Source organism: Bombina bombina, chromosome 3 (genome assembly GCF_027579735.1).
Source record: "Bombina bombina isolate aBomBom1 chromosome 3, aBomBom1.pri, whole genome shotgun sequence".
In the NCBI taxonomy this organism is placed as follows: Eukaryota; Metazoa; Chordata; class Amphibia; order Anura; family Bombinatoridae; genus Bombina; species Bombina bombina.
Window position 1 is genome coordinate 1,124,041,045 of NC_069501.1, and position 72,089 is coordinate 1,124,113,133.

The 72,089-nt window shown below is 37.6% G+C and overlaps 2 protein-coding genes and 1 non-coding gene across 4 annotated transcripts; all 3 read right to left on the reverse strand.

The window, feature by feature from the left end:
• Nucleotides 1-21,723: 21,723 nt before the first annotated feature.
• RASL11A (RAS like family 11 member A) lies at nt 21,724-27,022 on the reverse strand. The gene is made up of 4 exons (XM_053705044.1): nt 26,679-27,022; nt 25,384-25,440; nt 24,941-25,020; nt 21,724-22,357 (listed from the first exon to the last, which is right to left on the reverse strand). The coding sequence occupies exons 1-4, from the start codon at nt 26,797-26,799 to the stop codon at nt 21,902-21,904; spliced, it is 714 nt and encodes a 237-aa protein (XP_053561019.1). The 5' UTR covers nt 26,800-27,022; the 3' UTR covers nt 21,724-21,901.
• Nucleotides 27,023-47,087: 20,065 nt separating this feature from the next.
• RPL21 (ribosomal protein L21) lies at nt 47,088-53,095 on the reverse strand. 2 transcript variants are annotated; one of them, XM_053708493.1, is made up of 6 exons: nt 53,042-53,095; nt 51,481-51,559; nt 49,978-50,039; nt 48,804-48,916; nt 47,427-47,577; nt 47,088-47,212 (listed from the first exon to the last, which is right to left on the reverse strand). In XM_053708493.1, the coding sequence occupies exons 2-6, from the start codon at nt 51,545-51,547 to the stop codon at nt 47,123-47,125; spliced, it is 483 nt and encodes a 160-aa protein (XP_053564468.1). In that variant the 5' UTR covers nt 51,548-51,559; nt 53,042-53,095; the 3' UTR covers nt 47,088-47,122. The 2 variants fall into 2 exon arrangements, with proteins under 2 accessions (XP_053564468.1, XP_053564469.1); XM_053708494.1 differs by lacking the exon at nt 53,042-53,095 and adding an exon at nt 53,001-53,025.
• Nucleotides 48,637-48,769, reverse strand: LOC128654785 (small nucleolar RNA SNORA27). Its single transcript, XR_008401510.1, has one exon. It is a non-coding gene; the product is annotated as a small nucleolar RNA SNORA27 (small nucleolar RNA).
• Nucleotides 53,096-72,089: the final 18,994 nt, after the last annotated feature.

A 72,089-nucleotide genomic window follows, 5' to 3' on the forward strand; every position in this document is an offset into this window, starting at 1 on the left:
AATTATTCCATTCCCTGGAGATTACTTCAGAAATAGCATCAGGGACAGGAAAAACTTCTGGAATAACTACAGGAGATTTAAAAACCTTATTTAAACGTTTAGATTAGTATCAAGAGGACCAGAATCCTCTATTTCTAATGCAATTAAGACTTCTTTAAGTAAAGAACGAATAAATTCCATTTTGAATAAATATGAAGATTTATCAGCATCAACCTCTGAAACAGAATCCTCTGAACCAGAGGAATCTATCAGAATCAGAATGATGATGTTCATTTAAAAATTCATCTGAAAAATGAGAAGTTTTAAAAGACCTTTTATGTTTACTAGAAGGAGGAATAACAGACATAGCCTTCTTAATGGATTTAGAAACAAAATCTCTTATGTTAACAGGAACACTCAGAGTATTAGATGTTGATGGAACAACAACAGGTAATGAAACATTACTAAAGGAAATATTATCTGCATTAACAAGTTTGTCATGACATTCATTACAAACAACAGCTGGAGGAACAGATACCACAAGTTTACAGCAAATACACTTAACTTTGGTAGATCCAGCAGTAGGCAGCGATTTTCCAGAAGTATCTTCTGACTCAGGGTCAATCTGGGACATCTTGCAATATGTAATAGAAAAAACAACATATAAAGCAAAATTGAACAAATTCCTTAAATGACAGTTTCAGGAATGGGAAAAAATGCCAGTGAACAAGCTTCTATCAACCAGAAGCAATTTAACAAAGAGACTTAAATAATATGGAAACAATAGTGACGCCCATATTTTTTAGCGCCAAAAAAGACGCCCACATTATTTGGCGCCTAAATACTTTTGGCGCCAAAAATGATGCCACATCCGGAACGCCGACACTTTTGGCGCAAAAAAACGTCAAAAATGACGCAACTTCCGGCGACACGTATGATGCCGGAAACAAAGAAAAAAAATTTGCGCCAAAAAAGTCTGCGCCAAGAATGACGCAATAAAATGAAGCATTTTCAGCCCCCGCGAGCCTAACAGCCCACAGGGAAAAAGTCAAATTTTAAGGTAAGAAAAAAATTGATTTATTCATATGCATTATCCCAAATATGAAACTGACTGTCTGAAATAAGGAACGTTGAACATCCTGAATCAAGGCAAATAAATGTTTGAACACATATATTTAGAACTTTATATAAAAGTGCCCAACCATAGCTTAGAGTGTCACAGAAAATAAGACTTACTTACCCCAGGACACTCATCTACATGTAGTAGAAAGCCAAACCAGTACTGAAACGAGAATCAGTAGAGGTAATGGTATATATAAGAGTATATCGTCGATCTGAAAAGGGAGGGAAGAGATGAATCTCTACGACCGATAACAGAGAACCTATGAAATAGACCCCGTAGAAGGAGATCATTGAATTCAAATAGGCAATACTCTCTTCACATCCCTCTGACATTCACTGCACGCTGAGAGGAAAACCGGGCTCCAACCTGCTGCGGAGCGCATATCAACGTAGAATCTAGCACAAACTTACTTCACCACCTCCATAGGAGGCAAAGTTTGTAAAACTGATTTGTGGGTGTGGTGAGGGGTGTATTTATAGGCATTTTGAGGTTTGGGAAACTTTGCCCCTCCTGGTAGGAATGTATATCCCATACGTCACTAGCTCATGGACTCTTGCTAATTACATGAAAGAAAAGAAAAGACTGTCAGAAGAGGAACAAATTCTAGAGCAGTAGATTAAGGATGAGTGGCCTGGTCAGTTGGTGAGAGTGGCTGGGAAGCGTGGAGGGCAGTTACATTTCTTTCTTTCTTTTGTATTCATTTTTTCGTCATTAATGGTTCCACTGTGGAGGAATGAAGATGGAATATCGAGCGAGTTATCAAGCTTAGATGTGTTTGGCTCAGTAAGATTGTGACCATTCTGATAACAGATAATGGCCCATCTTGTTATTTCGATATCAAACAATAATTTTAGAAAGATTGGAATTGAGGTCAACATTATATATAAGCAATTGTGCAAGAATAAAATGCTCTAGCTTATAAAAGCATTTTCTTTTTGCACTTTTATTTCCTGTCAGTATATGGCCGGGTTATAATACAATATATTTAATAATTATTCTTTAAACAAACCCCCAAGAAAATGCATATACAAAACAATGAAATTAATGTAAATTCCTAAATTCTTTATATTAGTTAAAATTTATAGACACATTGAATTATATTTCTAGAAAACCAGATATGAATCAATACTATACAAGTTTACACTGTTATAATATTCTTTACACAGCAAACCAAATGTACCTTTAGAATTAACCTTATTCACAATCGAATTGCATTACCTCACCACAATGAAATACCAGAATCTTCTGTTATTAACCAATTCTCAATATGGATTACCCACTTACTATGCTTAATTAATAAGTACCAGGGATATAATCACAATAACCAGTTTATGTACAGTTCTGAGAGAGTTCACTATAATAACTGACTTATATATCTGGAGTATAAAACCCTGTCTAGTAAATAAATTATTTAGCAATAATGCCTAGTTAAGACTACACAGCATTATGAATGCAAGCTAAAATACAAAGTGCTCTCTTAAATCTATTAACTGCAGTTTAATTGTAGCAATAATGAATGCATTTGCTTTAAAATATCAAATTATAGAATTCAACATTATCAACATGAGCAAATTTAGTATTCCAATCTTTTTCAAGTATATTCAGATCACCTCATATGAAGAAAAGTTATTGCATAGATCAAGAAGTTAATCTCAGCTTTTTTCTTAAAGCGATTGTGTCCCAGGTATGGCAGCCAGTTATTCAATCACTAGTCTCAGAAGACAAAAATACTGTTTCTCTTCCTTGCATTCAGCTTTTCTTATCTCTCATCATTGGTGATCTGTTTTTGGTTACGCTCACGGTGCTTGTCTTGGATTGGCCCTAATGGAGCTTGTCTGTGATTCGCCCCCGGAGCTTGTCCCTCCCATTGGTCACCTGGGAGACACCTCCCTGACAGCCAAAGGCCTTTTGGCTGTAATACCGTCTCTGATCTATAGGTGGCAGCATACAACCAGGAATGTAGCCCCACCATCAAACATTGTTAAACAGTCTAATTATTTAACCTTAAAATGTAATATTCAACATATTATGATCCCTTGTATTAATAATTCATGCTTCATATATGGTCCACATAGTGTCATTTTCTCTGATCATTTTAAGACCAAACGTGAATATATTGCACTTATAATATATTAAAATGTGTTTAAAATCATTTTTTCTATGAAACGATTTAAAAGGATTATAATATCTTTATCATGGATTTAATTACTTTCTCAGTTATCATCTTAATATGACATACATACCTTGAGATCAGCAAACACGTGTCAACTTCATATAACTATATCTACATTGGATTACCATCCCATACAGATCAATATTCTATATCTGTATATTTTTTTTTTTGAGTGTATAAACATGGGATATTATTTAAAATACCAATTATATATGTACTTATTTGATGCCTGAAAAATATAAAGAAATAGGTTATTAAAATTGGCCATTTTAAATCCTTAAGACATTCTATGCTTTCAAAAATACATAGGTTAAGACATACTGAAATCGGGATTTTTAGGTTTTCAGCTTCCACTATTACCCTTCTTAGGCATAGACAATCTCCCAGGTTCATGTGTTCATATTTAATATGTTGTTTGAATATATATGTTCATTTGAGTATCTCAAACTCACATGAAAACCAGGCACAATTCCTTTTGCAAGATTCATTTTTTTTAATGTCATACAGAGACTTCAAATGATAATTTGTCTGGGGCTGCATATTGGAAACATACATATATACATATATATATATATATATATATATATATATATATATATATATATATATATATATATACACACAGCAATTGGTGTGTATGCACTCCCACCGACTTGAAACAACTGCCAGGGTGCTCTGTGGGTAATATAAAGTTTGTGAAAAAAGCACTTACTGGTCCAGCGACGTCTGTGACAACAAAATTACTTTTATTAATGTGACGTTTCGGGACAGAACATGTCCCTTCCTCTGACAAACAAAAAGTGAACAAAAACATAATTTATGTTAGAACTTACCTGATAAATTCATTTCTTTCATATTAGCAAGAGTCCATGAGCTAGTGACGTATGGGATATACATTCCTACCAGGAGGGGCAAAGTTTCCCAAACCTTAAAATGCCTATAAATACACCCCTCACCACACCCACAATTCAGTTTAACGAATAGCCAAGAAGTGGGGTGATAAAAAGGAGCAAAAGCATCAAAAATAAGGAATTGGAATAATTGTGCTTTATACAAAAAAAATCATAACCACCACAAAAAAGGGTGGGCCTCATGGACTCTTGCTAATATGAAAGAAATGAATTTATCAGGTAAGTTCTTACATAAATTATGTTTTCTTTCATGTAATTAGCAAGAGTCCATGAGCTAGTGACGTATGGGATAGCAGATACCCAAGATGTGGAACTTCCACGCAAGAGTCACTAGAGAGGGAGGGATAAAATAAAGACAGCCAATTCCGCTGAAAAATGAATCCACTACCCAAATCAAAAGTTTCAATTTTTATAATGAAAAAAAACTGAAATAATAAGCAGAAGAATCAAACTGAAACAGCTGCCTGAAGTACCATTCTACCAAAACTGCTTCTGAAGAAGAGAAAACATCAAAATGGTAGAATTTAGTAAAAGTATGCAAAGAAGACCAAGTCATTGCTTTGCAAATCTGATCAACAGAAGCTTCATTCTTAAAAGTCCAGGAAGTAGAAACTGACCTAATAGAATGAGCCATAATCCTTTGAGGCGGGGATTAACCTGACTCCAAATAAGCATGATGAATCAAAAAGCTTAACCAAGATGCCAAAGAAATGGCAGAAGCCTTTTGACCTTTCCTAAAACCAGAAAAGATAACTAATAGACTAGAAGTCTGTCTGAAATCTGAGTAGCTTCAACATAATATTTCAAAACTCTTACCACATCCAAAGAATGTAAGAATCTTGCCAAAGAATTCTTAGGATTAGGACACAAGGAAGGGATAATAATTCCTCTACCAATGTTGTTAGAATTCACAACTTTAGGTAAAAATTGAAATGAGGACAGCAAAAACCACCTTATCCTGATGAAAAATCAGAAAAAGGAGATTCACAAGAAAGAACAGATAATTCAAAAACTGTTCTAGCTGAAGAGATGTCTAAAAAGAAGAATACTTTCCATGAAAGTAATTAATGTCCAAAGAAAGCATATGCTCAAACAGAAGAGCCTGTAAAGCCTTCATAACCAAATTAAGACTCCAAGGAGGAGAAACTGGCTTAATGACAGGCTTGATACGAACCAAAGGCTGAACAAAACAATGAATATCAGAAAGATTTAGCAATTCTTACTGTGAAACAACACAGGAAAAGCAGAGATTTGTCCTTTCAAGGAACACGCAGACAAAAACTTATGAAGAAACTATAAAATCCTAGGAATTCTAAAAGAATGCCAAGAAAATTCATAAGAAGAGCATCATGAGATGTAAATCTTCCAAACTCGATAATAAATCCTACTAGACATAGATTTATGAGCCTGCAACATAGTATTAATCACCAAGTCAGAGAAACTTCTATGACTAAGTACTAAGCGTTAAATTTTCATACCATCAAATTAATAATTTGAAATCCTGATGAAAAAAACGAATGTTAAGATATAAGGTCTGGCCTTAATGGAAGTAACCAAGATTGGCAACTGAACATCCGAACAAGAACCATATACCAAAACCTGTGTGGCCATGCTAGAGCCACCAGCCACACCAAAGATTGCTCTCTGATTATTTTGAAAATCACTCTTAAAAGAAGAACCAGAGATGAAAAAATATAGGCAGAATGATAATTCCAAGGAAGTGTATATGCATAGACTACTTCCGCCTGAGGATCCCCGGACCTGAATAGGCCCCTGGGAAGTTCCTTGTTTAGATGAGATGCCAACAGATCTATTTCTGGAAGCCTTCACATCTGAAAAATTGAAAAACATATCAGGGTAAAGAGACCATTCTCCCGGATGTAAAGCTTGATTAACAGAGATAATCCGCTTCCCAAATGTCTATACCTGGGAAAAAGACCACAGAATTTAGATAGGAGCTGGATTTAGCCCAAGCAAATATCCCAGATACTTCTGTCACAGCCTAAGGACTGATAGTCCCACCCTGATGATTGACATACGCCACATATGTGACATTGTCTGAAAAAAACAATAAACGTCTCTTCTTCAAAAAGAAACCAAACTGAAGAACTCTGAGAATGCACGGAGTTCCAAAATGTCAAATGGTAATCTCGCCTCCTGAGATTTCCAAACCCCTTGTGCTGACAGAGATCCTCAGACAGCCTCCCAATCTAAAAGACTCGCATCTGTAGAGATCATGGTCCAGGTTGAAAGAACCGAAGAGACCTGTAGAACTAAATGATGGTGATCTTAACCACCGAATCAAAGATAGTTAAACATTAGGATTCGAAGATATAAAAAGTGATATCCTAGAATCCCTGCATCATTATTCCGCATAAAAAACTGGAAAGGTTTCCTATGAAAATGAGCAAAGGGAATCGAATCCAATGCTGCAGCCATGAGACCTAAAACTTCCATGCATATATAGCAACTGAAGGAAATAATAGAGACTGAAGTTTCCGACAGACGGAACCCAATAAAATTGTCACTTGTCTGTTAGAGACAAAGAGATTGACACAAACTATCTGGAAACCTAAAAAAGGTGACCCTTGTGTAAGGAATCAAGAAGCTTTTGATAAAAAGATCCTCTAACCATGTCTTGAAGAAACAAAGTTGAATCGTATGAGATTCCACAGAACGAAAAGACTGAGCCAGTACCACGAGACTGCCCAAATAAGGAACACTGAGAACCTTGAAAAGATTCTTAGAACTGTCGCTAGACCAGAAGGAAAAGCAACAAATTGGTAATACTTGTCAAAAAAGAGAATCTCAAAAAGATATGCATCTATTGTATCTATTGTAAACAAATAATGCATCACTGACCAAAAAAGACAAAATGGACTATATAAACACCATTCTAAAAGATGGTATACTTATATGACGATTCAGAAAGATTTTCTATCTTTTGAACAATGAATAGTCTTGAATAAAACCCCAAAACCCATTTCCTAAAAATGGAACTGGAATAAATACCCCAGAAAACTCCAGGTCTGAGCAGCGCTTAATCCCCAACGGGTGATCAGCCGCGCTTCATCAAAACCCAAAATATATAGGACTGAAACACACTTAAGGAAAGTGTTAGCCTTACTGGAATAGCTGGAATATAATAGAGAGAAAAAAAGACTTCTCGCAGACTGTTTTACTCTGAATCTTATTCTGTACCCCAAACCTAAGAAATTTGGACCGAATAGAACCAAACAAATTTCAAAAAAGTCTTAACCTGCCCCTTACCAGCCAAGCTGGAATACGGCACATACATGCACATTTAGGGAGCTGATTTTGAACTAAAAAACTTCTAAAAAAACATGTTACTTGGGTAAGAATTTAGGATTTCGTTCCTTAGTAAGAACAACCAAACTAATATAAGCTTAAAGTTTTAGTCTTAGAACTCAATCTTGAAGCCCAGAGTAACAGTTAAGAATTGAATCCAATTATGAACCAAATAATTGATTATCTTGGAAAAAAATAAATATGGATTTTTTAGAAATCACAAAATTCTTCTAGCTAAAACAGCTAAAGACATAGATTAAACCTCATTTGCGAAAATATTCAATAAAATGAAGACACAAATGAAATTATTAGCATGTTAATCAAGTTAAAGGACCAGTCAACACACTGGACTTGCATAATCAACAAATGCAAGACAACAAGACAACGCAATAGCACCCAGTCTGAACTTCAAATGAGCAGCAGATTTTGTCCCTTTAACAATGCTAAATAAATCATAATCTGATACTTGATCTTAAAGTATCCAAACAGAAAAATGAAGCAATTGCAACATCATCCAAATAAATCACAGGTCCAAGAAAAGTACCTGAAAATAAATAATTTTCCTTAAATAAGATACAACCATCTAAAAGGAAAATAAATACTATTTTGCTATAGAAACAATAGCATATTTAGCAGGAGTAGAGATAGCCCCATTAAATTGGGGAAACCTCAAAACTGAAATTAACTGCTGGCAAAGAATATAATTTAAAACCCTTGAAGAAGGAATAAAAGAAAATTCTCAGCCTATTCCATTCCCTAGTATCACGAACTGGAAAAAAACCCTCTGAAAACACAGAAGATTAAATAAGCAGAAATAAAATGTTAACTAGTCTTGAAAAAGAACTAGTTACCTCAATATCCAAAATAATCAACACCTTTTCAACAAAGAACAAATGTACTCTAATAAAAATAAAAAACTAGATTTGTTAGTGTCAATATCTGATGAAGAAAATTCTGAATGAGAAAAAACACCAACAGAGAAGGATAATTCAGTATGTTGTTGGTCATTTGAAACTTCATCAACTAAAAAAGAAGTTTGAAAAATACCTAAAAATTTCATTAGAAGGCGGGATGTCAGACTTGGGGGGGTAGTTATCAAGCCGTCTACTTTTCTGGCTTCGCCGGCCCAATACGTCCGCCTAAGCTCGCCTACCTTCGCCGCCGCGGACCTTGAATACGTTCGCCTAAGTTATCAAATAAAGCTGTCAAAAAGCCGCGGGGCGATGAGCAGCGGACTGTGAGAGTTATCACTCATCCGATCTCGCTGCCCTTCGGCTTTTTCCCAGCTTTATTGCTAGCCTGTCACTAAGCACTCACACTAAACTGCACTGTTCTACCCCCTATACCGGCGCCCCCGGAGGCCCCCGCAACTAAATAAAGTTACTAACCCCTAAACCGCCGCTCCTAGACCCCGCCGCAAGTCTTATAAATGTATTAACCCCTAAACCGCCGCTCCTAGACCCCGCTGCAAGTCTTATAAATGTATTAACCCCTAAACCGCCGCTCCCGGACACCGCTGCCACCTACATTATACCTAGTAACCCCTATCCTGCCCCCCCTATACCGTCGCCCTCTATTATAAAATTATTAACCCCTATCCTGCTGATCCCGCACCTCTCCGCAACTAAATAAATAGTTTAACCCCTAAACCGCCGCTCCATGAACCCGCCGCAACCTATAATAAATTTATTAACCCCTATCCTGCCCCCCACTACGCCGCCGCCACTGTAATAAAATTATTAACCCCTAAAACTAAGTCTAACCCTAACCCTAACGCCCCCCTAACTTAAATATTAATTAAATACATCTAAATAAATTAACTCTTATTAACTAAATGAATCCTATTTAAAACTAAATACTTACTTATAAAATAAACCCTAATATAGCTACAATATAAATAATAATTATATTCTAGCTATCTTAGGATTTATATTTATTTTGCAGGTACCTTTCAATTTATTTTAACCATGTACAATAACTATTAAATAGTTATTAACTATTTAATAGCTTACCTAGCTAAAATAAACTGAAATTAACCTGTAAAATAAAAACTAACCTAAGTTACAATTACACCTAACACTACACTATACTTTAATAAATTATTCCTATTTAAAACTAAATACTTACCTGTAAAATAAACCCTAAGATAGCTACAATATAATTAATAATTATATTATAGCTATCTTAGGATTTATATTTATTTTACAGGTAACTTTGTATTTATTTTAGCTAGTTAGAATAGTTATTAAATAGTTATTAACTATTTAATAACTACCTAGCTAAAAGAAATACAAAATTACCTGTAAAATAAATCCTAACCTAAGTTACAATTAAACCTAATACTACACTATCATTAAATTAACTAAATAAACTACCTACAAATAACTACAATGAAATACAATTACATAAACTAACTAAAGTACAAAAAATAAAAAAAGCTAAGTTACAAAAAATAAAAAATTAAGTTACAAACATGTTCAAAATATTACAACAATTTTAAGCTACTTACACCTAATCTAAGCCCCCTAATAAAATAACAAAGCCCCCCAAAATAAAAAAAATCCCTACCCTATTCTAAATTACATAAATTTCAAAGCTCTTTTACCTTACCAGCCCTTAAAAGGGCCATTTGTGGGGGCATGCCCCAAAAAGTTCAGCTCTTTTGCCTGTAAAAGAAAAATACAACCCCCCCCCCAACATTAAAACCCACCACCCACATACCCCTAATCTAACCCAAACCCCCCTTACAAAAACCTAACACTAATCCCCTGAAGATCATCCTACCTTGAGTCGTCTTCACTCAGCCGAGCCACCGATGGAACTGAAGAGGACATCTGGAGCGGAAGAAGTTAATCCTCCAAGCGGCGCTGAAGAAATCTTCCATCCGATGAAGTCATCATCCAGGCGGCGCTGAAGAAGTCTTCGATCCGGCCGATGTCATCTTCAAAGAGGCGCTGAAGAGGTCTTCTATCCGGGCGAAGTCATCTTCCAAGCCGGGTCTTGAATCTTCCTTCCGCCGACGCGGAACCACCTTCTTCACCGACGGACTACGACGAATGACGGCTCCTTTAAGGGACGTCATCCAAGATGGCGTCCCCTCAATTCCGATTGGCTGATAGGATTCTATCAGCCAATCGGAATTAAGGTAGGAAAATCTGATTGGCTGATGGAATCAGCCAATCAGATTCAAGTTCAATCCGATTGGCTGATCCAATCAGCCAATCAGATTGAGCTCGCATTCTATTGGCTGATCGGAACAGCCAATAGAATGCGAGCTCAATCTGATTGGCTGATTCCATCAGCCAATCAGATTTTTCCTACCTTAATTCCGATTGGCTGATAGAATCCTATCAGCCAATCGGAATTGAGGGGACGCCATCTTGGATGACGTCCCTTAAAGGAGCCGTCATTCGTCGTAGTCCGTCGGTGAAGAAGGTGGTTCCGCGTCGGCGGAAGGAAGATTCAAGACCCGGCTTGGAAGATGACTTCGCCCGGATAGAAGACCTCTTCAGCGCCTCTTTGAAGATGACATCGGCCGGATCGAAGACTTCTTCAGCGCCGCCTGGATGATGACTTCATCGGATGGAAGATTTCTTCAGCGCCGCTTGGAGGATTAACTTCTTCCGCTCCGGATGTCCTCTTCAGTTCCATCGGTGGCTCGGCTGAGTGAAGACGACTCAAGGTAGGATGATCTTCAGGGGATTAGTGTTAGGTTTTTGTAAGGGGGGTTTGGGTTAGATTAGGGGTATGTGGGTGGTGGGTTTTAATGTTGGGGGGGGGTTGTATTTTTCTTTTACAGGCAAAAGAGCTGAACTTTTTGGGGCATGCCCCCACAAATGGCCCTTTTAAGGGCTGGTAAGGTAAAAGAGCTTTGAAATTTATGTAATTTAGAATAGGGTAGGGATTTTTTTTATTTTGGGGGGCTTTGTTATTTTATTAGGGGGCTTAGATTAGGTGTAAGTAGCTTAAAATTGTTGTAATATTTTGAACATGTTTGTAACTTAATTTTTTATTTTTTGTAACTTAGCTTTTTTTATTTTTTGTACTTTAGTTAGTTTATGTAATTGTATTTCATTGTAGTTATTTGTAGGTAGTTTATTTAGTTAATTTAATGATAGTGTAGTATTAGGTTTAATTGTAACTTAGGTTAGGATTTATTTTACAGGTAATTTTGTATTTCTTTTAGCTAGGTAGTTATTAAATAGTTAATAACTATTTAATAACTATTCTAACTAGCTAAAATAAATACAAAGTTACCTGTAAAATAAATATAAATCCTAAGATAGCTATAATATAATTATTAATTATATTGTAGCTATCTTAGGGTTTATTTTACAGGTAAGTATTTAGTTTTAAATAGGAATAATTTATTAAAGTATAGTGTAGTGTTAGGTGTAATTGTAACTTAGGTTAGTTTTTATTTTACAGGTTAATTTCAGTTTATTTTAGCTAGGTAAGCTATTAAATAGTTAATAACTATTTAATAGTTATTGTACATGGTTAAAATAAATTGAAAGGTACCTGTAAAATAAATATAAATCCTAAGATAGCTAGAATATAATTATTATTTATATTGTAGCTATATTAGGGTTTATTTTATAAGTAAGTATTTAGTTTTAAATAGGATTCATTTAGTTAATAAGAGTTAATTTATTTAGATGTATTTAATTAATATTTAAGTTAGGGGGCGTTAGGGTTAGGGTTAGACTTAGGTTTAGGGGTTAATAATTTTATTACAGTGGCGGCGGCGTAGTGGGGGGCAGGATAGGGGTTAATAAATTTATTATAGGTGGCGACGGTGTAGGGGGGGCAGATTAGGGGTTAATACATTTAATATAGGTTGCGGCGGGTTCAGGGAGCGGCGGTTTAGGGGTTAATACATTTATTATAGTTGCGGTGGGCTCCGGGAGCGGCGGTTTAGGGGTTAATATGTATAGAGTAGCTTGCGGTGGGCTCCGGGAGCGGCGGTTTAGGGGGTAATAACTTTATTTAGTTGCGGCGGTGTAGGGGGGGTCAGATTAGTGGTGTTTAGACTCGGGGTACATGTTAGGGTGTTAGGTGTAGACAGCTCCCATAGAAATCAATGGGATGTCTGTCAGCAGCGAACTTGTACTTTCGCTATGGTCAGACTCCCATTGATTCCTATGGGATCCGCCGCCTCCAGGGGTGGCGGATTGAAAACCAGGTACGCTGGGCCGTAAAAGTGCCGAGCGTACCTGCTAGTTTTTTGATAGCTAGCAAAAGTAGTGAGAATGTGCCGCACTTGTGTGCGGAACATCTGGAGTGACGTAAGAATCGATCTGTGTCGGACTGAGTCCGGCGGATCGAAGCTTACGTCACAAAATTCTACTTTTGCCGGTCTCGAGCCTTTGATAACTAAGGCGAATCAGCCTCGCCACAAATACGCTGCGGAATTCCAGCGTATTTGAGGTTGACGGCTTGATAACTAGGCCCCAAAGCCTTTAACATAGAATCAGAAAAATATTCTTATAAATTTCTAAGCATATCTTGTACATAAGATGTAAAAAGAATAGCAATATATGAAGCATAAATACTAATAGATTCTGCATGTAAAAGTTTATCATGATAACTTATTACAAACCATAGCTAAAGATAAACATTCATAACATTAAAATAAATGAACTTAGCTTTGGTAGGACTGATATCAGTCAACAGGAATCCGTTAGCATGTTTTGATTCAGGAACAGTATGCGAGATATCTTGCAATATGTAATAGAAAAAAACAACATATAAAGCAAAATTATCAAATTCCTTAAATGACAGTTTCAGGAATGGGAGAAAAAAGCAAAATAAATAAGCCTCTAGCAACCAGAAGCAGCAAAAAATATGAGACTTAAATAATGTGACCCACATTATTGGGGCCAAATACAATGCCCATACCTTTTGGCGCCAAATATGACGACACATCTTCTGACGCCGAAACCGACGCCCACATTTTTTGGAGCAAAAAAATGTCTGAATACACATGCGTCAAAAAAATGACGTAACTACGAACAACTTCCGGCGTCAACTACGGCACCGGAAATGACCAAATTTTGCGCCAAAAAAGTTTGCTCCAAAAATGACGCAATAAAATTAAGCATTTTCTGCCCCCGCGAGCCTAACAGCCCGCAGGGAAAAATAGTCAATTGAAAATTTTTCAAGGTGAGAAAAAATATATATTCATATGCATTATCCCAAATAATGAAACTGACAGTCTGAATGAAGGAATACTGATTATCCTGAATCATGGCAAATATAAGTTTAAACACATATATTTAGAACTTTACATATAAAGTGCCCAACCATAGCTTAGAGTGTCACAAAAAATAAGACTTACTTACCCCAGGACACTCATCTACATATAGCAAATAGCCAAACCAGTACTGAAACGAGAATCAGTAGAGGTAATGGTATACAAGAGTATATTGTCGATCTGAAAAGGGAGGTAGGAGAAGAAATCTCTACAACCGATAACAGAGAACCTATGAAATAGATCCCCTAGAGGAAGACCATTGTATTCAAATAGGCAATACTCTCTTCACATCCCTCTGACATTCACTGCACTCTGAGAGGAAAACCGGGCTTCAACCTGCTGCGAAGCGCATATCAACGTAGAATCTAGCACAAACTTACTTCACCACCTCCATGGGAGGCAAAGTTTGTAAAACTGAATTGTGGGTGTGGTGAGGGGTGTATTTATAGGCATTTTAAGGTTTGGGAAACTTTGCCCCTCCTGGTAGGAATGTATATCCCATACGTCACTAGCTCATGGACTCTTGCTAATTACATGAAAGAAATCAGCCTTTTAACAGGCCCCAAACACACCTCCCCCAAAGGAACAGCCCATCAAGACGTTCAGATAACACACCCCTGTTGATAACCAATAGAAAATTTTGGCAGTTACTCAATGTCAAAACCAATATTCAATGTGAAACATAAATATAATGTACATATTCAATAGTAAACCCTCAAAGAACAAACCCTCCAGGGAGTGATCAGAACCCATCCAAAATAAAGCTTGCGGTCAAAAATTTAGGAAAACAAATATACGTGTACACAACGTAATGAGCGCTTTTCAACCAATCATATCAAAGACTGAATGTGTCAATAATCCATCATGTGTCTCAAACTAGTGGTAACTAAGCACTGTTGCTAGGGACTCATACAAAGCACTTACCGAAATGTCATCTTCTTGTCTAATGTCCTGCACAGCGTGAAAACATATGACAAGAACAAACTGTAGTGAAAACGATGCCCCATGCCATGCTCGATCACCTTTCATAATGTCTGCATCTGCTGATTTCCTCATATTGTTCATCCAAATACAAACATAAGTAAATGAAAGCAATCCGGAGTCGATTTCAACATGCCCCCGTATCTATTTGGCCACTAGGTCTAAGTGTGGGCGTGGACAACATACGTATTCCGGCATCACACAAACAGCTTGCCATGTGTATCACACAATAATAAGTATCAGTAAGAAATGCAAATCACTTCCATTTAGGACAGTATCAACCACCCTCCGTTAGGTGATTAGACACAAGGTCCCACAGTAGGCGTGGACACCATGCATATCACAACCGTGGTTATTAATTAATTTAAAATATTTTTACTTTATACTAAATTTAATTCTAATTTAGTAATCTCTATGGTAAAACCACTAAACCAATACAAGTAAGTTGTGACATAAACTCTATGAGAGGGTCTCCATTGTTTCCAAACAGTTTATTTGGAATCAATATATGTTAATAATAAGAGAAATATTTACAGGTATATATACACATCTATTTTACAGCAAAACAGTCCAAAATTTAAGACAGGACAACTTTACTACAATAACCCCAGTTTGTCCAACACTGCTAAAATAATCATAGGAATATACTTAGCCACATTCGTCAGTGTGTCCACCATCAGCCATCTTTTCAGCATGCACAAGATAAGAAGAGAGAGAGAGAGAGAGAGAGAGAGATAGAGAGTGTTCCAGTTCTTTATACACCAATTCAATAGGGAGTGGTTTATCAAATGCCAGTCAAAGGCTATTGGGAGTGTCTTTAGTTCAGAGAGAAAGGTGTATCTGGGGGAAGGGATTTTAATAACAGCTAGGTCAGTAAGCTATGTCACAACAACAACCATATAAAACTTGAAACTTGAATCTAAAGATACACAACTAGTTTAAGCAGCTGATCATTAACGTCCTAAGTCCCAAAAGACAAAGCAAAACTGTGTATAACAACTATAAAGCACAACTCATAATGGGAACAGGTGTTGAACTAAGTGTATAAGGGAAATCCCCAATAATGCATACGCATTTTAACACTGAAACTAATACAGTTATTAAACAAAGATAATATCTGTTGAAGCCAAAAAAGCTTAATAGTGTAAATTTACAGGTGACAAGAACCATACTCCGGAATTGTATATACCAGAGTCAATATCAGCACGCCCCTATGTATGATAAGCCATTGAGTCTAAACGAAGGCGTGGACAGCATGTGCATCACGGCAGCATACAAACCGCTTGTCATATGTATCATCCGATAAGTGTCACTAATACAGGTCGATTTAGAACAATTTTAACCGCCCACCGTTATATAATTAGGCACAAGGTCCCACAGTGGGTGTGAACACCATGCGTATCACGGCAACCGTATAAACTTGTAAGCAGAAATCTAAATGTGCACAACCAGTTTAAACAGCTGATCACTAACATCCTTAGTCCCAAAAGAATTACCGTTAGGATGATACAAACTGCATATAACAACTGTAAACCACAGCTCTAATAGAGAAGAGTGTTAAACTATATGTATTGGGAAAATCCTCAATAGTGCATGGATTCTCTACCACTCAGACCAATATGACCACTACACAACAAGTAAAAGAATAACATCTATTGAAACCAAAAGATTATAAATAAGTGTGAATACATGTGCCTCTTATAGGTGACAAGAACCATACTCCAGAAATAATGCAACAAAAACAAAAATAAATATGTCTTAATCAGACCCACACCGGGTTTGGATCACCATAATCAAAATAAAATAAAATATTCCCATGATAAATGCCCAAACTATATAATACACCAAAGTGTAGTACAACTTTTGTTCTACCCAAATCCTACAAATAGATTAAGTGTAATGTGATACCCCCAAAGAAAAAAAACATCTTAAATAATAATTGGGATAAGGTATCATCATAGATACAGCCATTAAAAATCATTGATATCTATGCACCAAAAATCAAAGCTCCTATTTAAAGTAAGCTCCAACCATTATCAGAGTAATGACAGCCCTAAAAAGATGGAATCAAGGTCACTATCCCACAAATCTGACCGCAGTATACCCCAAGGTGGGAACTAAGCACTCCCGAGAGTAAGTAATAGGGTAAAAAGGTGAATAAGGTGTTAGTAAAATCCCATTAATCTAAAGTTAAAACAGAATGAAAATTAAAAACAACACAATGTTGACAGACAATAAAGGACAAAGTAAAACCCTGCATAAAATGTGCGAGTATCTATCTCATCTACTTATCATAGTGGGTGATCATATTATTTATGAAAAATAATTGGACCTAATGGTCCCAGTGGAGCACAACTCACAATAATATCTAGGCAGAGAAGAAAAAGATCACAAAAATCATATAACAAAATGACAGCCCTTGGTCAACAAGAGGACGCCCCTCCTGTTCTAGCAATCAATTATTTAAATGGATCATAAACTCTCATATATAGTTTGTCCTGTTGAAACCAGGACCAGTCTCCCAGAAGGAGATAGGGGCTTGGGTTAATGACCCTCTTTGTGAGCACTAAGACAATAGCAGCTAGCTCCCATCAAGCTAAAGAACCTGTGTCCTGCCACGTGATGCTCTCATCACGTGGCAAGACACAGGTTCTTTAGCTTGATGGGGAGATGGGAGACTGGTCCCGCTTCAACAGGACAAAGAGGAACAGGATTAAAGAAGGAAAAAAAGAGGAGACCTTAAACAGACACCAGCGTTAAACAAGTGTCTGATCTAATATCTCATATTGGATGGGGTTAAACCACGTGAGTGGTGCAATTGTATATCTATTGCATTGAAAAATATTGTCATAGATGATCTTCACTAGGAGTGCCTTCTGTGCGCATTGTCCACTTTACTTTTTCAGCACACTTTGGGGAGAATATTTCTTTTTGGAGAGAGAAATCCCACCCTGGACGAAGCAGGTGAGAGCGCAGGCATTTGGGGAACTGTCACAAACGCTGTTATAATTGGGACACTATTGTGGACAGCCTTTTTTACTCCATACATGCTGAACTGGTTTGGATACCTAATTATATGAGGCCAATATATGTACACACACATATGTATATGAATATATATATATATTATATATATTTTTATACTACTATAATTCACCTCAGTAGCATAATCTTGTAATTTACACTATGATCTGGTTCCACTCCAAATACCAGCAATATACCCCTGAAGCGCAGACTTACCCTCCTATTATATGATATATATATATATAATATATATATATATATATATATATATATTATATACATACATATGTATTGTCCACTGACATCTACAGATACCTTGACAGTCCCTTTAATTTTACTTTACAGATTACAAGTGGAGTGCAACCAATAGTGCAGGGTACATTATCCTTAGCATGACCTTGCACAAATAATAGTGCAATCTGGTATTACAAGTGGACGGGGGGGGGGGGGGTTTGAAACCTGCGACTGACATTTTTACGCACATCCAATATTTTGAATGGATAGCGCTGGTTGTCCATTTATCGCTGATTTTACAAGTGGTGAGTTAAATGGTGCGCAATATAAAATACTGCTGGAAAATTTAGCGCTTTTGGAGACCTGAAACAAAGTGCTAAAACTAAAATATAACAAAACCCATAAAAAAGAAATACAAATACAGCACTTCAAATCAATGTTTATTAAAAAAAAAAATGTTTAACAGTTTAACAGTGATTTAAATCGAAATGGTATATGATCAGGTGCTGGACTGGGAAGGGTTAATATATATATATATGTATATATATATATATATAGGTGTGTATTTATATGTGTATGTATGTATGCTTCTGTGTGGTGTTCTATACTTGCGGGAGGGGTGGGGGGGGTGATGGTAGCTTTTTCTTGGGTTGGGGTTGACCCTTGGGTGAATTTCTATTGATGCTGAGTGAAAGTCAATGTGGGAGCTCTACAGTTGGGTGTGAAAGTGGGGTTTTCCTGGAGGGGTAACACTATGCCTGAGGGTCTCTTGCATAGCTAGTGAGGGGAGCTATTGTATAGAGTTTCTGGGCTGTCCTAGTCGTTTCATGATGATTTTACAGTTTTATAAAAAAAATTGTGTTTTCTTCATTGCTACCGGAGTTCAGTGAGCTGGAGCGCTGAGAGTCTCCAGAACGCTTCTATCGTCACACTAGGTGCTGCTACACTGTGTGAGTGCCCTGTGATATTATACCATCTGGTTTCCATTGATATATTGATATGCACATAAAGCAAACTCTTTTTTCTATATCCAGAATCTGTATCACCATTTGGGAAATCAGTGAGGAGCAGCTCCGGTTTTGTGCACTCTGAGAATAATCGATAATCCTATTACATCTTGGGAACTTTTAATACCCAGTTTTGACCATCACTATATGGACACTGTGGGACTTTATATGTAAAGATAAGTCTGTATATTTGTAACATTTTGTGTATCTTCTTTATAGGGCCGATTATTAGAACCCCCTAGGGGGACAAAGATTCCCAGGTTTTAGTATTTGATTATATTTATACTTTCAAATCTATAAATAACATTTATATACAAACTTGATTTAACTTCTTTTTTCATTGCTTTTAGGATATTAATATAAAAGGATATGTGTCATTTAATAAAATGTGTAATGTGTCTTTTGGTTTCTCATATTTAAAGGGACACTGAACCCAAATTTTTTCTTTCTTGATTCAGATAGAGCATACAATTGTAAGCAACTTTCTAATTAACTCCTATTATCAAATTTTCTTCATTCTCTTGGTATGTTTATTTGAAAAGCAAGAATTTAAGTTTAGAAGCCGGCCCATTTTTGGTGAACAACCTTGGTTGTCCTTGCTGATTGGACAGCACCAATAAACAAGTGATGTCCATGGTTCTGAACCAAACATTTGCTGGCTCTTCTTTTTCAAATAAAGATAGTAAGAGAACAAAGAAAAATTGATAATAGAAGTAAATTAGAAAGTTGCTTAAAATTGCATGCTCTATCTGAATCATGAAAGAAAAAATTTTGGGTCCAGTGTCCCTTTAATTAATTAACTAGATAATTGTTATTATCAGTATCAGGTTCGGCTACAGTTGCACGCAATGCAGCTCACCATCATTCAGTTGGAGATTTATCTGATAAGCATGGTGGATTTAAAGGGATAGGAAAGTCATAATTAAAGGGATAGAAAAGGTGCATGAAAGCATTACAATATGAAATGTAAGCATTTTTGCAATATACTTTCAGAGCTAGCGGTGGTGTGTATTGCTTCTAAAGACTTAATTTATGTCATACAAGCCACTGCTGGTGTGAATGCTGGTGCACGGGCCTTCACTGGATATGGGCGCATGCCCCGAAAAACAGTAATAACTTTGACTAGAAGCATCTTTGTGAATGAAATTGCAAAAATGCTTAGATTTCAAATTGAAACGCACCAATGCACATTTTATTTTTGACCTTTCTATCCCTTGAAAAACTTGCATGATTCAGAGTATGTCATTTTAAGAAACATTTTAATTAGCTTCTATTTTGAAATTTACTTTGTTCTTATGATATCCTTTGTTGAAAAATAATATGTACATATCCTACACTTCTGGGAGCTAGCTGGTGATTGGTGGCTACACATTTTTCTCTTGCCATTGGCTCACCAGGTGTGTTCCGCTAGTTCCCAGTAGCACATTGCTGCTGACAATAACTATGTGTTTAATACCTTTGCAGGGGTTAAACCCACAATTATATTCAAGAATCAGTGTAATTATAAACACATTAAATTTCCTTTAAGTAAGATTTTGGATATAACCGTTATAAAAACCAAAACCCTGACAAACTAGTTTTTGGATCTGACAAGAAAAAATAGTTGGGAAAATAAATGTGTTGCTTTTATTTTTGCTGTAAAGAAATTGCACCCTTATATCATTGGATGCATCCCAGTTACAGCATCTGGAATATGTTGTGGCACGAAGACAAATCCTCAGGAACAATTTGTCCTTCAATTCTAAGAAAAGGACATTTTAAAAGACAGGTCTGGAATTTTGTATTTCATAAACAAACTAACATTCCATAAAATGTATGCCAGCCAAAAAATGTCATATTCTAGGTTACACATATATTAGACATGAATATATACCGCAGTATGACATTTTTGGCTGGCATACTTTAATGGAATGATAAACTGTCTACTGAATACAATATTGTACACTTTATAAACTGTCTACTGAATACAATATCTTATACTTTATTTTTCTAATCTACTTGAATCCGAATTAAAGGGTCATTAAAGTCAAAATTAATATTTCATGGTTTAAACAGAACATGCAGTTAAAAAAACTAAAATGTTCCAGTTTGCTTGGTTCTCTTGGTATTGTTTGTTGAAGAGTAAATCTAGGTAGGCTTGGAAGAGTGCAGGATATGACAGCAGTATTTGCAAAAACTGTTACCATAGCACACATGCACAATCATGAACCCCTATTACCCTACCTAGGTTTACTCTTTAAATGTATATGAAATCTAAACATTTTATTTTGTGATACAGACAGAGCATACCATTTTAAAAAAGTTTCCAATTTGCTTCTATTACCATAATATTCTGTGTTGAAGAGATTCCTAGGTAGGCAACTGGATCACTATATAGCATGAAACAGTACTGCCATATAGTGCTCTAGAAATGGGCAGGCTCCTAAGCTCAACTCCCTGCTTTTCAACAAAAGATACCAAGAGCACAAAGAAAATTGATAATAGAAGTAAATTAAATTAAAAGAAAATAGCATGCTCTATCTGAATTATGAAAGAAAAAACATTGGGGTTGCATATCACTTTAACAATAGATACCCAGAGAACAAAGCAAATTTGATAACAGAAGTACATTTTTAAAGTTGTATGCTCTATCTAAACCATGGAAGTCTCATTTTGTCTTAGCTGTCCCTTTAAGATGATTACCATTATGCAAAGACATAATTTCAAACAAAAAGAGTAATACACGATTTTGTTACCATTAAATAATTATTTATTTATTCCAAGTTATACTAAAAGCATGTAAAAAACAAGTTTTAAATAAATACACTAAATTGATTTATGCTGTGTACTCAAATATACACATCAAAGGTCCATAGAAAAATATATTATTTTAATACTATAAAAAAGGAAGTCCAGTCATGTGCTCTATGCCACTGTAGAGGAAGTTTTTACTTTAGAAGATAAAGCCTGTTTGAAACGTCTCTTTAGATCCTGCATGTTGGGTGATTTTGGTCTTGGGATGATAGAACCTCTCCTCTTTTCTCCGCTACCCATGGTTTTGTTTATCTCTCTACAGAGATGCTGGAACACGTCACAAACATCCTGGCAATTTTCACTGGTCGATATTTCCACAAAAGTACAACCCAGTTCATTTGCCAGCTGTATCCCTAAGTCAGATGGGACTTGCCTTACATGAAGAAGATCTCCTTTGTTAGCCACTATAACGACAGGGATTTTAGAGTCTGAATGCACTTTCCGGATATGTTGATACAGAGGACGTATGCACTGATAGCTTCTGTAGTCAGTGACAGAATACACAAGGAGAAAGCCTTCAGCCCACTGCACATATCTAGAAATATCTGCATGGCAAACATCTTCATCCTGCACAAAAATAATTTAATCAAATTATTAAAAATAATCAGTACCAAATATATGGCAACATATCTAGTATAAATATGTGTTTTACTGACAAGACATTCAAAGACTCAGGAAATGCAGTACAATATATGCCAGGGTTACTGGATGTTTGATGACCCAAAGGAAATGGTATAAATTGTATATTAAAGTGAAGGTAAACTTTGGTGAATGAAAGCCTGTTTTTTTAAAAATACTATTAAAAACAGGGGCACTTTTATTCATCAAAGTTTACAAAGCAGCCGTTTTGTTAAAAAAAATTACCTTTTTTTCTTTTAACAGCTACAGCTGCTTCCCCCACCCGGAGAGCCTCTCTTCACACGTCAGCAATGACTAATCTTGCTTTCTCCAATCACAGCTTTCCCCCCAGGGTAGTCATTGCTTGAGGCCATGCTGTGATTGGAGGAAGCCGGATTAGTCATTGCTGACGTGTGAATAGAGGATCTCTATGTGGGGAAAGCTGCTCTAGATGTGAAAAGAAAAAAAGGTAATTTTTTAACCAAACGCCTGCTTTGTAAACTTTGATGAATGAAAGTGCCTCTGTTTTTAATAGTATTTTTAAAAATCGGGCTTTCATTCACCAAAGTTTACCTTCACTTTAATATGTTAAATTTGATCTGGATAACCTTTATGGTTAGAAAGGAATGCACTACAAATGTTAGAAAAAACACATCTAAATACCTAAATGTGGCAGATTTGCATATTGGACCTACTACTGAAAAATTAATTAAGTTATAATAAAGATACCATCTCTATATAAAACTTTCTTAATCCATAATTTCTTAATAAAAAAAAAAAAGATTCTTCTTATTGGATTGGCATTCTACATAGCTTTTGCAGAAATTAAAAACTAGTTTACCCTACCATATTGTAGGTACTTCCCCTATTAAGGTTTTTAATTGCTCTTTATTAAAACAAAATATTGACATATGCAATGTAACTATTGCTGCTTATATGTGTATATACTGGAATGCAGGAACACCTTTAGTTGTCTGACACTTTGGTTGGCTTTATTTAACAGGTCATGAAGCTAATTTTTATTCCTTCATAATTCAGACAGAGCATAATTTATTTTTAAACAACTTTCTAGTTTACTTATATTTTTAACATTTGCTTTATTCTCTTGGTATCCTTTGTTAAATAAGCAGTTATGCACTACTGGGAGCTAGCTGAACACATCAGGTGCAGCCACCAATTAGCATCTAGCTCCCTGTTGTGTATTACTGCTTCTCAGCCTACCTAGGTATGCTTTTCAAGGAAATGTACTATAACAGAATTAAGACAAATAAATAATTTAAGTAAATTGGAATGTTGTTTAAAACTATACGCTCTATCTGAATCCTGAAAGAATATTTGAAGGTTTTATTTCCCTTTAAGAATCCAGATGACTAATTAGTATTCCAGGCAAAATTCATTCTGCAGACAATGATTACATCTATAAATTAGAAATTAAAAATTTCTATTACTATTTGTTACAAAGAGAACAAAGCCCAGTCTTAAAGGAAAAGTCTACAATATAATTTGTATTGTTTTAAAAGATAGATAATCCCTTTATTAACCATTCCCCAGTTTTGCACAACCAACAGTTATATTAATATACTTTTTACCTCTGTGATTACCTTGTATCTAAGCCTCTTCTGACAGCCCCCTGGATCACATGACTGGGACTATTTAAAATGCATTGAGTTGTATTTAGTACTGTGTTGTGCTAACTCTTAACCCTTTCGTGTCAGTGCTAAAGTGCCTACATCGGAACAACTGTTCTGATGTAGACAAATTTAAACCACACGATCGCAAGATTTCAATTATTGGATCGCATCTGGGGGGCGTCCCTACAACCCTAGGAACGCCCTCCAGACTGCGATCAAATCCTGACAGCACAGAAAGCTTCAGGACAGCCGTTAGCTATGACGTTCTATTCCGTCATAACGGCTTTAAAGCCCAGTCTAATTATGACGGAATAGAATGGCATAACGGCTTTAAAATGTTAAATAACTTCCCGGACGTGAACACATTGTTATCTATATGGCCCACATGAACTAGCAGTCTCATGCTGTGAAAAGCAAAATCATGTGATTAAGAGGTTGTCAATAGAGCATTTGAAACAGGCAGACATGTAGAGGTTTAAATGTTATAAACTATATTAATCTAACAATGTTGGTTGTGCAAAGTTGGGGAATGGGTATTAAAGGCATTATCCATCTTTTTAAACAATAACAATGTTTGGGTAGACTGTCCCTTTAACTTACTGGGATGCACTGCCATGGAAAAGAATCTACCTTTAGAAAAATCTCCAGTTCTCAAACAAAACAAGCTGAAACACTATTAAAAATGCTTGCTTAGTTGATAACAACTGCAAACATAATATAAATTGCATGGTATATTTACCTTTTGCAAGTAAAAACATGATTTCCCAAACTCCTAAAATTATGCATTGCTTTATATTTGCCAGGAAACTATATAATTAATAAATATTTTATTTGTTTGGACAAAAGCACAATGTAAATTCATATAGGTTATGGATTTTCTTTTTTAAATGTATTTATTTACCTTAATGCATCCTGGTGTGTCCTGGATTTGCAAGTAAGTCTGCTCTCCTTCTAAATGCACAAGTCTAGAGTACAGATTTCCTGTGAAACAAAATATATTTGTGTTTTAATTACTTTTCTTTGGCTCTTAATATTTTGGTAATTCTGCAGAGATCTACATGCATTTGTTCTGGACCACTAGAAATTGCTAGGTATAATCTACTTGGAGCCTAAATTTTAATATTTCCAAATCCTGGATAACTCCAATGAGTCTCCTTGACTTAAAGAACAATAATTTATGAAAAGAAGACAAATAGCTCAAGTCTTGTAAAGTTCCCAAACATTTTAGTGACAGTTTGTTGACTTTTATTTTATAAATGAGAATTCAGAGGTAAAGAAAAAAGTAAGATATAGTAACCAAAATTTGTAGTTCAAACTTTAACTTTGCTTACTTACTGTACTTACCAGTATTAGTTTCATAGTCTCCAATAAATCTTTTTGTGAGGAATCGAACAGTCATAGCTGCAAAAACAGAAGAAAAAAAAATATATATATTAATTTATTTTGTATAATTACAGTACATCAGTACGTGCTTTACACACACACACACAAATATATATTATGATTATGTCACCAAGCACAAAAGAACTTTAAGAATAATATTCAGCTATTCAATCAGTCCAAAATCATTTCATATTTCTTGATTGTGCATCGCAAACCTTCTTTTGCAGATCATATGAAATGCAGTGATGGGGATGTTTTAAAATAATAGTGTTTATTCCATTTTCAAAATAAAACTTTTAATATACAAATGCACTCACTGAAATGTATTCTTATTGCGAGTTAGTTAACAGTTATACTGTAGCAGTCAGTTCTGAGAGGAACAATATAAGTACCAGTCCTGTTTGGAATATTTTATAAATTATGCTTTTTACAAAAGTAACGGATTTGCCTTAGCCCAGCAGAGTTAAATGGATATTTATTTATTTGCACAGTTTAAAAGATAATGGTTGCTGAAGGTTTAAGTGCAAAATGTTTTCTGTCTCAAGGAAATTAAATTCACCAACCATGTATCATTTAAGTACTTATACTTCAAAACTATACATAAATGAATACATTTTAAATGGCTCAGTGGACATTGAAAGCAACTAAAAGCAGTTTTCTTGGCAGTAAAAAATAAAATCAAGGGGTGGAAAAACAGATAACTAAACTGAATAAGGAAGTAATAAAAAATTAGGATCCTCAGATTTTACTGTTACAGTCTGAATAATAAAAAAATATAATTCAAATGTGGGCATAACAGCTAGAAATTATTTATAGAATAAGGATATAAATACTCATAAAGACTGCAATAAAATTAAATACAAAGCATCTAGTAACCATTTTAGCCAAATACAAAGTTACTAGGAGTATGTTTGAAATTAGATATCACAAAAATGAAACTGGAAATCACACTTGCATAATATTTGCGTGCAAATTTATTTTTAAACATTATCAATTGAAAGAAGGCATTTTAGAGGATGGACAACATAAATAATTAAAATCACGTAGTATTACAATACATAAGTAGAGGACCTAAGTGCATCACTAGCTTGCTAAAATAAAATAAAAACAAATATCCCAAATTATTTACTAGTAGAAGTCATAAACTTCACCTTTCACACCATGAAATACAATCAAAGCATCATTAATAACATTCTAATTCCTAATTACACATCTGCAAAATATGCAACTGTCATTGGTAATAAGTGTAAACTCACCGGTTTTTCCAACTCCATTGGACCCCATTACAGCCATTTTTATGTCCCTTATAGTGATATAATCCGCGGTCTCCGGGATAGGTGCTAGCAGAAAGTTACTGGACATGTTAGGCAGACGCATGGGAATGGATAAGCAGAATCCAAGCTCAGATAAGACGTGAGCTGCTAGCCTGTAAACCTGGCAAGGTGATGGTCCACCGTGCTCGGGGATCTCTCTGCAGTGTTCAGCAACAGCTAGGTGCTTCCAGTGCTAAAATTGCTGGAAAAATGTAATCCAGAGCCATCAATGAACGTGCATATGTATGTCAGTACGCAGAGGAGCGAGCCTGATGTTAACTGTACTAATGCTGCTTACAGCTCAGCGCCTTTTATACAGTGAGCCCAGACAACACCACAAGCTGTGACAGCACTACTGCCTCCCTGAGTAAAGCCAGATAAGGCAAAGAGGGAGGATCTGAGACGCTGCAGGTCTGGTAACAGCCAGCAGGGGAGGGCGTTGGATGACAGCAGTGTGCGCACAGTGACGATACCTTTTTGTCGTCATCATACCGGGGATGCACCCACAGACTGGCCGGGGTCTCCGCTGAGGGACAATTGGGGAAGCTGCAGCGGACAATGGACTCTCACACAACAATATAATTTGCAAGGAAGTGTAGGAGGATGTTGTCCTCTCCGCCAGCACATACAGTTATTACAACAAGGGATTCCTCTAGAGTCCAATAAATAAACCACACACAGAGAAGTGAAGGAATGCATTAAACCATATGTGACATGACAAATTAGCAGGCAGCAGCATCTGCTATACAATTTTGCTTACAAATGAATGGATATCATTTTTTATAGTTGCCTTTGTGTAAAATTGTGTGTTTTTCTTGCTTTTCCCTAACTAAGCCGAAAAGCAAATAGTTTGGTTTCCTAAAGAACTCTGCAAAGTGCATACAAATACAAACTGATTGCATAGAGCAGTGGATAAACTTAGCCTTAAAGGGACATGAAACCCCCCAACAAATGAATTCATGATTCAGATAGAGAATACAATTTTAAACAACTTTCTAATTTACTTCTATCATTTAATTTGCTTCCTTCTCTTGTTATCCTTTGCTGAAAGGTTTATCTAGGCAAGCTCAGAAACAGCAGAGAACTTAGGTTCTAGCTGTTGATTGGTGGCTGCATATATATATTGATTGTGATTGGCTCACCAATGTGTTCAGTTAGAAACAATTAGTGCATTGCTGCTCTTTCAACAAATGATACCAAGAGAATTAAACAAATTAGATAATAGAAGTAAATTAGAAAGTTGTTTAAAATTGTATTCTCTACATGAATCATGAAAGGAAAAATTTGGGTTTCATGTCCCTTTGGGAGGCTGATCTACTTGCAGATAGGCTGAGAGAGAGGAAATATTCCCTCAGGGATATCAGTTTCAGGGGGTGTTCTATCTCCAAAGATGTGGGACTGCAATGCCCCTTCAGAGTTTATCCACATCTTTGGAGATAGTAACCCATAAAGGTCTCATATTAAAGTGTTAAAAGGTACATAGACGATCTGTTGTTTGTGTGGAATGGTCCTGAAGACCTTATACAATCTTTTATTGATTGGTTGAATGAGAACCATATATAGGTCTTAGATTTACTTTTGAATGCCATCACTCACAGATCAACTATTTGGATTTGACCCTGAGGGTCAAATCTAGCTGCAGTTGGGTCATGTGATTAGCAGTTTCCACTAATGACCAGCAGTGCTCTGCTGCTCCAGAGCAGTACTTTAGCTATTTGTTTAAACCCTTTGTGGGGATTCAACATATAGATTTGCACGGTTAATGGTGATAAAATTACATGCAAAGTGCAAATTCAGATCTTAGTGTGTTACACTTTAACAAAAAGGAATCCAGCTCCAAAAAGAGCCAAATGCCATGAACTGTCGCTGCAAAGACATCCGTAACCTCAGAATGTACATGCCTAGAATATATATAAGTAACATTTCACAATTCAGATAAAGCAGTGGGATTACTGAGGGGATCACGGATAGGCGTGAAAGATGGAAGGGGCACTGGGGTTACCATAGGGGTCACTAGTAGGTAAGGAGTGTAAGAGGATGCTAGTGAGTCTCTTTAAGCTCAGAGATCATACTTAGTTGTGCTTTAGTCTAGATGTCTAAAGCAAAACTACTTTCTTTTTACTGCTCTGCTTTTAAGGCTTTTCCTTTTATGATTATTTAGGTTTATACTCAACATTTACATTCTTTGACTTCAACAGAATGCAGCCACTTGTACAGAAGGCTTGCATTCTTTTTATTAACATTAAAGCAATGGTAAATGTAACTATACTTTACTTAATATTTTGGAACTATTACTTAATATAAGCAGTGATGCTTGTGTTTTTTTTTTTTTTTTTAAATAAACGTTTTTTCATACAACATCTTATAACGAGATACACAACAGGCAAAAAGTTATTTTTAACCAATATATATGTAGGTAATGAAAAAAGAAAAAGGGGGGTGCGAGGGATAAGGAAGTAGTACTGAGTTTAAGCTACTTTTAACAGCGTGTATGAGCAATACATTTACTTTTAGGTTCATGAGTGACCCTTTAAAAGATGAGAGGAAATTAGCAATCACAAATATTGTTGTGTAATTTAATGTTTCGTCTGACACCATGCAAGAGGTACATTTTCCATGAAAAAAAAAGTTCAATCTATGTTTGACCAACTGTATTTCTGACATAATAGTCATGTACTGCTAATGCCTATATGTTTTTTTTCTCTCTCATTGGTTCATTCAATATATGTTTCTTTTTTCTGTACTCTACTATTGTGACTTGCAACTGATATGAATACCTGCCTCTATTGTGAATGGTCATGTATTTTTTTTTCTCTTACCTACTAAAACCTTGATTTAAAAAAAATGTATGATTTACACACACAAAAAAATCACAATGATTTTACACCTACTCAATTTCAAATAAGCAGTAATTTTTTTTTTCTGGCAAATTTTTTTTTCTCACATTTTCCGGCTCCTTGTATCATGTGACAGACATCAGCCAATCACAGGCTAGTATACATATACCTTGTGCACATGCTCAGTAGGATCTTGTTTCCCAGAAAGTGTACATATAAAAAGACTGAGCAAAATTTGATAATGGAAGTAAACTGGAAAGTTTCTTAAAACTGCGTGCTCTTTCTGAATCACAAAAGTTTATTTTGACTTAAAGGGACATGAACCCCTTTTTTTTAGATAGAACATACAATTTTAAACAACTTTCCAATTTACTTCTGTTATCAAATTTTCTTAGTTTTCTTGTTATCCTTTGTTTAAAATCAAGGATGTAAGCTCAGGAGAATGCACGTCTGCAGTAATATATGGCAGTAGTTTTGCAACAATGTTATACATTAGCAGGAGCACTAGATGACAGCACAATTTCCTGTCATGTAGTGCTTCAGGCACGTGCACGCTACCTACCTAGGTATCTGTTCAACAAAGAATAACATGAGAAGGAAGCAAATTTGACAATAGAAGTAAATTGGAAACTTTTTTAGAATTGTATTCTGTCTGAATAATGAAATAAATATTTTGGGTTTAATGTCCCTTTAAGTATAGATTTTCTATAAAAATGTTTGGCGCTCTTGTACAACTATGCTCCAAGCAAGACTCCTACAAAGTGACATAAAACCAGTATCGCTAACAAAAAATAGCCCCTGGTAACCTCCAGGGAAGGTGGGGTGTGATTAACCAACATTAAACCCCCTTAAACAAGCCTGACTGTATAAAGGAGGGTAGCGCCTAATGCCATATACATTAGAATCAAAGAGCAACAAAGGAAAAAAAGAGGCATTATTGGCACACTTATAAAGGAAGGTAGTGTACAGTGTGTATGGAGTAGGGTACAGATAAAGTTAGTTAAAACTTAACATTTAATGAATAATGATCCTAGGAACCTCTAACTGCACTAGTGAGGACTATAACTATTAGTAAGAAGGAAAAATTCTGATCATGTATGCCTAAATTTCCCCTAGTGGGGTCCCACACCAACAGATTATTTTAAGGAGTAAAAAAAAAGAAGGGTCCTGCCAAAAAGTTCCAATTAAGGCCAACAATTTAAACTAGACAGAGAAGAGAGCAGTGCGAGCGCCAGACGCGCATTTCGCATCTGCTTTGTCACTTTTGGCAGGACCCTTTTTTTTACTCCTTAACAATCGGTTGGTGGGGGACCCCACTAGGGGAAACTTAGGCATATATAATAGGAATTTTTCCTTCTTACTAATAGTTATAGTCCTCACTAGCCCATTTGGAGGTTCCTAGGATCATTATCATTATTCATTAAATAAAATAAAAGTTTTAACTAACATTATTTGTACCCTACTCCATACACACTGTACACTACCTTCCTTTTTAAGGTGTGCCAATAATGCCTCTTTTTTCCTTTGTTGCACTTTGAAAATAAAACCAGTATCAATTTATCAAGCCCCTCCATCATATGAACACATTTTTGAACTACTAAATGTGGTATATAAGACTTTTGCACTGCAACTATCAACTTTAAAAAGCAAGTATTACAATATCAAGGTAATGTAATAATTTTATGGGTAAGATCTGAGCACCGATAAGTTTATGGAACATAGGGTGCAGTGGCTGGAATCTTTTTGGGAACCACTGTGATAAAGCATGCAGTTTAACAAAACACTTTAACCCCTTAACGACCAAGGACGTACGCCACACGTCCTCAAAAAAAATGCAGTTAATGACCGAGGACGTGTGGCGTACGTCCTTGGTCTGGAAAGCAGCTGGAAGCGATCCTGCTCGCTTCCAGCTGCTTTCCGGTTATTGCAGTGATGCCTCGATATGGAGGCATCCTGCAATAACCCCCCTTGGCCATCCGATGCAGAGAGAGCCACTCTGTGGCCCTCTCTGCACCGGACATCGATGGCTGGTATCGTTGGTGGGTGGGAGCTTACGTGGGAGGCGGGTGGGCGGCCATCGGTGCTCTATGTGGAGTGGAGGGGGGCGGGATCGGGAGCTACGGGGGCGCGCACGGGAGCGCGCGCGTGCACGGGGGGTGGTGGGCGGGCGCGTGCACGGGGCGGGAGTGGGTGGGAACCGCTACACTACAGAAAAAAAAAGTTAAAAGTTAAAAACACAAATACAGTAAAATGCAATCTAAGGGTCCTGGAAGGGGTTGGGGGTTGGTCTCGGTGGGGGGGGAAAGCTACACTACAGAAAAGGGATTTTTTTTAAAAAAAAAGGCACATTTTGTTACAAAACTGGGTACTGGCAGACAGCTGCCAGTACCCAAGATGGCGCCCATTAATGCAGAGGGGAAGGGTTAGAGAGCAGTTTGGTGGGGGATCAGTGAGGTTGGGGTCTAAGGGGGGATCCTACACATCAGCATATGTAAATATGCTTTTTTTTTTTTTTTTTAAAAAAGGGCCAAATACCTTTTATTTTAGTACTGGCAGAATTTCTGCCAGTACTTATTATGGCGGGGACAATTGTGGGGTGGGGGAGGGAAGAGAGCTGTTTGGGAGGGATCAGGGGGTCTGATGTTTCAGGTGGGAGGCTGAGCTCTACACTAAAGCTAAAATTAACCCTGCAAGCTCCCTACAAGCTACATAATTAACCCCTTCACTGCTAGCCATAATACACGTGTGATGCGCAGCGGCATTTAGAGGCCTTCTAATTACCACAAAGCAATGCCAAAGCCATATATGTCTGCTATTTCTGAACAAAGGGGATCCCAGAGAAGCATTTACAACCATTTGTGCCATAATTGCAGAAGCTGTTTGTAAATAATTTCAGTGAGAAACCAAAAGTTCGTTAAAAAATTTGTGAAAAGTGAACGATTTTTTGTATTTGATTGCATTTGGCGGTGAAATGGTGGCATGAAATATACCAAATTGGCCTAGATCAATACTTGGGGTTGTCTACTACACTACACTAAAGCTAAAACTACCCCAAAAAGCTCCCTACATGCTCCCTAATTAACCCCTTCACTGCTGGGCATAATACACGTGTGGTGCGCAGTGGCTTTTAGCGGCCTTCTAATTACCAAAAAGCAACACCAAAGTCATATATGTCTGCTATTTCTGAACAAAGGGGATCCCAGAGAAGAATTTACAACCATTTATGCCATAATTGCACAAGCTGTTTGTAAATAATTTAAGTTAGAAACCAAAAGTTCGTTAAAAAATTTGTGAAAAGTGAACGATTTTTTGTATTTGATTGCATTTGGCGGTGAAATGGTGGCATGAAATATACCAAAATGGGCCTAGATCAATACTTTGGGTTGTCTACTAAAAAAAATATATACATGTCAATGGATATTCAGAGATTCCTGAAAGATATCAGTGCTCTAATGTAACTATCGCTAATTTTGAAAAGAAATGGTTTGGAAATAGCAAAGTGCTACTTGTATTTATGGCCCTATAGTTTACAAAAAAAGCAAAGAACATGTAAACATTGGGTATTTCTAAACTCAGGACAAAATTTAGAAACTATTTAGCATGGGTGTTTTTTGGTGGTTGTAGATGTGTAACAGATTTTGGGGGTCAAAGTTAGAAAAAGTGTGTTTTTTCCCATTTTTTCCTCATATTTTATAATTTTTTTTATAGTAAATTATAAGATATGATGAAAATAATGGTATCTTTAGAAAGTCCATTTAATGGCGAGAAAAACGATATATAATATGTGTGGGTACAGTAAATGAGTAAGAGGAAAATTACAGCTAAACACAAACACCTCAAAAATGTAAAAATAGCCTTGGTCCCAAACGGACAGAAAATGGAAAAGTGCTGTGGTCATTAAGGGGTTAATTATCAACATGTGCATTCTCTTTGGCTCCAGCTCCTACCGAGCATGTGCAAAAGTTTTAAGTATTTGTATTTTGTGATTAGCCAATGGCTGTCACATGATACAGATGTTGCTAATTCCAAACTCAAAGTGCTATTGCATTGTCTTTTTATTGTGCATGTGTAAATTATGCAGTTCTACAGTATTTAGCCATCCTTTATTTGCATCATACAAGCCATTCCTTACTCGCTAACAACATGTGGTGTTTGGATGCTGGTGAACAGGGCATTCACAGCATATGTATGTTCCTGAAACAAATTTTACTAGAACGATTTTTGGTAATTGAAGTACATTACAAAAATGCTTCTATTTAATAATGAATTGTACCCATGCACATTTCAATTTTTACTTTTCTATTCATGTAAAGGGACATAGAACCCAAACATTTTCTCATCATTAAGAGAGATCATACCATTTTTAACAACTTTCCCAATTTATATTATCACATTTTCTTGTTATCCTTTGTTGAAAAGCAGGAATGTATGCTCAGGAGCATGCACACAGCTGCAGTACTATGTGGGAGCAGTTTTGCAACAATGTTATACATTAGCAAGAGCACTAGATGGCAGCACTATTTCCTGTCATGTAGGCCTCCAGAAATGTGCACGATACTAATTTAGATATCTCTTCAACAAAGAACAAGAAAAAGCAAATTTGATAAACACAAGTAAAACTTTTAAATGCATTCTCAATCTGAATCATTAAAGAAACATTTTGGGTTTCATGTCCCCTTAAATTGACTTTTCTTGGCATTATTCATTGAAGAGTAAATCTGGGTATACTGACTCATGAGCTCAGGATTGTGTATGTGTTTTCAGCACTCCATGCTAGAAGTGCTTGTAACAATGTTACAAAAGACTGCTGCCATAGCGTTGTAAAAGTAAACCTACGTAATTTTCTTTTCAACAAAACTCTCAATAGAACAAATCAAATATTATAAAAGAAGTAAGTTGGAAAGTTGTTTAAAATGATATGCTGCATCTCAATAATGAGTTTATTTTTTTATGACATTAGCATTTTTTGCTAAGGAATTACTGGTCAGCCACCATCAAGGTAGTGTGATATTAATGATCGGCTTTGTGTCTGGTGTTTAAATGCAATAGTTGGGGCGAGGTGGCACCATTTAGCTAGGAGGAAAAAAATAATAATAAAAGCATCACATCAACACATTCTCCGTAGTGATTTTGCAGCAGAGGTGTGTACGAATAAAAACAAAATTTATGCTTACCTGATAAATTTCTTTCCGGATATGGTGAGTCCACGGCAATATTATCAATTACTGTTGGGAATATCATTCCTGGCCAGCAGAAGGAGGCAAAGAGCACAACAGCAAAGCTGATAATTATTACTTCCCTTCCCACAACCCCCAGTCATTCGACCAAAGGTAAATGGAGAAAAGAAGCAACACAAGGTGTAGAGGTGCCTGAGGTTACAGTAAAAAAATAACTCTTAAAATAAAGGGCGGGGCCGTGGACTCACTATATCCGGAAAGAAATGTATCATGTAAGCATAAATTTTGTTTTCTTTCCTAAGATATGGTGAGTCTACATCAACAATTACTGTTGGGAATCAATACCCAAGCTAAAGTACACAGATGATTAGGGAGGGACAAGACAGGTAACCTAAACAGAAGGCACCACCCACCGTTTGAAGAACCTTTCTTCCAAAAGAAGCCTCAGCCGAGACCAAAATATCAAATTTTGAAAAATTAAGCAGAGGCGCTCAAGTTGCAGCCTTGCAAATCTGTTCCACAGACTCTTCATTCTTGAAAGCCCAAGAAGCAAACACAGCCCTAGTGGAAAGAGCTATAATTCTCTCAAGAGGCTGCTGTCCAGCAGTCTCATAACCAAACGAATTATACTTCTCAACCAAAGGGAAAATAGCTGTAGCTTTCTGACCTTTACGATTCCCAGAGAAAAACAGAAGACTGTCGAAAATCCTTAGTCGCCTGTAGATAGAAATTAAGAGCACGCACAACATCCAAGTTGTGCTACCAACGTTCCTTATGTTAAGAATTAGGACATAGAAAAGGAACAACAATTTCCTGAATAATATTCCTTTCCAAAACAACTTAGGAAGAAATCCTAACGTAGTACAAAGAAACGCCTTATCGGCAAGAAAGATAAGGTGAATCACACTGCCAAGCTGAGAGTTCAGAGACTCTCTGAGCAGAAGAGATTACATTCCATAGATATTATGTGTAATCTTGGAAGGCTAAGGCTCAAACAGAGCCTGCCACAAAACGTTAAGAACAATGTTAAGGCTCCAAGGGGGAGCAACAGACTTAAAGACATTCATTTTCAGGTTTTCAACTTTCTAGGCCTAGATAATCTCCCAGATCTTTATATTCATATTTAATATGATGTCTGAATATATATATATATATATATATATATATACACATATTCATTTGAGTATCTTTACTACATGAAGATTATATATATATCATTTATTGATCTGAGATTCAGTTTTCTCATGTCTGTAGGTAATTTGAATGTCCTATGTGTATTTAGTTGGTTCAGGGGAAATTAACAGGTCTGTGCTAATTACCATATTTCTTTCTTTAGTGAGTTTCAAAGGGATTTCTATAGATAACATGTATGTTGGCATATGCTTCTTGTGTCTAATCTAAGATTTGCAATATACAACCATATAGATGACTATCTTTTTGAAGTAATTTCAAAATCTGAGATTGGTCCAAAAGACATGACTGACCCTGCAGAAAGAGGAAAACTTTCCTTTAGTCTCACTCTCTTGACGAGTGATAGAAAAACTCTTTTCACCCGCAAAGTCAGAGGATAATACTGCCAGACCATGTCCAAACAAGGACTCATCCTTGAAAAGGAAATGTCAGAAGTGTGGATTTGGAGGAAACCAATATTGACTCTGCCACTGCAGAACTATAAAGCCTAGGCTGTACCACTAAGCCACATTTAGGCTTCTCAGCTAAACAGCCACAATGCCCAGCAGGCTAGTACAGCAAGTCTATAAAGACAAGGCGTTGCTCTAAATGAACAACGAAACCTTCAACTCCTATCCATGGATCCGAAACAGAACAGCTACCCCTCCATAGGGATCGAAGTTCTCTGAGCCATAGTAGAAAAGCCTCTTCTACTTAGGGCACCGCACATCTCAATGGAGTCAGCGACAGGAAAATCCTTTAAAGGAAGGTAGACAGGGAGAAAAGGTATCCCTAGCTTCTCCTATTCCTGTGAAAAAATCCAAAGCACTTCTAGGAACACTTCCTCATAGGAAGGAACATCATGGAAATGATAAAGTTCACAAAACTTTCAATGGTTGACAACAGGGATATCTATGTCGTCCAAGTAACCAAAACCTCCTGAACAATACACGGTGTCCATACATCTGAAGGAGGTAACTTCAGCATCAGATGAAGGAATTATACTATCCAAACTGAGATTTAACCCTCAGAAACTACCGGCGAATCCTCCACACCAGGAAAAGCGAGAGAGCGACCTGTGTAGCAGAAACCTTACAATCTGAATCTTCAAAATGTCCTCTTGCGTTTCCCTGTAAGAAAGGAAAAAAACGGATACCGCAGAAGATACCCGAGCTGCAAAATCTGCAGGCAAAAATACTCCTCCAGGAGATTGAGGGGGACCGCAGGACACTGCATGTGACGACATAGAGGCTTGGGACTTTAAAGGAGAAAGCTGTGGCATTCTCTGAAAAGCATTATCCTGTGAGACATGAGGGCAACACCTATCTGTGCATACAATAGCTTTGGCTAAAAAAAGCAGCACAGAAAAAATAGACAGTCAAAATTTGTCCTAAAAACATGAGGCTCAAACAAAAAGAAAACTTTTTTATTAAAAGAATTGTACTAAACATGAGGAAAAGAATGTTCTGAAAAGAAAAAAAAAAAAAACAATTTGTTCCTCAAGAGCCAACAAAGGTATTCCTAGTTCCATACCAGAACATATGCCCCAAAACACACATTGTGTATAAAAGGACTAAAAAATGCTTATTTATAAAAACCTTAAAGGTTTATATACTATGCACTCTGCTATCCAATACTGCATCTACAGAAATTTTTCAGCAACTAAATCTCAGGACAGCCTCCCTATGTAGGCTGAACCGTACTAAAAACATAATGCACTTTGTTATAGAACCGGAATACCAACAAAAGGGGGAGACAGAGGGATTATGCCTCTAACATCCCACAGCAGAAAAGGAATGCCGTCCTGCTCTCAGTCTAGAGAACGAGGTGGTGTTCCTCTGCAGATTTAGCAATTCCTTAAAATGGCGCCTCTCTTCACTAAGGAGGCGTAGCCAAACATCGTAGGAAATGAGACACGCTACATTGCGCTTACAGACAAATAAAGTTTGAAAAACATCAAATTGTGTATCCCCAAGGTCTATCTACCGACACCAAAGGAGAATAACATACTACAGTAAGAAATAGTGATAACGGTACCGCTCTGCTGTTTATAAATAGCGGAATGAAAAAAGGTGTATCAGCCCCATAAGAAAAAAACAAAAGTGCGCTCTTCTAAATAACTAAGTTCTCATACAGCAAGTCTTAAGTTAACTTATACCATAAAGCCTTTTGTCGACAGTCACGCTTACTACCCTGGTAACACACAGGCGCAATTCATAAACAGAGCCCTTGCTAAGGCTTTAGTGTAATAAGTCAGAACCCTGATAGAAAAACTATCCCCAATTGAGGATTAACTCCTGTCCTGAAGGAGATTAGACCCGTCTCCATATCACATGCTAAATAGTGCCTGCTCTCTGCCATAAAGCCTTCCCCATAAAGGATTGTGTCCTAAAGTAACTGCAGGTTCTTAACCCCTTCAGTGCCAGCCTCCTAGCCCTAGAAGACAAAAGGCACTTACCTGCTCATCCAGCTTTACGGAAGGACAGCTCAACCGGCATGAGAGGAAGCCACTCCTCACAGAGACCAAGGCAGCAACATGTTAGGAAAACGCAGCGAAGTCCATTTCACAAGTCCCTAACTGCTTAAAAGCCAAAGCTGCCCTACTGGAGACTAACGTGGAGTACAGCTAGACCCAATCTTGAGAGGAAAGATCAGAGCAATCCTACTCTGACATTCAAAATAACAATCTTGATTGAAATAAATCCATTTACTTCAGACACCAAAAACTTCACCTCCTCCTTGCTCCGCAGGCAAAGAGAATGACTGAGGGTTGTGGGAAGGGAAATTATATTTAACAGCTTTGCTGTGGTGCTCTTTGCCTCCTCCTGCTGTCCAGGAGTGATATTCCCAACAGTAATTGATGTTGCTGTGGACTCACCATATGTCAGGAAAGAAAGAACAGTTTACCGTAAACCCCACCCTCTTTAATTTACTCCCAATCATCCATTTTTCCTGCTGGAATGTATTCATTTGTTTACAAAAATAGCTCCTTTACCTTTATAAATCATTTGAAATAGCTGATTTTGCCCATGGCAGGACTGGAAAATAAACCAGTATTGGTACCCAGTCCTTTATCTTGCCTGCCAAGCATTCTAAGGGGCCACTGATCTGCCCACCCCACAAGGAGCAGAATGGCCTTGAATAGATGAGCTATGCCTGTGCACAAGGCTCACTACGTGACCTCCCTATGCACGCTCTTCCTTGTGGCACCAGAGGCCCACTGGGAAATCTCCCAGTATCCAGCACTGATTTTTTTTTCTTTGGTATCCATATCTATACTGAAAGTTACTAAACTTAAAGGTATACACCAATTTTCATACAACTGCATGTAATACACTGCTATAAAGGATAATATACACAGATATTAATCTAAAAATCCAGCATAAAACCATTTAAAAACTTGGCTCCCAGTTTAGCTCTGTTTAAAAGGTTACTGGAACACCAACTGCAAGTGGGAAAATCAGACACCCCCCACCTTCCTCTACATATGAAGAGACCCCCAATGCAGAACATAGTGATCTGAGATGTCATCGCAGAAAATGCAGGTCTGCAGAAAGAACAGGACACATGCAGGAACTGTTCATTTAACTTTTCATCGCTGCTCCACACAACAGAGCTGTTCTCTGGCTGCACTGTGTAAGTTTTCCTTACCACAGTTCATACAGAGCAAAGTGCTGTTTGAAGTGAACAGTCAAATATTTAGTAGCGCTGCCAAGCAGTAGGGCATTGACTGACAGTCTCTCAGAGATTGCTTCAAGCCCGTCCCCTAACATTTCACAGTCTGCAAAGCTGTTTTTTCTGAATGTAAGATGTTCGTATGAGCAATGCACCTAATTTGCAATGCAATTTTCAACTACTGCACTATATTATAAACCTTTAAATATTGATTTATTCTCCAGTTAACTAAAATTACAATTGAACTGGTGCTTTAGTGTAACTTCCTAATTTAAAATTGAATTGTATTAAATGACCTTCAGAAAATTTCTCACAAAAAAAAAATCTTATCGCAGAAAGAAGAAAAAAAAAAAAGTTCTGCGTCTGGGGAAGAGACTCTATACAAAAAGGAGCAAACTGGAGTAGTATACATCAGTATTCTCCAAAAACTTTGGGGCTTGGTTAGGAGTCTGAAAATTAGTGCAATCTTATCTAAAATTAAGCAAAACTACATTTAAAAAACAAACAAACCTGTATGGGCTATATAAATGGAGCTACAAAACATTTATGCAAAGAAAAATCTAGTGTATAATGTCCCTTTAAGAAAAGGCTATAGAAAAGCTGTGTAAACAGATAGAAAATTTACACTCCCAGTAGTAGATAGGAGAGATCAGCAATACAATGCTAATTTTCAATTGTTCTAAGTATTGGGGTTTGATATACAGGTTGTGGGTTAAAAAACAAAAAAAAACCCAGCTAACACATACACAAAAATAAACCTAAAGAAGCAATAACAGATACATTTTATACTCTGCAGCTGCTAGGACAAGTTATTGGAAACACATTAAGGGCAAAACTATTTTATAGTACACTGTCCCATATATTGATCTTAGAGGGCAGTGCGATTGTGCAGTGGACGCTGGTTATATAGAATAAAAAATTAAAGCCTGTGTGCCCAAATTGTAATCATCCACTGACCATTTTTTCTTAACACTGTATACACACACATTTACCCAGTACAGTAACAATTTGAACCATTCTTCAAATGGCGCTCTAGCTCACACACATAGCTAGAGCACCGATTGGGTAACAATCCAAATCATTAGCTCAAATTTTTTTTGAAGTGGGTTAAAGCACATTTTCATTACAACTAATTAACCTTCATGTAAAATATTGCTAACATTCCAGATCTGTCAATACAAGGGGGAAGTTAATCACTAAGAATGATCAGCTGTCATTTTACAAATATTTGCATTACCAACCCCCTCCCAGTCTCAGCCTATTACAAATATATTTATCAAAGCTGTATAGGAGAAAATATATAGATTTCTTAGGGGCAACAATGCTGGCAAGCAGTAATCAGTTTCCTAACTAATGAGAAAAAGTTTACTTCTGTCCCCAAATTGACTCTAGGTATCCTTTGACAAGCAGGCACGTTCAGAAGCAGGCAGGTGTCTAGACTATATGGCAATTGTCATGAATGCTTTTAACCTTTTTACAGTGTGCAAACACTGCTGCCTTAAAATGCTTAAAAGCATTCTTGCAAAACTATTTCCATATAGTTCTCTAGACACGTGCACACTACCTAGTTATTTTCTTCAAAGAAAATCATGAGAACAAAGTAAAGTTTAAATACAAGTCTCCCCCCCCCCCCTTTGGTTTTTATCTGTTTCATGAAAATGTTTGGATTCCATGTTCCTTTAACCTAAATCATGGTAGTTTCCAAAATGATGCAGATATAAAATGTTATATTTGATCCCTGTTTGTATGTAGCTACCCAAAACCGTCAATAATAGATTACATATTTCCCAGAAATTTAAAGGGACATGAAACCCAATTTTTTCTGTCATGATTCAGATAGAACATGCAATTTTAAACAACTTTCTAATTGACTTCTAGTAACTAATTTGCTTCATTCTTATGATATCCCTTGCTGAAAATCATATCTAGATAGGCTCAGCTGCTTATTGGTGGCTGCACATGGATGCCTCATGTGATTGACTCACCCATGTGCATTGTAATTTCTTCAACAAAGGATAACTAAAGAAAATTAGAAAGTAGAAGTAAATTAGTATTCTCTACCTGAATCATGATAGAAACATTTTGGGTTTAGTGCCCCTTTAAAGTGATGGTAAATTCATAACTGCTCAACATATTTTAAAAACTCTTATCCTAACTAGCATATCGATATGCTTTTTTAATATTAAAATTAGTTTACTGAATAACTTCAATTTTATTACGGTAACGTTAGTTTTATATTCAGCCTCAAAAATTTTCTAAGCTACTGCTTTGATTGACATACCTTTTAGCCAATCGGCTCACTATGTGCCCCATGTTAAAAAGTACCTGCACGCTCCCGTGCTCTGAACTCGGTAATTGTGATGCAATGCGCAACTTACGCTACTTGAGCATTTGAAAGAGAATCCTAGAGCTGAGGATTCTCTATTTCAAAAGCACAGGTAGCGCAAGTTGCGCATTGCATCGCATTAAGTGAGTTCAGAGCGTGCAGGTACTTTTTAACATGGGGCACATGGTGAGCCGATGATTGACTAAAACGTATGTCAAAGAAGTAGCTTAGAAAATTTTCTAGAGAGGCTGAATATAAAACTAACATTACCGTAATAAAATTGAAGTTAAGTAAACTGATTTTAACCCCTTAATGACCACAATGTACCCTGTATGTCACTGGTCATTAAGGGATTTTTCCAGACATAATAGCACAAGTCTAGCATGAACACGCTATTAATGCCCTCCCTCCAGCAGGCTTTGTGGAATAGAGCAGTCTCAACGCTGGTGGCAAGACCACGCTATAAAACAATCAAGTCCCAAAAAAAGGACAGTGACATACAGGGTACGTCCCTGGTCCTTAAGGGGTTAATATTAAAAAAGCATATTGACATGCTAGTTAGGATAAGAACTATTGAATCTCATTTGATTGTTCCATGGTCTCTGAAAGCACTTCTACATTGCCCTCTGCATAAACTCCCTTTGAAAGTATCCATTCTACAGTCGTTTAAAAATATTATCCAAATATGGCAAAAATGTCATATTTTAGGAATTGATCCTCTTTTCTCCGACTTCCTGCCCATTAGGGGTAATCCTCTTTTTATTCCAGGAACAGATCAAAAAGTATTTTAAGAGTGGTAGGACAAAGGTCTCAAGGATATCCATCAGTTATTGAATGATCAACACCAGATTCTACCCTGGGAAATGATCTCCCAACAATTTTCTCTCCATGGGGGAAATCGCTTTGCGTACTTTCAAATTCGTCATTATGTTTGCTCTCAAAGTTGGTACTCTTTAATTAGGGCTGAGTGGTCCGAGGTCAAGAGCTGCATACAGAAATGTATAGCAGGGGATGTATCAATTTCTCTTATCTATGATATTCTGCTCACTAAACAGGGCATACTGGCTGGCGAAAAATTAGTTATTTTATGGCTACCTCATATCCCTACAATTGATCAGGAAAAGATCTCCCATAGTCTTGCGATGGTGGCCAAATACCCCGTTTCGGTAAGTTGGAAAGAATCTCAAATTAATAAATAACTTTTACCTATTCTCCCCCCCCATAGGTTATCTACATTTTATCCTAACAAGGTGGCTGATTGTGCCCGGTGCTCATATGGCAAAGCTGATCTTATCCATATGTTATGGTCCTGACCCAAAATAAATCAACTCTGGCAGAAAATTCAATATTGGTTTAATAGAGTTTATGATGGGGCTTACTCATTCTCTCTGGAAGACATAGTATGTTTAGTACTCAACCCTAGAACAGATTCGAAAATAATAATTTTAAATACTATAATATTAATAGTAAGATAAAATATCTTTAAATATTGGATAGCTAAGCACCCTCCTAGCCTGGGGTTAATTCTTAAGGGAATACAAAGTCAAATTATACAGTATATGAATCCTTTCATTTATCTCAGGCGTCAGAGAAAATACATTTTTGGTAGAGTGGGCACCTACCATTAAGACATACCCAATTCAAATACAGCGGCAGATTCTGTCTCCATTTGTTTCATCCATCAGCTTCGCTGAATTAGTCTTGCTACAGGTTTCCCCTTGTTCTTGGATCAGAAACTATAGAGATATTCTTTAAGATTCAAAGTTAGGAGTCCTTGATTACACGTTAGATCCTTGCGGATCCTGGGGCCGCCTCTTTCCCCTTTAGTCTTAATTTTAGGTTTATAAGAAAAATAGCCATTTAAATTATCTGAGATTCTTTTTTTTTTTCTCAGGACGGAAACATATTCAACTGTTCTGCATCTATCTTATTTACTGTATGGTTATGGTATCTCGAACCAACTTGTTGTATTTTCTTTTTGTTTGCACCGATACCAGGAAGGTACAAATACTTATCCGTCCTGCGCGACGACAAATGTTTTGATTTAGGACTACCGTTTTATTTTTTGGCTATGTATAATATATTAATTAAAAAAAAAATTAAAAAATGATGAGCTTTTAAAATATGTTAAGCAGTTGGTATGAATTTACCATCACTTTAACATCTTGAGATTGCACTATAAAAATGTGTAGAATTATTTTTAACTCTGAAATCATTGGGTTTTCAAATACTGTATAAAATGCAAAGTCCAGTTTTAACACTGCTTTGTTCCAGTCATTGGTTACATGCTCTAGTGATCCATTTATAGCTGTGCCTAATTGGACTCATGGCAACCTTTGCTTTAAAGGAACTTTCCCATACAATTTTTATTAAAAATGTATCTGCCTGCTAAAATCTGCTATTTTGAAACATTCTAGCAATTTTTAGTGTTAAATGTCCATTTAAAAAAAAGGGATGCGGTTTTCCATTCTCTTTTACATATTAACCCCTTAACGACATACATTGTACAGGGTACGTCTTGCACAAACTGGTCTCTAAAGACCAGCGACGTACCCTGTACAACGTTGGGGATTAAAGCGGCTGGAAGCGATCCTTTCCGGTTATTGTAGTGATGCCTCGATATCAAGGCATCCTGCAATAACAGTTTTTCCCCATCCGATGCAGACAGAGCCACTCTGTGGCCTTCTCTGCACCGGATATCGATGGCCGCAATTGTTGGGGGGTGGGAGCCGACGGGGCGGCCATCGAAGGCTTGCTGTGTGTTCAGAGGTGGGCGGGGTAGCTGGTGGGCACGCACGAGCACGGGTGGGAACCATTACACTATGGAACAATTTGTTTCAATTTAGTGCGAGAGAGGGGGAATAAAAATTTTAATATTCATAATCAAAGTGATCTGGGAGGGGGGGGGGGAAGCTACACTACAGAAAAGTGGGGGGGAAAATTAAAAAAAATTATTTTTTGTAAACTGGGTACTGGCAGACAGCTGCCAGTACCCAAGATGGATCCCAATAATGTGGAGGAGGGTTAGAGAGCTGTTTGGGGCGGCGATCAGGGAGGTTTAGGGGGATCCTACACAGCAGCATATGTAAATATGCTAAAAAAAAAAATAATGAAGATACCTTTTATTTTAGTACTGGCAGACTTTCTGCCAGTACTTAAGATGGCGGGGGAGGGAAGAGAGCTGTTTGGGAGGAATCGGGGGTCTGATGTGTCAGGTGGGAGGCTGATCTATACACTAAAGCTAAAAGTAACCCCTTCACTGCTAGACATAATACATGTGTCATGTGCAGCGGCATTTAGCAGCCTTCTAATTACCAAAAAAGCATCGCCAAAGCCATATATGTCTGCTATTTCTGAACAAAGGGGATCCCATAGAAGCATTTACAACCATTTGTGCCATAATTGCACAAGCTGTTTGTAAATAATTTCAGTGAGAAACCTGAAATTGTGAAAAATGTAAGGGTTTTTTTTTTTTTTTTAATTTGATCGCATATGGCGGTGAAATGGTGGCATATAACAAAATGGACCTAGATCAATACTTTGGGTTGTCAACTACACTAAAGCTAAAATTAACTGTACAAGCTCCCTAATTAACCCCTTCACTGCTGGGCATAATACACATGTGGTGCGCAGTGGCATTTAGCAGCCTTCTAATTACCAAAAAGCAATGCCAAAGCGCATACATATATATATATATATATATATATATATATATATATATATATATATATCTCTATATATCTATATATATATATATATATCTATATCTATATATCTATATCTATATATCTATATATATATCTATATATATATATATATATATATATATATCTATATATATATCTATATCTATATATATCTATATCTATCTATCTGCTATTTCTGAACAAAGGGGATCCCAGAGAAGCATTTACAACCATTTGTGCCATAATTGCACAAGTTGTTTGTAAATAATTTGTAAGAAACCTAAAGTTTGTGAAAAAAAATTGTGAAAAAGTGAACAATTTTTTTATTTCATCGTATTTGGCGGTGAAATGGTGGCATGAAATATACCAAAATGGGCCTAGATCAATACTTTGGGATGTCTTCAAAAAAAAAAGAAAAATACACGTCAAGGGATATTCAGGTATTCATGACAGATATCAGGGTTTCAATGTAACTAGCGCTCATTTTGAAGAAAAAAAAAAAAAAAAAAAAAGTGGTTTGGAAATAGAAAAGTGCTACTTGTATTTATTGCCCTATAACTTGGAGGAAAAAAAAAAAAAGCAAAGAACATGTAAACATTGGGTATTTCTAAACTCAGGACAAAATTTAGAAACTATTTAGCATGGGTGTTTTTTGGTGGTTGTAGACGTGTAACAGATTTTGGGCGTCAAAGAGTGGGTTTTTTTTCCATTTTTCCTCATATTTTATAATATTGTTAATAGTAAATTATAAGATATGATGAAAATAATGGTATCTTTAGAAAGTCCATTTAGTGGCGAGAAAAACAGTATATAATATGTGTGGGTACAGTAAATGAGTAAGAGGAAAATTACAGCTATACACAAACACAGCAGAAATGTAAAAATATCCCTGGTCATTAAGGGAAAGAAATTGAATAATGGCCTTGTCCTTAAAGGGATACTGAACCCAAATTTTTCTCTCATGATTCAGATAGAGAATGCAATTTTAAGCAACTTTCTAATTTACTTTTATTATCAATTTTTCTTCGTTCTCTTGCTATCTTTATTTGAAAAAGGCATCTAAGCTAAGGAGCCAGCAAATTGTTGGTTCAGACCATGGACAGCACTAGTTTATTGGTGCTGTCCAATCAGCAAGGACAACCGAGGTTGTTCACCAAAAATGGGCCGGCATTTTAACTTACATTCTTGCTTTTCAAATAAACATACCAAGAGAAGGAAGACAATTTGATAATAAAAGTAAATTAGAAAGTTGCTTAAAATGTCATGTCCCTTTAAGGGGTTAAACAAGTGGTTTCAAAATGTGTACACATAACTGATGACTTGAGCGACTGTACTAAAACATGTGGAAGCTAAAGTATGTAAAATAAAAATGTTACCTTAGCACTAGAGAAAAAGACACCTACAGCCAGATTTGTAGAACTTTGTATACAAGTATCCTAGGCCCCTTTTTTATTAAACAGGAAAATAAAGACAAGCAATGATATGATTCCAAAACAAAGTCTTTAATTGCAATAAACTATGCCATGAACTCATATGGAATTGGTTCAAGGAGCTCAGGTTCTTTGCCATTGGTTCGCACAAAGTGTGCCGCTCTGGGTTGGGCAGGCTGTCAGAAAAAAAAAAATAAAAAAATTAATGAACACTAGAAATCAAAGTTAAGATTACTTTATCAACAATTCTTAACGCTCTCAGTACCGGTGAAATTGAAATCATTTTTACTTAAAAAGTAAATAGTTCGGAGAGTTAGCATCATTGAGCATTAAAAAAAAAAAAAAAAAAAACACAGGTTTCACAAAAAAATGACTGAAAGCACAACTTACCTGACGTTTCAACTCAACCCAAGTTCCCTTCTCTTTGGCTTCCAGTTTCTTTCTCTCATTCTCCTTCACACGCTGCAGGAAGCTGTCTCTGCTCTTTGAATGGCGAATATGCTCAACACGGACATTGATTCTCTTGGCCAAAATCTTGCCTCTAAAACAGTAGCACAAAGCTGGTTACAAACATTTTTGGACACTATCACCCTACAAAGGCAAATGATCTACCCTATCCTAATGTTGAGTCAATTTAGTTTGCCCAACCGATTTAGATAAAATGAACTGTCATCAATTCTCACTGTAGCGAATAAAACAGACCAATATCTTGTCATTGATATGTTAAATGTAAGCTGAATACAGGACAGTATATTCCTTTAAAAAGAGGTTAAACAAATTCAATATGATGTGCACCATATTATAGAACTATGCCCTTTTCAAGGAACACAAAAAGCTTACCCTTAAACATATCAGGAGGACAGAATGATTTATTTTCAGGGCCCATTGTCGACAGCTGTATAAAGATTATATAGTACCAAATACTAACCCTATATAGGGTTAGAGTACAAGTGGAGCACAATTTATTCCTCCTGTGCTAACTCCACTACAAGTAAGCTTTGTGCGCATATCACGTAGTGTGTGTATTATAATTTGAAATAAAGTTCTGGCACAAGCGCTAACCCGACACACAAAGCCCAACTTGGAATATCGCATCTCTCTCCTAACACCCGAGACCTCATATCTGACCCCTTGTAACTTTTGAATGCATTTTTATTGGTGTTACTGTACATTTACATGTATTTAATGTTGGTTGTGCAACTTTTTAGCCAAATGTAAAAGTTGATCAGACCTCTGAATTCAAGCTATCCTGACACGCATTAAAATAAATTGCACTCAAGCGAACGAGTTTACTTTAAAACTTTAATATGAGCGCAAAGGGCTGGGATAAACCCTTATTACTCACTACAATCTAATATTAAGACTTACCTATAATTTATCTGGTTAAGTAATGAATATAAATTGCAGGGATAAATAAAATTACTCCTAACAAGAAGTTCCACAGGTGTGTAGCGGGAGGAGTGGGGTCAGAACAAAGTTTTCCTATATATTTTACTAAACCTACAATATCCCATTTCAGTGTTTGGCATGAATGCATTTTTTGCTATATTACTGCTAATGTCTCCAATCCTTAACCAACTGCAAAAGATTATATTCACTTAAGTGTTCCCTCAGACAGGACACAAGACAAATACAGAGCATTTGCTTGGGTTTTATGAGGTTATTTACTATTGCCCCCTTGAATGACCAAAATAGACTTGAGCAAATCTACATGGTAAAGTGAAGGGGCTTTTATAAGGCACTGAAAAATTATCTGCCACAACTTACTTGATTTGCTTATTCACAATGATACCAACTGCATGCTGAGTTACATTATAAATCCGACCAGTCTTGCCATGGTAGCACTTGTGGGGCATACCTTTTTGAATTGTACCTGTACCCTACCAAAGAGAATAAAAAAAATAAAAAAAGTTATTTGCTACTCATTTATTGAAGGATATATACGTGAAGTATAAATATGATGTATCAATGAGTGGAAGAGTAGGGTGTCCTAGTCTTGTGAGCATAACTCAGTCCTACAATTATACACCATGCAATATTTTTAACCGTTTGTGGCTGTATAAGATTGCGTTTTGATGATATTTGACTTACTGGCAGTAAAAACGTACTAAACATGTGCACATAAGCAGACATATCCTGGGGATTTAGATATGCACAGGCAAGTATACCTGAAGGCAGAAGTCTAGCACTTGCCATTGGTTATTTGTAGTCATTTCAGATCATCCACTCCCTCCAACTGCTACCAGCAGATATGTATCATGACAGCCCCAGCAGCATTTCGCATCCGATGATTACAATGCCCATCTCCCTTTTCATTACCAAATAAGAGTTTACTGCTCCTTTAAAAAAGGTCATTCAACACTAAATAGCATATAACTCCATTTAATTATAGGTTTAGAACCTAGACTACACTGCAGGAATTTGCATGTGCAGCAACTCTCCTCCAAGCAAGTCAGCTATGGGATGCAATAACCGCTAGATTTAAACATGGCAGCACCCATGGCTAGAGGGAGGGGGATACACCTCAATACTATACTTACATATTTAGTGACCCTATAAAATCTAGGCCTTGAGAGCCTTACAGATGCCACTTGAATTAGATTTAATCCATTTAAAATAAGTGCTGTTTAACGTATGGTTTCTTTACAATTAAATGAATATGCCTTTGTTAATTATGTATGAATATAATTAAGCAACTACTAAATTAAGACCATACAACAAACTATGTGCAAGTTTATACTAAACTACTGCCATATCGATACTCCCAGTTAACCATGTATCCTTTACTGCTATTTCAAACAGATGCTCTCAGAACCGGTGAAAACCAAACTCATATTTACTTTTAAAGTACATAGCATGGAGAAAGATCATCACAGAGCATTGCATGAATACAGAACTTGATCTTACAACAATTGACATAATTCCTATAATCTCTCATTACCTTGATGTCTACAATGTCGCCCTTCTTATAGGTGCGCATGTATGTGGAAAGAGGAACAACACCTGCAATAACATAAAAAAAAAATCAATAAGGAACAAAAACTGACATTCCGCAATCTTTATAAAGGTACTTTTTAAAATACTTGCAGTAAGTTTAAAGCATAAACAATTCAAAATTACAATATAAAAAGGTGTAAATGGACAGTAAAGTAAACATTAAACTTATGATTCAGAGTTTGCCAGGACATGCAATTTTAATCAACTTCTATTACCTAATTTGCTTTGTTCTCTAGGTATTCCTTGTTGAAATCATACCTAGGCAGGTTCAGCAATGCATAGCACTGGCTAACCAGATGTGTTACGTTAGCCCCCAGCAGTGAACTGCTGCTCCTTCAACAAAGGATACAAAGATAATGAAGCAAGTGTGATAATAGAAGTAAATTGTGAAGTTGTTTAATTGAGCTCTGAATCACAAAATAAATTGTGTTTCATGTCCCTTTATTCATAAGCAGGTAAAGTTGTGGGCTTTCAAATTCCACAGTTTCCATAAAGCAAAGGGAGCCGCCATGTTGAACCTAGGTTTCTCTTTTCCAGTCTATTCTGTTGATGACACTGATGGAAAGAAAGTGAAATTGAAGACTGTGGAGGCAATATTAAAAGTAACATGGAACCCAAAATGTATCTCACGATTCAGATAACATTTTTAAACCAGTTCCCAATTGACTTCTATTATCAAAATTGGCTTCGTTCTGATGTTATTCTTTGTTGAAGAAATATCTAGATAGGTAGAGTGCAGATGTCTGGGGAACTACATGACAGGTACTAGTGTTCTTGATTATGTATAGCATTGTTACAAAACTGCTGCCATATGGGGCTGCAGACAAGTGCTTTTCAACAAAGGATAAGAAAACAGACAATTTGATAATAGAAGTGCTTTGGAAAGTTTAAAATTGTATGTTCTCTGAATCATGGAAGATACATTTTGGGGTTTATGTCCCTTTAAAAGAACACACACTAGCAAATGTTTGCAAACTATGGGGTTAATCACAATCCTTTATAACAACTTTTCAAATGACAACTACAAAAATTGCCATAGACTTTAAGGCCAGTTTTCTGAAGAAAAATGTTAAGGTTTTTCTAAAGATTGTGATTGAGCCCTTTAATTGTAGGTTTCAACACGGAAGAGCCCATTACTTTATAGAAACAAAAACTTTACACTTATTTTGGCAATATTTAAACTATAAAAAAAAAAAAAGGCTAGCCTTGCTTTGAATACATTATATGTAGCATTTACTGTTGTGTATTAGGCTAAACAGAAGAGGAATATCTTAAAACCAGAGGAGGGCAGCATGTAACAGCTTCAACGAAGTACAAAATACAGAAAGACTATACTAAGTGTCTGATAAGCCTCAAAACTATGGATAATCCGTATACTTCAGATATTCTTGCAAAACATTTTAAACTATCAGTTAAGATTTAGCAAAGCAACCACATATTTACTTACCATGTTTGCGGAAGGGTCTGGAGAACATATAACGGGTTCCACGCCTTTTTCCTTTTGTGTTGGTCATTTTTGCAACTTACTGTTAAACAAAATACATTTGTGTTAATATTGCTGTGATAAGTACACTAATAGCAGGTCTTTAAACAAAAATCTGAGTTTTAAAGACATAAAAAAAATATATATTTATGAGCGTCTTAAAGCTAGGTGATAACGATTCATAAACGCAACTACTAATCCTGAGTTTAATAGGACCAGTGATTGGCAGTTATAAACATGCTGCCCCTGACTGTCTCGGCAACAGTGTTCAGCTTTAGACCAGTACAGCACTGACCATCTAGAGCTATGTGCTTGACCACTTTACTCAAACAATAATATGCCCCAGCACATTAGAGCATTTATTGTTGCTCTATTATGTCCATTTAAATTACTGCCCCATAGCCCTATATTCCTCAACTATGTACAGTGGTCACTGCACGTAAATGCAATGTTTTTTCAACTGCAGTCCACGCTTACAAGGGAATATTGCACATTAGATTTTTCTTTGAATAAATGTTTAATAGATCCATTTATACAGCCCATCTGGGAGTGTTTTGTAAAAATGTATAGTTTTGCTTATTTTCCCCACCATAACATTGTGCTAATTTTCAGATTCCTAACTAAGCCCAAACGTTCTAGATGTATATTCATATCTAATTACCTACACATTCCTGCGGCTCATGTTTGTATAATCTGTCTTTTCATATGGAGTGGGGAGTTTGCTATTCCGATTTTTCCAACCCTTTTCAATGGATGTCCCAGCCTAAGCTTGTTAACTGCTAAATTAGGAGCCTCATAGTAAGTTTTTAAAAGGGTTTATATTGGATTTTTAGATCAGTATCTGCATATTCTTTATATTAGTGTATTACATGCAGTTATATGAAAACTGGTGCATACTGTCCCTTTAAGGGACAGATTTTCTAGATGTGAGTTAGATTGTGCTCAACTTGCAAGTTTAGCAAGTAATATTTAGAATCAAGCCTGTCACTATTTAGAAAAGGAATTGAAGAATTCTTGTCATGTCTATCCAACGCTGACACACACACACACACACATTTCCAATAGTCCCAGATGAGCAACAAATCTGACTAGTAACTTATTCCCTATGGGACTGGTAATATATCCAGGATGCTCGTTACATTGTGACAAAAGGCATTACGCACTATAAAGAGAAGTGAGACATTGCAGTTTTCACCCAGGCCACATAGCTATGAGGACAAATAACGGGGTAACACGGTCATCAGACTACTCTACAACAAGCACGGATAACCTTGTATCGCACATTTCTGCCACAGCGAACATAGTTCACAAAATGTCTCAGACTGACACGCTAGCCTCACAGACAGCACGGGCCACACAAGTGCGAGCCAGGAACCACCTCCAGAAATATCTGGTCCTCCATTGACCTAGAATGCCAGAGTCCCATCGCACCCTACTCCCTCCCACCAGCAAATACAACGCCATAGGCACGTGAAATCGCCTACATTTAACACAACCAACGGAGACCGAGCTCTCATGCGGCTACCTGCAAGATGGCGGTATCGGCGGAAAGAGAGATTGGAGGTCCCGCCTCCGGCCTACATGAAGTCGTATTAGTAGTCTAGTCTACTGCCTGAAGGGAAACTGTGTTAACCTATAATATTTTAGAGTGCTGCTAGCTACAGCGATGTAAACGTAAGGCTGTACTATATCATACAGATATAGATCACTATTAGGAAATATGAACCTAAATGGATTAGGCACTACTGTAGACACCTACTTAAAGCCCTGTGTGGTAGGCAACCTTGATGTCAAAAGTGGGCGAGATATACAATTACGAATACGCAGCGTGTTGGCGTAGGTGATTGCAGATTGCTTTATTTGCTTGCAATATGTTTGAGCAACAGCATTGGGCTTTCATAATTGTGTTAAAAGGAAACATGTTCTTATTATAACGATTTATTCCACTGTTGCTTTTTGTTAATCTCTTATTTTAGCGTATTTTATTCTCTATCGGAGAAACACGTGTTTTAAATTCCCAGCCACTGTTGAAGTTTTCTATACAATGTTTCTTAATACAATCTTGTATGTACCTCACTGCATGCCAACCTCACTGTACCACCTCTATATAGTACTTCACTGTACCACCTCACTATATTACCTTACTGTACCACCTATGTATAGTACCTCACTGTACCCCCTCACTATAGTACCTTACTGTACCACCTCTGTATAGTACCTCACTGTACCCCCTCACTATAGTACCTTACTGTACCACCTCACTATATTACCTTACTGTACCACCTCACTATATTACCTTACTGTACCACATCTGTGTAGTACCTCACTGTACCACTTCACTGTATTACCTTACTGTACCACCTCTGTGTAGTACCTTACTGTACCACCTCTGTGTAGTTCCTCACTGTACCTTCTCACTATATTACCTTACTGTACCACCTCTGTGTAGTACCTCACTGTACCCCCTCACTATAGTACCTCACTGTACCACTTCACTATATTACCTTACTGTACCACCTCTGTATAGTACCTCACTGTACCACCTCACTATATTACCTTACTGTACCACCTCTGTGTAGTACCTCACTATAGTACCTCACTGTACCCCCTCACTATTGTACCTTACTGTACCACCTCACTATACTACCTCACTGCATGCCAACCTCACTATAGTACCTCACCGTACCACCTATGTATAGTACCTCACTGTACCACCTCACTATAGTACCTCACTGTACCACCTCTGTATAGTACCTCACTATAGTACCTTACTGTACCACCTCTGTATAGTACCTCACTGTACCCCCTCACTATACTACCTCACTGCATGCCAACCTCACTATAGAACCTCACTGTACCACCTCTGTATAGTACCTCACTGTGCCACCTCACTATAGTACCTCACTGTACCACCTCTGTATAGTACCTCACTGTACCACCTCTATGTAGTACCTCACTGTACCACCTCACAATTGTACCTTACTGTACCACCTCTGTGTAGTACCTCACTGTACTACCTCACTATAGTACCTTACTGCACCACCTCACTATAGTACCTCACTGTACCACCTCTGTGTAGTACCTCACTATAGTACCTTACTGTACCACCTCACTATAGTACCTTACTGTACCACCTCACTATAGTACCTTACTGTACCACCTCTGTGTAGTACCTCAATGTACCACCTCACTATTGTAGCCCCCCAATCCCAATTCAGAATTCCTCAGTGCTCTGATTATGAAATAGTTGAAAATGTTATCACATTATAGAGTATAGGAGTCTGCACAATATAGAGTATAGGAGTCTGCACAATATAGAGTATGGGAGTCTGCACACTATAGAGTATGGGAGTCTGCACACTATAGAGTATGGGAGTCTGCACAATATTGAGTATAGGAGTCTGCACAATATAGAGTTTGGGAGTCTGTACAATATAGAGTTTGGGAGTCTGTACAATATAGAGTTTGGGAGTCTGCACAATATAGAGTTTGGGAGTCTGTACAATATAGAGTTTGGGAGTCTGCACAATATAGAGTTTAGGAGTCTGTACAATATAGAGTTTGGGAGTCTGTACAATATAACGTTTGGGAGTCTGTACAATATAAAGTTTAGTAGTCTGCACAATATAGAGTTTGGGAGTCTGCACAATATAGAGTTTGGGAGTGTGCACAATATAGAGTTTGGGAGTGTGCACAATATAGAGTTTAGGAGTCTGTACAATATAGAGTTTGGGAGTCTGTACAATATAACGTTTGGGAGTCTGTACAATATAAAGTTTAGGAGTCTGCACAATATAGAGTTTGGGAGTCTGCACAATATAGAGTTTGGGAGTCTGCACAATATAGAGTTTGGGAGTGTGCACAATATAGAGTTTGGGAGTGTGCACAATATAGAGTTTGGGAGTCTGTACAATATAGAGTTTGGGAGTCTGTACAATATAGACTTTAGGAGCCTGCACAATATAGAGTTTAGGAGCCTGCACAATATAGAGTATGGGAGTCTGTACAATATAAAGTATAGGAGTCTGCACAATATAGCATTTGGGAGTCTGCACAATATAGAGTATGGGAGTCTGTACAATATAAAGTATAGGAGTCTGCACAATATAGAGTTTAGGAGTCTGTACAATATAGAGTTTGGGAGTCTGTACAATATAACGTTTGGGAGTCTGTACAATATAAAGTTTAGGAGTCTGCACAATATAGAGTTTGGGAGTCTGTACAATATAAAGTTTGGGAGTCTGCACAATATAGAGTTTGGGAGTCTGCACAATATAGAGTTTGGGAGTCTGCACAATATAGAGTTTGGGAGTCTGCACAATATAGAGTTTGGGAGTGTGCACAATATAGAGTTTGGGAGTCTGTACAATATAGAGTTTGGGAGTCTGTACAATATAGACTTTAGGAGCCTGCACAATATAGACTTTAGGAGCCTGCACAATATAGAGTTTAGGAGCCTGCACAATATAGAGTATGGGAGTCTGTACAATATAAAGTATAGGAGTCTGCACAATATAGCATTTGGGAGTCTGCACAATATAGAGTATGGGAGTCTGTACAATATAAAGTATAGGAGTCTGCACAATATAGAGTTTAGGAGTCTGTACAATATAGAGTTTGGGAGTCTGTACAATATAACGTTTGGGAGTCTGTACAATATAAAGTTTAGGAGTCTGCACAATATAGAGTTTGGGAGTCTGTACAATATAAAGTTTGGGAGTCTGCACAATATAGAGTTTGGGAGTCTGCACAATATAGAGTTTGGGAGTCTGCACAATATAGAGTTTGGGAGTCTGCACAATATAGAGTTTGGGAGTCTGCACAATATAGAGTTTGGGAGTCTGCACAATATAGAGTTTGGGAGTCTGCACAATATAGAGTTTGGGAGTCTGCACAATATAGAGTTTGGGAGTCTGCACAATATAGAGTTTGGGAGTCTGTACAATATAGAGTTTGGGAGTATGTACAATATAGACTTTAGGAGCCTGCACAATATAGAGTTTAGGAGCCTGCACAATATAGAGTATGGGAGTCTGCACAATATAGCATTTGGGAGTCTGCACAATATAGAGTATGGGAGTCTGTACAATATAAAGTTTGTGAGTCAGTACAATATAGAGTTTAGGAGTCTGTACAATATAGAGTTTGGAAGTCTGTACAATATAAAGTATGGGAGTCTGCACAATATAGAGTATGGGAGTCTGCACAAGATAGAGTATGGGAGTCTGTTCAATATAGAGTTTTGGAGTCTGTACAATATAGAGTTTGGATGTCTGCACAATATAGAGTATGGGAGTCTGTTCAATATAAAGTTTGGGAGTCAGTACAATATAGAGTTTGGGAGTCTGTACAATATAGAGGTATGGGAGTCTGTACAATATAAAGTATGGGAGTCTGCACAATATAGAGTTTGGGAGTCTGCACAACTCACCTATATATATATCAGGTCTGCTGATGTCTCGCACCGCACTAGAGTAGAGATCAGGAGGGGGGGGGGGAGTCTAGAGAGGAACGCAATAACTATTTACATTGAGCTATAACGGAACAGTGACACCTAGAGGTAGAAATGAAAAGTGCAGACACAAATTTGATTTTTTTTTTCTGGCACCGCTATTTCCAGGAGATTGTGTTTAATTTGCAGGTGTCAGGTAGCAGCTTTTTCAATGCGGGAGACTCCCGGACCTTCTGGGAGAGTTGGGATATCTGCATCTTGAATAAACGGCACAGACAGCTTTTAAAATGAAAACGGCATTGTCCTTAGGGCACATATTGACATAATAAATTCAATCTCTTTTCCTATTAACCCTTGCAATGCCATCAGTTATTAACAATAAACCCCATATTCCTATTAACCCTTGCAATACTAATATTAGTCTCCCCATATATTAACCACTCTTTCATCCCTTACCCCTCACTATAACTTTGTACCATACATTAAAGTGAAGGTCAATTTGGATGAATTAGTACCCAGTTTTTAATAAACCTATAAAAAACAAGGGCACTTTAATTCATCAAAATTGACATTTCACTCCTTTTCTTCAAAAACTTACCTTTTTATCCTGTCAGCCGCTACAGCGCTTCCTCCGCCCGTCCCAAGTCCTCTTCGCGGGTCCAAAATAACGAATCCGGCTTCCTCCAATCACGGCGTTGCATCAGGCCATTATCCCCCAGGGGGAATGCCGTGATTGGAGGAAGCCAGATTCGTCATTTCTGACGTCAGAAGAGGCTTCCGACGGCCGGGGGAATCGCTGGAGCGGCTTTCAATATTAAAAGGTAAGTTTTCGAAGAAAAGGAGTGAAATGTCAGTTTGGATGAATTAAAGTGCCCTTGTTTTAATAGGTTTATTAAACCAGGCACTAATTCATCCAAATTGACCTTCACTTTAACCATTTCCTTACAGCAAATTACTAATCATATTTTTCCGGTCTCGTCTCTAATTGAATCCTATTCTGTGCAGTCACCCTTTATGCTCCTCACACTGCAGTCCCCACATTAACCCTTTCAATTTAAAAATGTATCTCCAACCCCCTCCCCATTCGTACCAATCATAAAACAAATTATATCCTTCATCTTTCTGCTCAGATTCAGCTTGCCCTCAGACATGTAACTCACTTTCCACCTTCAACTCTGTAAACATTAGAATCACCCTTGCCATATAACCATTTACCTTACAATCTCTAACCTGTTTTAACCCTATCCTGTATAGCCAGTCGATTCACATGTGCATTTTTCGTTATTTGTTTTTTCAGAACTGAATCACATAAAACTGTTAATTTGATTTAGTTCCCCTGAGTCAAATAATTTAAGGTTCTAATTCCAAAGCGTACACACAAAGAAAAATTGTGCATGTGCATCGTCACATTGGACGTATGGAAAGGGGTAAATTGGGAACTACAGAATGTAGAGAAAGCTGAGTGACTCGCTGAAAAAGATGAGCATCATAACAGGATGGAGTTATGTACAAGGGAGTCAATGTTGGGAAGGGTAATTGGCAGCATGGTTACAGTACTGAGATAGACAAGGGCACACTGGAGTGAGTTCTGACTAGGTGGAGACACTCTAAGTACTACTGAGTTTACCCGTCAATCCTATTTTAGCGTATTTAATTATTGTAGGTAAAATAGACTTAAAGGGACAGTAAAGTCATAATTAAACATTCATGATTTAGTCTGAGCATACAATTTTAAACAACTTTCAATTTTACTCCTATTATTTAATTTGATTCTTTCTCTTGTTATCCTTTGCTGAAATGTTTTATCTAGGAAAGCTCAGGAGCAGCAAAGAACCTAGGTTCTAGCTGCTGATTGGTGGCTACCTATATATACCGATTGTCATTGGCTCACCATGTGTTCAGTTAGAAACCAGTAGTGCATTGCTGCTCCTTCAACAAATGATACCAATAGAATGAAGAAAATTTGATAATAGAAGTAAACTGAAAAGTTGTTTAAAATGTTATGTTCTCCCTAAATCATAAAAGAAAAATGTTGGGTTTCATGTCCCTTTAAATGAGTAAACATGCACACCTAAGAGGGTCTTAGACACTTTGCAGTGGGACAAGAGCTCACTGGAGTGAGTTTTGTCTGGGTGGAGGCACTCTAGGTAAAACTGAGTTTATCATTTATTCCTGTGAAGTATTTTAGAGTATTTATTTATTGAAGGTAAGTGAGATTTAAGTGAAGAAGCATAGGCACACCTGAGCAGATCTCAGACACTGTAAGGAGGCACACTGGAGTGAGTATTCACTGGGTGTGGGCACTTCAAGTACTACTGAGTTTACCATTCATTCCTATGCAGTATTTTAGCATATTTAATTATTGTAGGTCAGTGAGATTAAGTGAATAAACAGGCACACCAGAGAGGGTCTCAGGCACTTTACAGTGGGGCAAGAGCTCACTGGAGTTAGCTTTGTCTGGGTGGAGGCACTCTAGGTACAACTGAGTTTACCATCCAACCCTATGAAGTATTTTAGCGTATTTAATTACTGTAAGTAAAATAGACTTAAGTGAGGAAACATAGGCACATCTGAGAGGGTCTCAGACACTTTACGGCGGGACCAAAGTTCATTGGAGTGAGTTTTGTCTGGGTGGAGGCACTCCCGGCACAGATGAGTTTACCATTCAATCCTATTAAGTATTTTATTGTATTTAATTGTTTTAGGTAAGTGAGACTAAAGTGAGGAAACATAGGCAAACCAGGAGGGTCTTAGACACTGTACAGTGGGACACAGGCACACTGGAGTGAATTCTGACTGGGTGTGGGCACAACTGCGTTTATCATTCAATCCTATGAATTATTTTAGTGTATTTAATTATTGTAGGTCAGTAAGAATTAAAGGGACAGTCAAGTCCAAAATAAACTTTCCTGATTTAAATAGGGCATGTCATTTTAAACAACTTTCCAATTTACTTTTATCACCAAATTTGCTTTGTACTCTTAGTTGAAAGCTAAACCTAGGAGGCTGATATGCTAATTTCTTAGACCTTGAAGGCCACATCTTATGTGAATGCAAACTGACATTTTTTCACCACTAGAGGGTGTTAGTTCATGTGTCTGATACAGATAACATTGATCTCATGCACGTGAAGTTACCTTGGAGTAAGCACTGATTGGCTAAAATGCAAGTCTGTCAAAAGAACTGAAAGAAGGGGGCAGTTTGCAGATGCTTAGATACAAAGGTAATAACAGAGGTAAAAGTGTATTATTATAACGGTGTTGGTTATGTAAAACTGGGTTATTGGTAATAAAGGGATTATCTATCTTTTTAAACAACAACATTTTTGGTGTTAACTGTCCCTTTAAGTGAGGAATCCTAGGCAAACCAGGAGGACCTTAGACAATATATGGCAGGACAATAGCTCACTGGAGTGAGTTTTGTCTGCGTGGAGGCACTCTAGGTACAACTGAGATGATCATTTATTCATATTATGTATTTTAGCGTATTTAATTATTGTAAGTAAGATTTAAGTGAAGAAACAGGCACACCTGACAAGGTCTCAGACACACATAGGTGTGCCTATGTGTCCTCACTGAACTACAATAATTAAATACTCTAAAATACTTAATAGGAATGAGAGTGCCTTCACCCAGACAGAACTCACTCCAGTGTGCCCATGTCCCTCCGTACAGTGTCTGAGATCTTGTCAGGTATACCTATGTGCCCTCACTTAAGTATCACTGACCCACAATAATTAAATACTTTAAAAAACTTTATACAAATAAATGAATACTTGATAGTCCTGGAGTGCCTCAACCCAGTCAGCATTTACTCCAGTGTGCCCATGTCCCGCCATACAGTGTCTGAGACCTTCCTGGCTTGCCTATGTTTCCTCACTTAAGTCTCACTTACCTACAATAATTAAATACGCTAAAATACTTAATAGGTTTGAATGGTAAACTCAGTTGTACCTAGAGTCCACCTAGTTAGAACTCACTCCAGTGAACTCTGGTCCCACCGTAAAGTGCCTGAGACCCTCTCAGGTGTGCCTATGTTTCCTCACTTAAATGGACATAAAACCAAACTTTTGTCTTTCATGATTTAGAAAGAGCATGCAATTTTAAACAGCTTTCTCATTTACTTCTATTATCTAATTTGCTTCATTCTCTTGATATACTTTGATGAAAAGCATATCTAGATAGGCTTAGTAGCTGCTGATTGGTTGATGCCTAGTGTGATTGGCTTACCCATGTGCATTGCTATTTCTCCAACAAAGGATATCTTAAGAATGAAGCAAATTAGATAATAGAAGTAAATTGGAATGTTGTTTTAAATCGTATTCTCTACTTGAATCATTAAAGAAAATGTTGGGGTTTAGTGTCCCTTTAAGTCTCACTGACCCACAATAATGAAATACTTTATATGAATACATGAATACTTGAAAGTCTAGAGTGCCTGCACCCAGTAAGAATTCACTCCAGTGTGCCCATGTCCCTACGTACAGAGTCCCTCTTGGTTTGCTTATGTTTCCTCACTTAAGTCTCACTGACTTACAATAATAAATACACTAAAATACTTCATAGGATTGAAGGATAAATGCAGTTGTGCCTAGAGTTCAGAATTCACTCCAGTGTGCCCGTGTCCCTCCATACAGTGTCTGAGACCTTCTCTGGAGTGACATGGGGATATTGGAGTGAATTCTGACTGGGTGTGGGCACTCTAGGCACAACTGCGTTTATCATTCAATCCAATGAAGTATTTTAGTGTATTTATTATTGTAGGTCAGTGAGACTTAAGTGAAGAAACAGGCACACCAGAGAGGGTCTCAGACAATGTATGGAGGGACATGGGCTTACACCACAGGTTCCTAAACTGTGGGCTGCGGCTCCTCAGGGGGGAGCCAGAGTTCTTAAGGGGAGGCACGGGAACAGGAGCAGGACGTTTTTTATATATATTTAAATTCATGTGCAAGTTATTCAGTGGCAGCCTCTCCAGCAAACTTCGCCGTGACATGAAGAGTGAACGCCTTCCAAGTGCAGTGAGGCTCAGTGACCGGCCGCAAGTACAAATGAAAGGACTCTGCCTTGCTGCATGTCTTCAGATGCGTGTGGTTGAAGAGAAGCAGGGAGAGCGGTCTGTGAGTTGCACAGACAGGGCACATAACGGAGGTTCACCCCAACCACATGCATCTGAAAAATGCAGCAAAACAAGGTAAGGGGACACACTGATTTCAGGTCCTTGTGCTTTATATGTACAGTGCTGAAAACCCCTCTTAGCACAGAGGAAGAAGTTAGAGAAGGTTAAAAGCATAAAATTAACCCCATAATGCATGTATATTGAGTACTATGCAAATTAATGCCTGAACATGTGCCTTTATTACCTATATAAAAACTGCTTGTATTTGGAGATGTAATTTAGGCAGGGTAATGCTCCATCTGTATTACAAAGTGTTAATTTTTTTGAAACATTGTTTTGGGTATGTGGATGCCTATGGGGGCTTATTTTACAGGGCATAATGCTAGTAATAAAGGGTTAATGTTACAGGGCATAATACTAGTTACTGTAGGCAATAAAGGGTTAATGTTACAGGGCATAATACTAGTTACTGTAGGCAATAAAGGGTTAATGTTACAGGGCATAATACTAGTTACTGTAGGCTATAAAGGGTTAATGTTACAGGGCATAATACTAGTTACTGTAGGCAATAAAGGGTTAATGTTACAGGGCATAATACTAGTTAAAACTGAAACTGAAGGCATGAAATGGCTAGCTTCACATGTTTTCATGCAGTCTGATTACTTGCAACATTGTATAAACATTGTGTTACCAGTGCACTGAGAATAAAATACGCTAAAATACTAAATTGGGCGGGGGGGCGGAGCCTGGCTGCAGCTAAGATGGCTGTGTAACTCCAGTGCTCTGTGAAGAAGGGATCTAAAAACAATGACCTGGAGCTGTTACATTGAGCCAAATTGAACTTTGTCACTACCCAAAACGAAATAAATATAAGAGGAATCAACTGATCGCAATAACTTCTGTCTCACACTTATTTGAGGCCATAAGGAACTTTCCACAATACTGAGAGACACCACGCATCCTTGCTGAGCCGCACTCGACTGTTTGAGAGGCATCTGACTAACGACCGGCAACTACAGCGCGGCCGGAGTGACCCCCTGAGTCCTCTCATACCATACGCAGCTACCCGGACTCTGCGGACAGACCCGCGAGATCCCTACATAGCGCTACCGGGCGCTTTCATACTAGAGGCCTCGGGAGTGTGGCGGGAACGCGGGCGTTGCTGATCGGATTGTCAAGGTACAAACCTATATCCCCTTACACTTACCCACGACTGTTAACCCTCACTGGCACTTGGCGGAGGTGTCCTGTACCCCGCGGCCAGACGCACGCACTCTGCATAACTAGAGAGGAGGTGGGAGACAGGAAGAATCAAGGCGCCATATTGTCCGGCATAACGGCGGCCTATTTTGACTCAAAAGAGAAGCTGCTCCAATTAGCACTTCACTAGGCCAGAAGACCGCTGCACACAAATTGTAATATAAGGGCAGCCAGTGTTTCCCAGACCACGCAGAGCCTAGTACATTTATAGGACTGTTCTATATGACAAGCAGCTTTCTGCTCACACCCGCTTTCTGTGCCCCCTTGTCTCCACATATATTATATGCGAAAACTGCCTAATTCACTTTAAGTACAAAGAGGTACATATTACTTAAGAACTGTGGGCATAATAGTTTATTCTTCAGAAGCTGAGGGGCCGCTTAGGAGCAGCAGGGTGATTCTATACCACAGAAGAGGGAGTGCAGAGCCCTGATTCATCTCACAATCTACCTAATGTCAAAGCACCCTTGGGACATATACCACACATAAAGAACTAAATAAAGGCAGTATATTAAATATTTAAAGAGGCGTTGAACACGCATTGCAGAGAACAAAATCCACGCCTTTACTTGCCTCCTATACCCAACAAGCTGATTATACCTCTTAACCTCTGTGAGGCTACACTGGTCCCCACCCTTAACCTTACAATGATGGTGACTAAAAGACAGGCCAAATCTGAGAAAGCCTTAAAGCACACATCAGCAAAATCGCACACTGTTTCTTCATTTTTTGCTACGGAGCATACCTCACCGCCCACCCTATCCCAAACCAAACATACTTCAACGCCAAGCCAAGAAGGCCCTACAGCGGAAACCTCACCCCTACCTATAGTATCGGGAGGCGTCCCTGCAGCACTCCTGTCTCAATTTGCAACGAAACAGGAGATTACCACAATTTTCAGGACATGTCTACGTGAAGAACTGCAAGAAATAAAACAAGATCTTCACACCCTGGGTACAAGGGTGGATATGCTAGAAGCTGAGACTGAGGAGGTGAGAGAAGATATCCATAGAATAGAGGACAAGACTTCAACACACCAAGAAACAATCACCACGCTAATGGACAATATCGACGATCTTGAGAATAGGAGTAGGAGGAAAAATCTGAGACTCAGAGGTATTCCTGAGTCTATCCTACCAAAAGACTTTCATGAATACTTACAATCCCTATTCACTTCCATAAAAGAACCTGCATACCCTAATGACATCTTATGGGCACGGGCCCACAGAGCCCTCAGACCTAAACCTCCCGACAGCGCCCCACCCAGGGATGTTATCATCAGATTTAAAAACTTTCTTGAAAAAGAGATGCTGCTTAATCAATCCCGTAAACACCAACCTGTTAAATTCAGGGGTAATGTGATACAATTCTTTCAGGACCTCTCTACAAGAACCCTGCAGATTAGAAAATAATTCCTCCCGCTCACATCTCTACTAAGAAGCAAAAGGATCCCTTACAGATGGGGTTTCCCCATCCACCTAATGGTGATTCAGAATGACCGACGCTATACCTGCCATACACCTGATGATATACCATCTTTTTGTAAAGAACTAGGCATAGATCAACCTCTAACAGAACCTTCAGATCAACCCCCTACTTCGGTCTTACCCAAGAGAGCAAAATCCAATTTACAGAGATGGAACACTAAACTACCACGTAAAACACCTGAACTAAAGCAAGGCAAAGATCGCAAGAATGCATCTCCACAGAAACCACCTTCCCCTCTCGACTCTGATGAGGACTGATAAACAATCTCTGCACTGATGCTGACGATCATGCATATTTGTAACCGGTCAGTATGAACACTAATACCACTTTCACTCAAGAGAGTAAGTGAGAGACTCATTCAGGTAACAAAGGAGACATTACTGTATCATATGGGACTCTCCCTTCTCCCTTTAATCCCCCTTTAATCCCCCTCTAGCTTTCCCATGGGTTTTATATGACCCTGAGACCCTCCAGGTCACCTGTTAGAATATCCATCTGCCGCTTTCTAAGTTTTCCATACTTACCTTTTTTCTTTTAAACTCCATGGTAAGTGGCGGTTTGGAATCATTAACCTTCACCGTTTAGAGTCCCTTTCTTTTTCTATTGTCCCCCCAAAGGACTCGTACTCTAATTTATGTCTATTATTAGACTTAGAGACATGTTTGTATTGTTGTTTTTTATGTTATTGTTTTCAGAATGTGATTGTATATTGTATTATATTGTCCTTTACATGAGTTATGTAGGTTATGCAGAACTGTGCATTTTATATGTTCCAAAGGTCTACCAGGGAGCCCACTACGACACTAACTTGACGTATATTTCACTCACTATATCACATAATTACATATATCTGACTTATGGCTTATCGAAATGACAAGGCACCTCACCCCCTGGTTATTCTGTCCCAAAACGCAAAAGGGCTAAACTCCCCATGCAAACGCTCTAAAGCACTTGCAGATTTAGCGAGACGAGGGGCTGATATTATTTATCTACAGGAGACGCATTTTAAAAGCAATAACTACCCAAAATATCTAGGCCGCACATACACTCAACATTACCACAGTACGGGTCCTACTAAAAAATGCGGAGTTAGTATTTTGCTTAAAAAGTCACTAGAGTGAGTAAATGGGGGTGATAGGTGCGCTACTAAAAGCTAAAGGTATACTAAAAATTTTTTTTATGATATATATCAAAAAAGATATGTGATAGTGTAAATTAATGTGGGTTACAAGGTGAATTGTGTTACAAATAAATAGTAACTTATTAGTGTTCAAATACTAGATATCCACTATGGAGGAATAAAAAAGAATTAAAGTAGTCAATGTAAATGAAAAATATTTTATACAAAATTGCGCATATAACAGATACTAAAAACATCAGAATTAAGGGACGTCTCCCTTACTTTGTAAAATATACAGGATAAAAACAAAGATAATCAGTGACACTTTAAACCGTGATTACATAAGCTGTCCCATACATTAAAAAAGTAAATATGCAAATGTCCGTATCTTAGTACGTCGGCAAGTTAATATTATTGATATGCCCTGCTGTACTCAGATGGATAATAGCAGTTCAGACGTGCAGTTCAAGTATGTATGAGCATTTTAGCCAATATTAATATAGAGAGTTATTTTGAGATTGGTATTATCTCCGGTTGAAGCAGATTATAAGACAATATTTTCTTAATAGAATCGAGTACCTGTCGGTCTCCAGACCCGTCTTACCGCATCCGATTCCCCTTCTCACCTGGTGACTGATCAGCGCAGCATGTGTCTTGGCGTCTGACGTCACAGCTTGGTATCTCGGGTAGGATTGGCTGGGAGTGTTAGAAGACAGGCAAATTCTTGTAAATGATGGAATAGAAACTTTTATGAAATAGCGATGTTTGTAGAGAAATCCTGCACTTAGTGCTTGATGCACGCAGGACTTTGAGGTTCCAATAGGAGTATAATAGACAACCCGGGTTGTTACAGTGTTGAAACTGAAATCATATGGTATAAGAACAAAAAGTCTCTTTGTGTATTTAATTCACACAGTTGTAGGGTCAGCAGTCAGTGACTGAACAAGATAGCAGACACAGAAGGCAGGCTTCTGGGCCTGATAGGCCTATTATATGGCCAACCTATAACCTTAGTTACAGTATATGCTCCAAACACCACCCTCAAACCATTCTTCGTTAAATTATTCACAAAACTGTTAGATTCATCTAAGGGCCCAATTTACTTAGGAGGGGATTTTAATTTCCCACTCCAGCCACAAATGGATAGCACAAACCCCCTTACAAAATGCAACACTAAGTTCCTTACCTTTTTCTGGAAAAATCTCAACACACATAATTTACATGATATTTGGAGATATCTCCACCCGGAACTTAGAGATTACACGTTCTTTTCCTACCCCAATAAGTCCTATAGCCGGATCGATTACATCTTCACCAATCAAATTGGCTTATCCCAAATCACTAATTGCACCATCATACCAACCTCATGGTCCGACCATTCCGCAGTTCAACTGCATATTAACTGGCCAGAACGAACCACAAACCATTTTCAGTGGATGCTAGACTACACTCTTTTGGGGGTGGTGGAGAACATTACCAAATTAAATAAAACCTTGGAAGAATACTTTAGATTCAATGCTCCCTCAACACCTAACCAGTTTTCAGTCTGGGAGGCACATAAATGCTTCCTTAGAGGGGAATTTATTAAAATGAAATCTAAATTTAACAAGATAAAACAACAAAAATACCTAGATCTTACCAAAAAACTCTCCCATTTTACTTATCTACATAAACTTTCTCCAACTGATAACTCTATCTTAGATGAGATAACAACCATACGGAAAGCACTAGATGATTACTTACAGATAGAATACCATACTTTGAGACGGAAAACAAATAGCCTGTTTCATTTTGAGGGAAATAGAGCGGGGAAATACTTAGCGCGATCACTCAGAAAGAGAAAACTTAAATCATTTATCTCTGAAATACACGCTCCAAACCAACCCCCTCTCAAAACCACCCCAGACATCCTTCAAGCATTCCACACTTATTACTCATCTCTTTACAATATCCACTCTGAGATTTCCGCAGACCAGCTGTCACAAGCTACCCATGAATTCCTCCGGGAGTGTCAGCTCCCATCTATAGATGCCACACAACTGAAAGACATTACATCGCACATCACCCGCAGGAACTTATGCTTGCAATTCAAGAGCTAAAACCAGGGAAAAGCCCAGGCCCAGATGGGCTCTCCTCTAAATACTACCAAACGTTTAAAGACACTATAACACCCCATCTGACGAAATTGTTTAACGCTATAGTAGATGGAGCACAATTCCCACCTTCAATGCTAGAGGCCCATGTGGTAGTGCTACCCAAACCCGGCAAACCGGCTATGATACCCTCTAATTTCCGGCCCATATCACTGTTAAATCTAGACATTAAACTATATGCTAAAATTTTGACCACCCGACTGAATAAAATTATCCCAGATCTCATACACCCCAACCAAGTAGGCTTTACCCCACGTAGAGAAGCCCATGATAACACCACTAAAATAATTAATATCATAGACTATGCCAAAACTCACCATATTCCGTCTATAGTCCTTTCACTTGATGCCGAAAAGGCGTTTGATCGCCTTAGTTGGCCTTTTCTGACCCAGACCTTAAGAAAATTTGGATTTGATGATCATTTCATTCACATGATTTTTGCACTATATAATAACCCCAGAGCGAGAATAAAACTGAACGATTCCTTATCATGCCCCTTTGACATAAACAACGGTACTAGACAGGGATGTCCACTCTCACCAACACTGTTTATCCTGGCAATGGAGATTCTGGCTACTCACATTAGGACCACCCCCCAAATTTCCGGTATTACTATAAGACAAAAAGAATACAAGGTCTCCTTATATGCAGACGATGTCATACTCACACTTACGAACCTCCCTACATCTGTTCCCCCCCTGATGTTTCTGTTTCAGAGATATGGATTGCTGTCTAACTTCCGCATAAACAATACAAAATCGGAATTTATAAGTCTAGACACCCCCCCCGAAGACTTAAATATACTGCACTCACACAAATTTAAACATCAACCTAAAGCACTGAAATATCTTGGAATTTTGGTTCCATCAAACCTACAGGAGATAATTCCCTTAAACTTCAACCCTCTGAATAATCACATTAAAGCTACTTTATCTTCATGGTCCAATAAACCAATCTCTTGGCTGGGAAGAGTGAACGCTATTAAAATGATAATACTCCCCAAAATATTGTATGTCTTACAGGCAATACCCACTCCCATCCATGATTCTATTATCCACTCCCTACAAAAACTCATTAACTCCTACATCTGGAGCCATAAGCGCCCTAGGATCGCCACACAAACCCTGTACCGTTCTAAACTAGAGGGAGGTCTCGGAGTCCCGAATATACTACTATACAGATATGCTACCTACATGACTAGGATAACCGACTGGTGTAAAAACAGCCGCTACAAGGAATGGGTGGGATTAGAACACACACTTGCGGGAAAGGGACAATTAGGAGGCAGATGTTGGCTTACAGCACAACGAGACAAAGAGGTACCAGAGCTCCCTACCACAGTGAGAGAAACATTTAATGTATGGGGAAAAATCCTAAGAAGACACAAATCTATCTCTACACCCTACTCCCCTCTGACACCCATTATAGATAACCCCACAGTCCCATTCCAATTTAATTCCCACCACACTGTCGACACTGTTCTATCGCACGCAATACAGCACTACTCCCTTTTACAGAATAGCAAGTTGAAACCAAGAGAGGAAGTAGCTGAAATACAGGGACTCACCCCCAAAAACTGGCTAGCCCACCATCAACTCACCCACTACATCGCCTCACACACAGAAAGACAAAACCTGACTCGTCCCTTAACGCCATTTGAATCTATATGCTATCTACCCTTCCCGGCCACGGGCATTCTTTCCATTTCATACAAATTACTACAAACAGACCGGTCAAGTTATCTCCCATGCCAGTAGCTGGGAAAAAGAGCTTAATGAACAGCAACCACCCAAAACGTGGAAGATTATATATAAATGCATGAGCTCCTCCGCATCCTCGATGAATATTGCGGAAATGAACACAAAACTCCTCTGTAGGTGGCACTACACTCCTTATAGACTGGGTAGACTATTCCCACACACTAATACCAACTGTTGGAGAGGATGTACACAGCGAGGTACCTTTGCCCATCTATGGTGGACATGCCCTGTGGCACAGGCATATTGGTCAGATATCAGAACAGAAATACAATCGGTAATAGGGACTTCCCTACCCCTTACTCCCTGGCCTTTCCTCTTCAACTTCCTCCCACAAATAACATGTAAGCTGCGATTAAAGCTCACTGCGATCATGATTAATACGGCTAAACGATATATCCCATACCAATGGAAGCAGTCCACCCTCCCATCTATTCAGTTTTGACGGAATAGAGTAACTACTGCCATAGAACTAGAGCAATACCACTATACAAAATTGAGTAAAATGGATGAGTTTCTATCCATCCGCCTGCTCTGGGAAGAATATATCCACTCTTTAGAGCCCGCCGATGCCCCACACATCCCCCACTAAACCCTGACACACACAGACCACAATAGACCTTTCTGGAACTTTATGATCTAAAATTATTCGAATTTGCTTTTACCATATCACATAATCTCTTTTCATATTTTCTACATATTTCTTTTTCTCTTTATCATGAACGTGTTTTATGTTTATAAGGTTAAAAGTTATAAAGGAAGACGTATCTAGTTGTACAGACATTTCAGAATGTTCCCTCTTAAGAGAGAGTTACATTGAACCCTATCAGGAGCATTCTCTTTATCTACACAGCAGAATCTTAGTTTTTTGTAATTGCCTGTATTAGGACTGTGTCCTTATATGCTTTTTCTGCACTCTGACCAACTTGTTTGAATACTGTATGTTGCAAATAAAATAAATAAAACAAATAAAGCTTTTTCAAAAAAAAAAAAAAATACTAAATTGGGCAGGTGCTCCTAATAAAATACGATAAAATAAGACATTGCATGCTTTGTTCTGTTCTGAGTTTGTATTACCTATGTGTCCAAACTGTGTTGAAAAAACAATAGCTGGCTGAACTGTGGCATAACAAGAGCAAATCATTTTTGCTTTTCACATACATCCCAACCTGCAAAAACTAATTTCAGGGAGGTACTCCCCCCCCCCCCCCAAAAAAAAAAATACTGGTAATTTACAAAGTGAGAGGACAGCTCTATTCTACTACACACAACAGTGTAATCATTGTAAAGGCAGTTTTACCCAACTACATGACAGTGGTGCTTAACTGGAGCAGCAGCATTGCTGTAAGGTCAGTTCTACGTTACATTACACTGAAGCATTACAGTAGGGGGAACCATACTCTGCTCCATAACTGATGCTTAAAGGGACACTGAACCCAATTTTTTTCTTTTGTGATTCAGACAGAGCATGCAATTTTAAGCAACTTTCTAATTTACTTCTATTATCAAATGTTCTTCATTCTCTTGGTATCTTTATTTGAAAAGCAAGAATGTAAATTTAGATGCCGGCCCATTTTTGGTAAACAACCTGGGCTGTTCTTGCTGATTGGTGGATAAATTCACCCACCAATAAACAAGTGCTGTCCAGGGTCTGAACCAAAAATTGTCTGGTTTCTTAGCTTAGATATCTTATTTTTCTTATAAAGATAGCAAGAGAACGAAGGAAAATTGATAATAGAAGTAAATTAGAAAGTTGCTTAAAATTGCACGCTCTATCTGAATCACAAAATAAAATAATTGGGTTCAGTGTCCCTTTAATGGGAGTCTCAGCCATACACTCCTTCATTAGTTTGGTGCATTATTATTATCGGTTATTTGTAGAGCTCCAACAGATTCCGCAGCGCTATAAACAAAGGCAGAGTACAACAAAACAATTATAGGGATCAAATGGGTAGAGGGCCCTGCCAAGAGTCGCACTGTTGTAGTCAGCTCTTAAGAAGGTGATCTACAAACAGCTGGACTCTAAGGCATACATGCTAAGGGGGTTCAGGGGATAGCAATGGAGGAGAGGAACTGGTATAAAGAAAGGTTAGTGAAGGTTGTATGCATCCCTGAACAGTAGAGTCTTTAGGGAGCGCTTGAAGCTTTCAAAACTAGAAGAGTTCTTGTGGAGCGAGGCAGAGAGTTCCACAAGATGGGAGCCAGTCTGGAGAAGTCCTGTAAAC

Coding starts and splice junctions, on each gene's coding strand:
- RASL11A (XM_053705044.1), bottom strand. CDS start 26,799: ATGCGTCTGCCTAACATGTCCAGTAACTTTCTGCTAGCACCTATCCCG. Junction 25,441..26,678: donor CAATGGAGTTGGAAAAACCG/GTGAGTTTACAC, acceptor CTGTTTTTGCAG/CTATGACTGTTCGATTCCTC. Junction 25,021..25,383: donor AGACTATGAAACTAATACTG/GTAAGTACAGTA, acceptor TTTGTTTCACAG/GAAATCTGTACTCTAGACTT.
- RPL21 (XM_053708493.1), bottom strand. CDS start 51,547: ATGACCAACACAAAAGGAAAAAGGCGTGGAACCCGTTATATGTTCTCC. Junction 47,578..48,803: donor ATTGTGAATAAGCAAATCAA/GTAAGTTGTGGC, acceptor CTACTGTTTTAG/AGGCAAGATTTTGGCCAAGA. Junction 47,213..47,426: donor GGGTTGAGTTGAAACGTCAG/GTAAGTTGTGCT, acceptor TTTTTCTGACAG/CCTGCCCAACCCAGAGCGGC.